The sequence below is a fragment of the Dermacentor andersoni genome, chromosome 10 (assembly GCF_023375885.2).
Source record: "Dermacentor andersoni chromosome 10, qqDerAnde1_hic_scaffold, whole genome shotgun sequence".
NCBI lineage: Eukaryota > Metazoa > Arthropoda > Arachnida > Ixodida > Ixodidae > Dermacentor > Dermacentor andersoni.
This window is the reverse complement of record NC_092823.1, coordinates 68,535,156-68,607,244: the sequence shown is the minus strand read 5'-3', so window position 1 is coordinate 68,607,244 and position 72,089 is coordinate 68,535,156. Positions and strand designations below refer to the sequence as shown.

General features: G+C 47.0%; 1 protein-coding gene and 2 long non-coding RNA genes across 4 annotated transcripts; all 3 read left to right on the top strand.

The window, feature by feature from the left end:
• Window positions 1–3,944: 3,944 nt before the first annotated feature.
• Window positions 3,945–12,338, top strand: LOC129388322 (uncharacterized). The gene is made up of 3 exons (XR_008615298.1): window positions 3,945–4,013; window positions 7,047–7,098; window positions 12,219–12,338. It is a non-coding gene; the product is annotated as an uncharacterized lncRNA (long non-coding RNA).
• Window positions 12,339–31,108: 18,770 nt separating this feature from the next.
• Window positions 31,109–38,634, top strand: LOC129388321 (uncharacterized). Its single transcript, XR_008615297.2, has 3 exons — window positions 31,109–31,249; window positions 38,261–38,390; window positions 38,552–38,634. It is a non-coding gene; the product is annotated as an uncharacterized lncRNA (long non-coding RNA).
• A 3,958-nt stretch (window positions 38,635–42,592) lies between these two features.
• LOC126543478 (sodium-coupled monocarboxylate transporter 2-like) lies at window positions 42,593–66,221 on the top strand. 2 transcript variants are annotated; one of them, XM_050190593.3, is made up of 7 exons: window positions 42,595–42,769; window positions 42,996–43,063; window positions 46,150–46,236; window positions 47,836–48,008; window positions 49,411–49,514; window positions 52,811–52,917; window positions 65,486–66,221. In XM_050190593.3, the coding sequence occupies exons 2-7, from the start codon at window positions 43,016–43,018 to the stop codon at window positions 65,570–65,572; spliced, it is 606 nt and encodes a 201-aa protein (XP_050046550.2). In that variant the 5' UTR covers window positions 42,595–42,769; window positions 42,996–43,015; the 3' UTR covers window positions 65,573–66,221. The 2 variants fall into 2 exon arrangements, 1 of the variants encoding a protein (XP_050046550.2); XR_008615296.2 differs by lacking the exon at window positions 47,836–48,008 and having other exon boundaries at window positions 42,593–42,769.
• Window positions 66,222–72,089: the final 5,868 nt, after the last annotated feature.

The following is a 72,089-nucleotide window of genomic DNA, read 5'->3' as shown; positions in this document are numbered from 1 at the left end:
AGTAATTAACAGGATACAGAAACTTCTCCTATAACTAGCGATGAAGTCACAGGCGCTTTGCAAGACATGAAATGAGGAAGAGCGGCAGGAGAACATGGAATAACAGTCGATTTAATCAAAGATGGAGGAGACATAATGCTTGGAAAACTGGCGGCTCTTTATACGAAGTGTCTATCGACTGCAAGGGTCCAAGAAAACTGGAATAATGCTAAGATAATACTAAACCACAATAAGGGAGACGTTAAAGAATTGAAGAATTATAGGGCCATTAGCTTACTCCCAGTATTGTGTCAAATATTTATCGAAATATTCTCCAATAGAATAAGGGCAACACTGGACTTTGGTCAACCAAGGGAACAGGCTGGCTTCATGAAGGCATGCTCTACAATTGATCACATCCATGTCATTAATCAGGTTATCGAGAAATCCACAGAGCGCAATAAGCCTCTCTATATGGCTTTCATAGATTACGAGAAGGCATTTGATTCAGTAGAGATACCAGCAGTCATAGGGGTATTACGTAATCAAGGAGTACAGACCGCTTACGGAAATACATTGAAAATATCCACAGATGTTCTACAGCTGCCTTAATTCTACACAAGGAAAGCAGGAAGATACCTATAAAGAAAGGGGTCAGACAGGGAGACACAATCTCTCCCATGCTATTCACTGCATGCTTAGAAAAAGTATCCAAGCTATTAAACTGGGAAGGCTTAGGAGTGAAAATCGATGGCGAATATCTCGGCAAGCTTCGGTTTGCCGATGACATTGTTCTATTCAGCAACAATGCAGATGAATTACAACAAATCATTGAGGACCTCAACTGAGAGAGTGTGAGAGTGGGGGTTGAAGATTAGTATGGAGAAGACAAAGATAATGATGAACAGCCGGGCAAGGAAACAAGAGTTCAAGATCGCCAGTCAGCCTCTAGAGTCTGTGAAGGACTACTTTTACCTAGGTCAATTAACAACAGGAAACCCTGATCATGAGAAGGAAATTGATAGAAGAATAAAAATGGGTTGGATCGCATAAGGCAGACATTGTCAGCTCCTGACAGGAAGCTTACCATTATCATTGAAAAGGAAGGTGTACAATCAGTGCATTTTACCAGTGCTGACATATGGGGCACAGATTTGGAGACTGACAAGGAAGTTTGAGAACCAGTTAAGGACCACGCGAAGAGCGATGGAACGAAGATTGCTTGGCATAACGTTAAGAGAGAGAAAGAGAGCGGTTTCGATTAGAAAGCAAATGGGTATAGCCGATATTCTAATTGACATTATGAGAAAATATGGAGCTGGGCCGGTCAAGTAATGCGCCGGTTAGACAACAGTTGGACCTTTAGGGTTACAGAATGAGTAACAAGAAAAGGGAAACGCAGTCGATGACTGCAGAAGACAAGGTGGAGCGATGAAGTTAGGAAATTCGCGAGTTGGAATCGGCTGGCGCAGGACAGGGGCAATTGGAGATCGCAGAAAGAGGCCTTCGTCTTGGGCAAAGGACATAAAACAGGATGCTGCTGCTGCTGACGATGATGAGGATGATGAAGCTTCAACATTTTGAAGCCATGTTCTTCGTGACTCGTAGTGACGTAACATTGACTGCACATCTAAGTCACGTGATATTATGAAAAGTTACGGGCAGCGATTGTGGCATACAACATATTAGTACATGAGCGAAGTCGAGCAGGCTTTCGCGCCACCATCCTAAAGAATTAACTCTCCTTCACGGGTTAAAATCTTGAAGTGATTTCATGAGCTCCTAAATGATCATACCTTATACACACCGTTCAATAGATACGTGAAGATGACCCAAAGCAGAGAAAAGTGACGTAAGTCAAATTAAGATCCCTCTTCATTACAGTAATATTAGTCTTGATTTATCACGTTCGTTGTGGTCACGAGTATGTAGTCAAGTGTGTATTGTTTTGTAACGGAAACTAGCACGGAATAAGCCCAATAACGAGAAGGTGTTAAAATTTAGTGCCATAGAGCTTACACGCTGCAGGGCATGCTCTTTGTACCCGTCCTTGTGATTATGTTTTGTTTCTGCCACTTTACGTTACAAAAGTATGGCGACACGCCAGTCCGTAAAATATCTGTACTGTGTTTCGCTCTACGATAGTGACCGCTTTTTAATCAGATCAGCACTGTTAATATTTTGGCGGTCGGTGCTACACGAGCATACGGTATTCAAAATTTCTTAAATGTTGTCGCCAAATTTAAACGGAAAGTCCTGACTAATCAGAATGGGTGCGCGACCGTTGTAGCTTTTCGAATGTAGGCGAATAACAGCGATAATTCTGCTATGCACGTCGACATTTATATAAACAGTAGACCGATTTGACAGGCGAATGGCAAATGCACTGAACGTTTGAAATCTATTTCTGTGTAGATGCTGCACCTCAAATTTCAGCCCTTTTAGTACTCTGCACTATTGCCCTTTAAATAAAGTTCTTATTACCTACATAATTCGTGTCGTCAATTATTGACATATGAAAACGAGCATATTTGCCCGCACGCGGGAAGCAGAGACATCAATCAACTAATCAATAGATAACTAATCAATCGAGAGCTTCAGTCCGGTTAAAATTTGATTTTCTCATACTTGACCTTTCATTGAACAATCATTGCATTAAAGTCTACAGACGAAGAAATAATGGGCTCAGGGCCGCTTTAACGTAAAACTATTCCAAACTTTTATATTCCAATTCTGCAATCAGCCCTCCGCGATTGCTCAAAATCTTTTTTGGGCCAAACCCCCCCACTTCACCTGTCTGTCACGGGACGTCACGAGAACTGCGATAGCTCCCCATCTTATATGACGTGTACACAGTGAATATGCATGATTTGACCGAACAAGAGAGAAACGGTTATTTCTGATTTACGCCTCTTCTCCATAGCCCTCGGCTATTGGCCAAAAGCTTTTTGCCTGCAACTACTTCACCGGCCTGTCACGTGACGTCACAAAACTGCAAGAACTGACCGCGTCAAAGTGACGTGTATGCGTTAAAGATGCATTAATATGCCGAACAAAACTGAATTCCGTTCTGAATAGCCGCAGGCTGCCCCGTTCCGATAGGAATAAAAGATGAATGTCGCCTCGCTCAGGCACTAGCGACTCGCACCTGCCGGAGAGCATGGGTTTATTTGCCTATATGAAAACTCTTTGCGCGGCCATGTAAGGTTTTCCAGCACTTTCGGCACGTTTACAACCTCGTTCTGCGAACTCTTGTTTGCTGGGGATCCGTTTTAACGTCATTCTTAAGCGTCCGTTGCATGCCGCCGCGATTTTCGGCCAGCCACAGCAAGCTAAATAAGGGAAAGTGACCAATCGCAGACGCCGTTACCACCCTCTTAATCCGGTTAATGATTTTCAGTCCAATCAAATCCCTCTCCGCTTGATCGTATGCCTTGGCTCTTGTCAGAGAATTATAAGACAAGCCGCTCAGTGTAGGCAATCTCATTCGTTTTTCAAGGAAACAAAAGTGACCTCCTATGAACGAGGAGAGCATTTAATTGGTCTGTTCAGGCAACCCTGTGGGTCACCACCCGATGCTTGCGTCGGCGCTTACGCAAATTTGGCGTCAGGAGATTGGAACAAAAAAAAAAAAAAAACTATTGGAATAGTTTTACGTTATAAGGCCTCAGCACTGCGGCCTAACATTCGTGTCTTCTACAAACTGCTTTGTTAGATCAATAAAAACTGTTGTAGTTTCACCCGAAGGACAATGCTTTGGTAGCGATAGCAAAGTAATAATTAACAAATAAAGCTGGCATTTCTTTCGGCCATAACAACAAACATTCGCTTACTGATGAAATAAACAAGCATTATGTAACGCACACTTAGTCAACCAAGGTGCAACAAACAAATTTTTACACCATCTTCTATCCGCATCTAATGTGGGTAGTTTGTTTATTAAACTATTTGGTCCGTTTTTTTTCCAGTACATCAGGCAGCGCTTCAACTCGGCCATTGCACTGACCGCCTGTATCAGCTACCTTTTCCTCACGGTAAGAGTGCTTTAATTTACTCATATGCTTCTTACATAATCAGTAGAATAGAAAATTGCGAATTATGCAGCCTAATTGAGGTACACTTGAAGAAAAAATTTGGGAGTAACAGTGCACTTGTAGGTAAAGCTTCATAAACAGTTCTCACGAAGCGCGTAGTCAAATAAAAAGTAGCAGTTCCGCCAGAAAGGCGCAGCACCGATTGCGATGGCAAATTAATACGCAACTAATTGAGAATAATGGTTTTATCGGCCGTATAATCTCCGAAACATTCGCTTAGCAACTCAATTAATAAGCGTGGTGACAGCACGCACAAGAAAACACGAACACATCACACTCGATAAGCGCGGTCAGTCGCTGTCAAAACGGTAGTATGAATATGCGCGGCAGCAACAGCGAGCGAAGTCACCTTCGTGCGTTCTATAGCTTCAACGCAAGAGCGCCGAGAACACAGCGTTCACAATGCTATGAGCCGTTTGCAGATCCCTTTCAAGCTACGGCGTGCGTGACCACGCGCGGCAGTGTAAAATACGCAACTGTTGCCGGAGTCGAAGTCACCCCCTTCCCTCCCGCGCTGCCTCCCCGCTTTGCTCCATGTAGGGCGTGCGAGATTGAGCCGCAATCCTTAGTTCTTCTTGAGCCCGGCGGATCTGTACACGTCGCAGATGGCTTTCAAGATACAGCGGTCGGGGCGGCGTTTTTAGAATTGCTAGTAGGTACAGCGGGGCGTGGCACTTTTGACGGAGCTCGACGTTTCTGCGCAGGCGCGAGTAAGGGCTGGTGGGAGAGAGAAAATCTGGGGGCTTTTGCTCCTTGAATATATGACTCAGCCTAGGCACTACGGAGGAGGTTTTTTAGAGCGCGTTGTATTCGTTTGTCCCCTAGACATGCCGGCATTGCGGAGTGCGGTCGAGTTAGTTTGTACGCTCCACCGCTGGCTGCCCGCGCGGTGAGGCAGTGGGCGCGGACACCACTTGGTGATCGCTGTGTCTGAAGGGACAATGTTCTGACTGGTGTTGTATAAGTCGCGGGTCGTTTTTTTCGTCGCGGCGATAGATCGGATTTTTTACAAGCGCTGCTCCAGGAGGGCACATGTTACCGGCAAACGGAGGCCTCAGGAGAGCACCTGAGGTCATATTAAACGAGGCGGCGCAGGATGTCCGGGGCACCCATGCGGTAGCGGGGGGACCAAAGCTCGAAGCAGGGTGGCCCGTGGGTTGGGGCCGCAGAGGCCCACGGACCAATCCGGCTTCTAGCTTTGATGTCCCCGTTGCCGCTTTGGTGTCCTGGGGCGCCGCCAATGACGCGAAATAATGACACGGTGTTTTCATTAGTAAAAACATGATCGAATAAATATAATTGCTTCGAGCCGCCAACTTGCGATGCTAAGTTCAGAATTGACTGTAGCGCACCAAGCGTGTGGTATTAACACCTTCCGGTTTCGGTTTGGGGCGCGCGCGTTTTGAACGCCAGCTGGTACGCGCCACACCGGCTCCGCTAATCGGCGCGGCATGTATTCTTTTTTTTTTCGCTTCTGTTGGTAAACCACGCACGGCCTTGGCGCAGAATCGTTTTATTATTTAGTAAAAATGATTGCGAACGATCTTTACAAGCCTCCACCGAATCTTCGTCACGTGAAATTTCATAAAGAAAATGCAGGACGTCTTTTTAAGTGATGAAATGTTTATTTTGCTCTATATAAATGCTCGTTGCGGGCTTCTTGGGCATTCATCCAAAGTTGTGGCACCAGGTAAGCAGCAGTCGTTGCCGTACGAAGCTCCACCGGATGCCATCAGCTGAGAAAAAGTAAATTACAAGCGTGTATCATTTCGGTATATTGACCTAACAGGAATATTGCCTGTAGAGGCGAAACGAGCGTAAATGGTTTATGAGCGGCATTACCGATAAATTCACTTTTACATACATTCCGTAGCTAATAGACGCCTCATAAAGAATGCCATAAAATCTGGAAAAAGAAAACATTCGCTTTTCAAGCATTGCTCCCTTCCCGTGCAATATTTACCGCACTTTAAACTCACAAATACAAGGGCGACTGCGCGCTTCCGAAACAGCTTGGCCTCAGTCGACGCGATGGTACGCCAAGTACACAGAGGTGGCTACAACACAGGCTGAGTCTCAGCCAGATCAGCTCTGACATCTGACACGGACCTTTTATGTTCAAAAAGTCAAAGAAAAAATTCCGTTCATACACGAGCACAAGATTCCAAACGAGCGGATTTGTTTGCTGGCTTTTCAAGAGCGGCTCGCACATCTACTTGTCAGAGCATTCACGTACTTTAAAAAGCTGCCAGAGATTGCGGATAAGCTTCCACCTAAACAACACAAGAAGAAAACGCGCACGATTCTCCTGCAGCGTCCTTTTGCATTGCAAATACCAATTTTAAGACAAAAGCAACCCAAAATTGTTCATTCTACTTGTAATTTTTTTACTGGAAAGTTCTGCCGATTGTTAGCGTTTTTCACTGTTTATTTTCGTTCGCTGTTTTGCCGATTATCAGGTTTTTCGGTGGAACGATTCCACCACAATTACCGAGCTTATTTATCCGCCGCTGGGCTACACATAAGCCCAGTCCGCGTCATATTTCTAATTAACATAGAAAAGTCGTGCTACCTATGTGTTTATGTTGTGAAAGGTGATAAAATTTACGTGGTGAAACTATTGCGAGGTAGACCTGTATCCCAGTGCACTTTGATGGTGGACTTGAAAAGGTCCTTTGTCAAGTATAAGCAATGATTATTTGCAGGAATGTCTTCGTGCAACACGCTGTCAAATGCCCTCGCTGGATGTGAAACTTTGATAGCAGTTGCGAATGGTCTGGCGCCTGGCAAGACACATTTACCTGCGCAGATATAGAGCTTACAGTTTGATATATGTATAATCACTAAGGTGCTACACAAACAACTTACCCTTTTTGTTTATAAAGGATAACCACGTCACCCAAACATCTGGTACGAACGCTAACCAGAACTGAAAACGAAAATGCCGCCTATGACATGATTTTTTTGTTTCAGCAAAGCATTGGCGCACTAGCCATCTTCGCGGCCGGTATTACCATCGACACAGGTGAGAAGACATCTGCTGTTCTACTGGTTTATTTCAAGAAAGTGTCGACTTAAGGCATGACAAACCTACTAATGAGGTGGCAGAAGCTGAACACGGCTATTTTTCTTTTCACAATACTGGAAATGTCTTAGCAAGGACTGCATAAATTGACGTGTGGCAAATCTGCATATGGGGAGCACCTATCACTGTAAAAGCTACAATAATGTTATCGTATTTGAGAAAGAGCTGCCGCAGCACTGACAATGGTCATTCGCAGACACCAGATATTTAGGTACTTAAAACGATCTTTTAGGCGTCTATAACAGCCACCAGAGATGTCATTTAAGGTAAACATATGCAGAAAATACGGCCCCTTAGGCATGTATAGGCTGAATTTGTTAGAACTTCCGCTATGCATGTAGAAATAAATTATGATTTCCCAAGAACGCAGCACACTTAAACCAGGTTTTGTGAAATTAATTTGATTTTCTCGATTAAACCTAATGAAGCAAGTGGCGTAGGTTACGAGATTTATGTGAAGTTTAATGTGACTAGACTTGACGAGAAAAGTCGTGAAACCAGTGACACATAAGCTCCATCTCAAGATTTCGGGTTTCGTATTTCGCCTTTATCACTGAGCATTGGTTTGTATGCAGAAACGAAACGCTCAGCAATCACCGACGTTTGGGGCGCATATTCGTACTTCGAAACATTCGATGATTCAACGCTTCAAGAATCTTCGCCGATCAAAACATTTAGTACCGATAACCGGGAATTTTTGTCTGAAACAGATTGAAATCTCGACCTAATTCCATCAGCAACAGATCCATTGGGGATGGTGGTGAACCTTTCCCGAACTTAGAAATTAGCGCCATATTTCGGGTCAGAGTTGCTCCCGTGCATCCACGCTTCCCCATGATTTTGGTCAAAGTGCGAAAGGAATGCAGAAGCACGCTGTCACCTTCAAGTGTACCGTCGCATTAGCCCCCTTTGAGCCTTTCTCATAGGGATGCTGTATGCTCTCGTCTGCTATGCCGTATGCTGTTAATACAATCCGTGAAACTGGCAAAGTGTTCGTGGTAATAATCGGCTGCCTTCATCAAAACTTCTGAGTGAGTTATAAGATAAACAAAATATGGCTGGAACAAAAAAAAACACATTTTTATGCTGGTGAAAATATAGGATAAGCATAAATATAGTCACAATAAATGTGCGACTGGAATGCTTCTAGACTCATAGCTCGTGCCTATCGTGTAAGCAGCCACGATATGGACGTAAGAAAGAAAATGGTAATTTTCCTTGAAGTTTCGGTCTCCAGTCAATTGCATTGCCAATTGTGTCAAACTAAAAAAAGACTACAGGTAACATTCTTATCATGGCTATAGTGTATTACTGTTGTCGTATTAGGGAAAGAGCTACAACCCTATGAGCAATGTCATTTGCGTTGCCAACTATGTCCTACTCGAAAAAGCTAAAAGATTGGTCCAACCATCCCTCCATCCATTCGTACTTCCATCCATTCGATCCATCCATTCATCCAATGCAATCCATTCAATCCATTCAATCCATCTAATACATACAAATCATCCATCCACCCACCTTGAGGCTTGGTCGTGATACCGTCGCGGTCGTTCGTTGTAGTTATTACAGATTCGTGATCTGACATTTCTCATGCCGTCGGCGTCACGCCTTCAACGCAAACCTAGTAGCACAATTTGTTTAATAGCTTGCCCCAGTGGATATGGGCACGTGGTCGTGATGCCGCCTTGGTCATCGCATCCTTTGCATTCCAGCTTTGTCAGTCTACTCTCTTCATTTCGTCACCGTCAAGCAATCGTCCACATACGCTCGTCAAGCAGTTGCTGTCAGACCGGCAATGAGATGCCGTCGTCGTCGTTTCATTGTCCTCACTCCACCATCGTCATTCGACACTTGTCAAGCTGTCGCCGCCGTGCCATTGTCGTCATACGCTCGTCGTCATCCCATTGTCCTCACACCGTTGACATACCATCGTCGTCATGCAGTCGCCGTTATGCAGTCGTTGTCATACCGCCGTCGTGATGCCGTTGTTGTGATTCCATCGTCATCATTTTACCTTCGGCATCCGGCTATCGTTGTCGTCACGTAATCGTTGTCGTACCAATGTCGTCACACTGTCGTCGTCACGCGGTCGTATTACCATTGGGCTCAGTTCAGTAACGCCATACCACTGCCCTCACGCTGTAGTTTTCCTACCGTATGAGTCGTTTCATCGACGTCAATTCTTCGTCATTCTATCGCTAGCATGATGTCGTCATTCAGTCGTGATTAAGCCGCCATTGTCCCACAATTGTCATCCCATTCTCGTCATTGCGTCGTCAAAAGACAGTCGCTATCCTGCATCTGTTCTCACGCCGTCGTCGTCATGCCGTCCTAGTCGTGTGATCGTCGTCACTTCAGCTTTGTCAGCCGGCTTTCGTCATGTCGTCGTCAAATAGGTTTCGTGATACCTGCGTCTCCATGCCATTGTTCTCATAGTACTGCCATGTCTATTTGGTCCCTGCGCCGTCATGCATTCGTTGTGATACCGTTGTCGTGATGCCGTCAGGGTCGTTCTATATTCATCATTCTAAACTAACCATGCCACTCTCCTGATTCCATCGTCGTCACACATTCCCCATGGACCACTGCCCTCATGCCGTCACCGTCATACAGACATCGTCGATCGATCCATGTAATTATATCTTATCCATGCTTTCATCATTCAATCGTGATTATACCACCATTGGCATGCCATTATCGTCATGCAGTCGTGGTCGTACCATCGTCGTCATTCCAGCGTCGCCATCCCATTGACATACCGTCTACATCACGCCATCGTCATCGCATTGTCTTCATGTCATCCTCATGCTGTCGTTATAACATCATCATTATTTAAGAATAGGCATTTCATTGTGGTCCTGCCATCATCGATAAAGTGGCTTTGTCGTTCCATTGGTGCCATTCTGTGTCCGTCACTCCATTGTCGTCCCAGTGGGGTGATCTTACAGTCATCCTCATGCCCTCATGCTCACGGGTGATCTTCGCATGCGAGTGGCATAGCAAAGTGGATCGATACCGTAGACAGTGTATGTCGCTTGCAGCCCACTGAACAGAACCTGAAAATTTACCCTCTGAGAAAGAACTCAGATGGTAAATAAATATAGCTTAAGAAATACGTTGTCACCACATTGTTCGTATGTTAATCGCATTACCATCGAGGGTCATCGTGAGATCAGTTCTGCCGTAATTTTTTGCATTTTGGGTGTTCCAAGCTAAACTGCTCAGTATGTTGGCGCTGCGTTACGCCAGACTGCTAGCCTCGGACAATAGCCTCGTGAGCTCTTGAACACTGTCAAATTTTTCGCACCGCATAGCCTACATATGTCCCAAAAAGAAGTTGCGCATTGCAGTAATGTGTAATATTGAAACCGTATACATCAACCAGTTTTTCCGAAAATACAGTTACGCGAATAACAGTAAGGTTATTGGTAACTGTGCCGGTTGGGTCAACGGAAGGCTCTGCATTCTGCGGCAGGTTAAATATATAGGTTGTCGGAGTTAAGAATAGCCAAGCTGCTCAACGGAAAAAAAGAATAAAAGGACATCGCCAGATACGATTTCAAGACATACGCTGTTCGGTTGTGAGCTGACGACCGAACACAGAAGGTCTTAAAATCGTAATTTGCACCGTGTTTTTTTTTTTCAATGTGTTTTAAACAGCGTGACAACTGCTAGCTGGGACACGCTATATACAGGGGATGAAAGGAAGAGAAAAGAAGCCCACGCACACGTGCGCGCTCGGACACAAGCACTGAAACGTAACCGACAGTGAGCATCATGACATGAACAATCCAGAAATTAGACACACATGGCATTCTCCAACGACAAAATATCGTGATCCTCGTGGCGGCCGGATTGCGTATCGCGTCTTGTTTTAAAACTGATAGCTCAGAGACGTAGCTTAAAGGGTTCACAGAAAAACCGCGATACCATGTATCATTATACTCTCACGTTACTGTTTTATGCACTACAATTCTGTCACTCCCACATGAATACGCTGTTGTATAGTTATGAAGATTTACTTTCTCTGGCAACCTCTTGATAACCATACTGCGGCACGCTCATGATTCCAATCGCTCAAACTGACTCAGACCGACCAGTGAGTCTGAGTACGAGTGAGCCGGACTAAGACATTTTGAGTTTGAGAGAAACTGGCCGAAGAAACTTTTGGCGTGTGTGAACCCGTCGGAGCCAGGCGGAGTAGAATTCCCATAGAACTCCCATGGGTCTTAGCCTGAGTGAGCCCTTAGCGGAAGCTTTAAGCAGCATCAGGTACCGGTGAATTTAGGCCTGCGAGCTGCATCACAGCATTGTATAGTGCTGGTTTTTCATGCACTTTGAAATAAAAGCCTGGGCACGCTAGTGGAGAATCACAGAGCAAATCAACAACACCGGTCAAAATGACTGTTCCGAGGAAACACGTACTGATTGTCTGATGAACTTTCGCTTGACGTTCAGAGCGCTCTCTGTATCGTGGCGAGGGTTTTCGAGAACAGACACCGTTACGAAAGTCATCTGTTTTGTTACTGTCATGTGACGCTAGGCATCAGTTAGGAAAACCGGCATACCTTCCCTACATCAGGTTCAGCGTTGTCTGCACGAAACACTTCTTTTGGCATACTCACCACACAGGTGCATCAATGTGCTGTCTCAGTTTAGCTTTCTTGAGAACTTGAAACGCGTTATCTGGGGCTGCTCTCTTTACTGGACAAAGAACAAATCCATGAAGGCCGCTCTGCGCTTGCAGGTGGATGCTAAAATAGATCCCCGGGACTTACTCAGAGAATCCCCACCTGCACGTTGCAAACACTCTGCTTTTTCTGGCATGCGTAGGGCTCCTAAAGTCTATGTGTGTATTTGCTTATTTAGTGTGTGTATGCTTGTCCATCTGTGCAAGCATCGTTCGTGTGTGTGATCATATGTCACAGATAAAGTAAACTAGCTTGTCAGGCCGCCAGTCAGGTTCACCTCTGTAGCTTCTGAATACGAGCTCAAACTTTCCAGTTTTGTTCACATTTATAGTATAACTGCTCCGCTGTTTCATTTTCGTAATTTCCCAGTTTTTGGAGTGCCCTTGGTGCTGTGCAACATTGTTATTGGACTCTTCGGAACTCTCTACACTGCACTGGTGAGCCACATTCTTGCTATCAATTCGAATGCATCTTTCTGCATGAAATTTTGTGCTAGAACGTGCCAAAACTACGATGTGATTATGAGGCATGCCCTAGTGAGAGGCTCCGCAATAATATTGATCACCTGGCGTTTGCTAACCAGTACCCACTGCATGGTGCACATGCTTTTTGTCTAACCACATAATTAGTATTGATTAATTATTAAATTTCTCAAATATTATATTGACATGAAAAGTGTTAATGAGAAAGTTGTAGAGCAACATGCAAAACTCATGAAACAGCTTTCAACAGCTCAATAACGTGCTATCTAGACATTTTTTTTCCAGCCTGAAAGAAGCCAACGAATAGACGCGAAATTGGCGCGCGACTGGCTGCCCGAGGCACTTTGCATGCATTCGCGCGCTTCTTTCACGCTCAGAAAAACACTTTGATGTATCCCGTATTCCGCAACAAAAAGCTGTATCGGGAGATTCTCGTGTTGCTCTGCAATTTTCTCATTGTGGCCTTTCACGTAATTATAATACTTCAGAAGTTGAATTAATCAAGACTGAGTATGTAATTATACGGAATACAGAAAACGATCCGAGTACCTCCAAGCGACGGCAAACAACATTACCTTGATTCTGCCCAGCTACGTGGTATTTTCATATCTATAAATCTTGATGCATGACAGTTGGGACAACATGTATATGCTAGATGACTTCCCAAATGACGGAGCAACATACACAGAGGCTTAACCAAGGCACTTAGCATTTGCGTCTTGCTAATATAAATGTGAAAGGTTGCTCCTGAAGTGTCAGCTGATATGGAAGAACAAGCACGCGAGTAATACACTCGTGAAGAGAAGCCAATGAAGGGAGTGTCATTGGAATCGATAGCTTGCTAACACATGTGCATTCAGTCGCAGATTTGCAAGAGGATCGTTCAAATTTTCTGATTTTGTTACTAAATATGTACTTGTATTTACGGCATCTAAGGAATCTTGTAAAGTTCGTTGTGGACGGCGCGAATTAGAAAAAAGTTACAATATTGTTGAACCGGTAGCCACGGTAGTTTATTTTTTTTTCGATTACTTCTCTTCCGTATTTGAAGGGAGGTCTACGAGGCGTCGTTTGGACAGACTGCGCTCAGCTAATATTCATGGTTTTTGCTCCGGTTACTGTCATCGCCAAAGTGATCGTCGACATGAACGCTTCCCACGGCATATTTCAATCCGTCACTGATTTTGACATTCGTGCGTACGTGGGCAAGTAAGTAACATCTTTCGCCGGCCTTTTCTTGTGTACTTTTTCTAACACATTCTTAAATAGCACGGAGCTTGTAAGCAGTACGGCCCGTTCAGTTGAATTATCGAAAGAGACGGACGTTGCTTGTGCTACAAATCGCATTTTCAGGGTATGCAATAAATGATACTGATACGTTTTAAGTTGTTCTCTTTGAAGCCCAAGTTACAATTTAGGTAAAGCTGTAGTGCAACCACGTCCGCTTAACGAAAGTTATATCACTAACGTCACTTTTTGGATGTCCGTCCCCAAAGTCTGCTAAATATTGCATTGGTGTCAGTTCCGATCATCCCGCGCTGCGTGACGCAAAATTTCTTAGACTGTTAACTAGAACACCAGTGCATGCCGCAGCACACTTTGAGGCTAAATGTATATAAAGTAGTGATAAATACGGAGAGGTTTACAAAAGTGGCAAGGAGTGAATTGTGGTAGAAAATTTGCATGATAACATAATGGGCAGAGCATTGCTATTATAAGACCACCGTAGCTGCCTAAAGGCAAAAATATACCGGAACAAACATTTGCTGAATGATGAAGCGGCTGTCCGTTCTGCTACAACAAACATCGGGAGACAATTCAGCGTGTTGTAAAAGAAGGCGAGGATATTCACCCAGCCAGCACCGTAGAAAAGATCCATCTTCCAGAAAAGCTAGCCTTAAAGGTGATGCAAGTGTTAATTGGTCGGCGGTCCAAATAAGCAGAAGACGTTTACAGAAGTGGTGAAAAAAAAGCAGGGAATATCGGATAATTAGCAGACTTCTAGGCTTGGGCAGGGGTGTGTCAGCATGGCCTCCATCACACTTTCAGACAAAGAGCTGGCACATTTATGCATGGGCAGATGACAACCCCTGGCTTGGACAGCATGTGTGTATTTGTGAATCATTCAAAATAAAAGCTGCTGGAAGTTCCGCGCTCATCCTGGTCGTCTCCACTCCGTCCCTGTTCTATATGTATGCGCTGCCGCCCTTTCAAATATGTGCCCAGACGCCCAGCTAGCCACATTAGCCATTATAGGCATAAAAAACTATAGAATACACTGTAAAATCCTGCTATTTCTTGGTCTCAATTGTTCGCAATGCAGTGACTTATGAAATGTTCGCCGCTAATCAACATCGCGATTTCAGGCTTCCGTCAGGCGAAATAGTTCTCCAGCCCCTAGATGTACATTTTAACCGAAGGTTGAAGCTCTGAGTAAAGGCCAAATTCATGCATTGGCCCGGTGGCACAATCATAATGCAGTTGAGCAAGGACAAAGATGACCAGGTGCCTCTAATGGCCTCACTGATGCAGACTGTGTCCGCTGCCTGGCTCTGTACAGTGTGGAACTCGCTCTCTGCGAGGCTTGAGTTTTTTTTACGGTATTTAAGAGGACTGGCACAACTCAAACATGTACAGCCACGCTTTAGCGTCTAGTGGCAGCACAACTAGATAGAGAATGGTATTCTTAGTTTTTAACGCCGTGTAGATATGTCTTGAAACGAATGCTGGCGGTTAAATTACGCGATATGTTACAGTCGACAGAGAGGACTACAATAAGTGCACGAGAAAATGAGCGGTTTTACCGCTTATGTGGAGGTTTTCAAGAAGTGAATGAAAGTGAAATAGGGCTAAGTAAAATGGTCTGAATCCGGTGCCCAAGAAAGGTATATTTCTGAATTACTACTCGCAAGAAAACACAAGAACACTCCACTAACATCACTGCCTGTGCAAAAGAGATCCGTCCTAAGGAAGAGCAAGACTCCTAGCCAAAGTGGCTGAGGCCGGGTGCTCGCCTAGCTGCCTTCGAGTGATGTAGTTGGCATGTTCGGGCCTTGTATCCCTCAGCTTCTCACCAATGTTGAGCTATATACAGAGGTCGTAAATCGGACGTCTGCACTCCACTGTGGTGATCTGGATAATCGAGCACTCGATGGCATTTCAGAGTAAAACACGGACACAGTCTTGAAGTCGGAGGAGATTCCAAGAAATTTACACAATATTTCCAATACATAACTAAAAATAATGAAAATATTTTACATACAGCTGGCAAATATATTTGAGGCCACTAGAGGAATTAGCTCGGCTGGTGGCGTCGCACTCTGTTCTGATAATGGGCTCGTACGGCCTTATGTGCGGTTGAGGGCACAGGCTCATGGTCCAGTATATTGCATAACAAGGACGGGCGGATGGCAACGCCATCCGCTTCGCATTCTTTTCCTTCAGCAATGCAGTCCTTGAAGAAGCCTAAAAGCGTAATTGGCTTTTGCTTGAGTAGCCTCGCGTGGTTTTGCATAGGCACAATGCATTAGCGCAGGTATGACAGCGCTGATAGCGCTCATTAGCGCTGGCCACCATGATAACGCACCAGAGGTGCTTGTTGCACAACGGTACATGCTACAGCTTGAAGGAGAAGTTTTATTGCGATAACAATCATATTGACACTCAAAGCACATATTTGTCGTCGCCGTCGCCGTGATGTTTCTTATGAAGTCCAAACACGATAACATCGTCGCTGCGCGCCCCGGAGGAAGGCGGGGTGGGGCAGAAGCGCACGGTCTTCTGTCATGCGCGATGCGCGGGGGTGAGGTGACGGGGCGGGGGTGGAGGGGGGCGTTCTACTCCGGCGGCTGTTACACACGATGTGGCCGCGGGGGCGCCGGCTCTTGAAAGCGATCTGCGGCGTGGACGCAATACGCGCCAGCGTGCGTCTCGCCTTCAAAGCCGTCTGGGACGTTGGCAAAGTGCGCGTGCTGCCGATAGCTACGTGCGCATTGTGCTTTCGACGTTTCGCTCGCATTGGAGCAAGAGACAGCGTGAAGGTCAATTCGCTCGCTGCTGCTGCTGCCGCGATCACTTATTCCAGCGTTTTGACAGCGAGTTCGCGCGGTGATCGAGCGAGATGTGTTCATGTTTGCTTGTACGCACATGACACCGTGCTTGTCAATTTAGTTAGTGCGTAAGTGTTTGCAAATTTATACCGCCGATATATCTGCTATTCTTGTCTACTAATTCGCTTTAGCAACCGATGCTTTGCCTTTCAGGCGAAGCTGCTACTTTTTTTAGAAAATGGCTTGGATCATTGAAGTTGTTGATTGTTATCCAGGACCTAGTCTCAGGAAGCGAATTACCATGAGGTAGCGTAAAGTCAAATGATTCGTATTCAAGTTGTCTTTGTTCCATATTGTCTTCTTTTGTAGACTGGAATAAAGAAGCACATCATCGGAGTTTACCTTATCTGTCCACCGCTTTTTCATTGTCACCTTAACCTAAGGCAGCAAGTACAGTTTATCATAAATGTACAAGGCAAACGCTAAATCGCTCCTTTCGTAATCTTAACTCTTGCACTCGTTTAAACTCTCTAGGAACGAATTTTTCTGTACTGAGGTTGCCACATCCCCAGAGGCTTCTTTTCTTTTGAGTCTGCCAGTCGGGGAATGTGTCTTGAATAAGTTCGGTAAATGTCTACAACTATTTCATTCTGTAAGGCGCATTTCACCTTGAAAACATTTGAGAAGTCCTTGCCGGCCGAGTGTATTTTTCGACATTATCCGCAACTATAACTCAACCGTCTACCAAAGAAAAGTGGTCTTTAAGTACCTTAGCAGGGGGAGAGATAGTCAGTTTTAGCTAAAAATTAATCTTGCAGTGTCAGTATGCGCATAAAGACCGCTTTTAGGCACCAATGGGCACTCATGTCATGCTTGCGTATTCATGTTTCCCTGCGGTTTTCTCATACCGAAAAAGGCAGAGGAAAAGCGAAAGATTACGCATGCTTGAAGAATTAGCTTCTGTATATCATTCGTGACCCCAAATTCTTAACAGTGAATAGAAAAAGGAGGTGCAACACCTTGAGATATAATTTAGGGCTTGTGGTGTGAAACGTTGGGCTATCAGACGTTTGTGAATAACCGTACAATGTAACCCGAATTTTTGTAGACGCTCCATCACGCTTTGTGTCTGCGCTTGATCTCTTGTTTCGGTGGAGGGAAAAGGTGTAGCGCCTCAGAAACAGGACCGAAGAAGAACACAGACGACACACACGTTTGACGCCAAACTTATGTGTCCTCTGTCTTTTTTTTTTGGCCTGTTTAGCGCCAAACTTGCGTGTTGCCTGTATTCTTTTGTACTGTTTCTTATGAGCTACGCCTTTTGCCTCTCTCATGGTATACCAAAAAGCCTGCCACGATCTGCCCAGGTTCGTGAACGAGGGAGGGCTCCAGGCGTCCTCCGTTAGACAGACCCTCCACAGCGCAGTGGTGATGAACGATGAGTGACCGCCGAGCAGCTGTGATCGTCGGTGTTCATTCGGTGCCAATGTTTTTCACCGAGCCTGGAAGGCCAGCGAGCCTGGCGGGCCAACGAGGCTTATGCCCGAGGAGGCTTCACATGCTCGTTAGAATCCTGACCGTAGATGCGTCGCCGTATGGCGTGGGAGCCGTCGTGGCTCACCGGGACAACAACGGCCAGGAATGCCCTGTGTCATTTGCTTCTCGTCGGCTTAATGCTTCAAAGCAACACTACAGCCAGCTGGACAAGGAACGTCTGGCCCTCATTTTCGGGGTCGAACGCTTCCACCAGTACCTGTGGGGTCGCAAATTCCAGGCGGTCACAGACCACAAGCTGCTGTTGGGGCTCTTGGCGCCTGACAAGGCAGTTCCTGTGCAAACACCACCTCGAGCGGTACGCTGGACCTTGAGGCTGGCAGCCTACAGTTACCAACTTGTTTACCATCCGGGAAAGAACTTGAGACCTGCTGATGCCTTTAGCCGCCTGCCCCTGCCAGAAGTGCCGGCTGCTGTTCCAGAACCTGCTTAAGTGTTCATGCTGGAGCACGCGTACCCGGAGGTACTCTCCAGATCTGCGGTATCGTAGGGCACCAGCCGGGACCCAGTCTTATCTCAGGTGATCGAGGCAGCGTCCCGTGAGGATGAATCGGTTCAGCGGGTCTATAGCCACAAGGCTGCCGAACTGAGCGTACAGCAGGGCTGCCCACTGTGGGGTTCCAGGGTGGTGATCCCACAAAGTCTCTAGTGCAGGTTCCTGCAGTTGCTACACGCGGGTCATCCTCACCAAGATTGCGGCCCAGTCCTACGTTTGGCGGCCTGGCCTGGACTAGGACATCGCTCACGTGGCGCAGAGCTGCCAAGTCTGGCTGGAGCATCAGCGGGCCTGACGTCATGTGGAAATCACCCCCTGGCCGTTACCACAGACCCTGGTCCCACCTGCATGTGGATTTTGCGGAGCTCTTGAAGGGCCCTTACTTCCTGTTGGTGGTGGATGCCTTTTCAAAGTGAATGGAGGTTCTACATGTCACCACTCCAACAGTAGGCGTGACCATTGCGGCGCTGCGAAAGCTCTTCGCCGCCCAGGGGTTGGCGGACGTCATCGCATCTGACAATCGTCCTGCTTTCACCGGCATGGAGTACCTGGCCTGGCTGACGAAGAACGGAATCGGCCAAATGATGGTTCCGCCGTACCACCCTGCTTCAAACGGTCCAGCCGAGTGGGTGGTGCATACCACCAAGGACAGGCTCAAGAAGAGCCAGTCTGGGGATTTCGGGGCGCAAGTTGTCCGGGTGCTGTTTCAGTACCCGACCACGCCCCACGATGACACTGGCCGAGCCCCCTCTAAGCTCCTGCTGGATCGGATGGTCAAGACACCCTTGGGCGTCTTGCATCCGAACATTCGATCAACGACGCTCCTGAAGCAGCTTAAGCAGAGCTGGCTGCTGACCGAGGGTGCCGTCCTGGGCCTTTGCCGGAGTCGGGAGCTCCAATTTCCGCCAGGAACTCCTGTCCTTGCCCACCCTGGTCCGCCGGAGAGGTTGTATCTCCTGCCAGCGCTTCATCGCTGCTCGTTCGCATGCCGTACGGGGCCACGTGGCACCGACACACCAACAATGTTAGGCCCCGCCTTGGGACCTGGCTATCAACCTCAGCTGCAGCTCCAGAAGTCCGGCCCGCAGGACGACCAGCGGCAACACCAGCCGCTTCCAGCGAAGCACCGCCGACCATGGATGCGGCAAGCGTTGCCAATCGTGTGGCACCCGTTGAGCCGGGGTCAAGTCCGACACTACTTTCAAGACCGGCCATTGCGGATTCTCCGGACGGAGCCCGGCTGGTTCAGGCAGCACCCGGCGTTGCCACGACCGGCCCAAAGCACAGTACTCCACCAAAAAGGCCGCTCGACCGTTACTCGCCTGTATAGCAGGCACCGTGGACCCGGCTTGGACGGCGGCAGAGCCGTATACATGGAGCCTTGATGTATTTTTTTCGTATCGACCATACAAACTAAGGGTAAGGGGTGTTACGAGCATGAGACGCCCCTCGGGCATAATCCTCGTTGACACGACAGGCTCGGTGGCCTGCCATGCTCAGTGGGAAACATTGGTCACCTCATCAATGACCGTCGAGCAGCTGTGCTCAGCGGCAAGTCATTGCTCATCACCAACACGCTGTGGAGCGTCTGTCTAGAGGAGGGTGCCTCTAGGCCTCCCTCGTTCACGAACCTGGGCAGATCGCGACAAGGAGGACAGGCTTGGCCGGATCGAAGTGTACTAGTACTGAAGCCTTGGTGATTAGCTCCTTGCTGCACTGGAAGGCCACGTCCTCCTCCTTCTTCCAGACCCACTGCTGATCACCTCGAAGCAGAAAATGGAGCGGATATAGATGCGCCGACAGGTTGGGCAGGAAAGTCATGTAGAAGTTGATGAGGACGAGGTAGCTCTGAAGCTCCTTCTTGTTCTGGGGCTCAGGCGCCTTGAACACAGCATCAACTTTGCGTGGAGACGGGGCTAGGCGAGCCTGGGAAATGACATGTCCCAGGTACTCAACACCGGGGACCACGACAATGCACTTTTGCAGCTTGAGCTTGAGACCGGCATCCTGCAGGTTCTGCAGGTGGTTCCTGTCGTCACTGCCAGTAACCAAGATGTCGTCCAAGTACACCGCCACGTTCCTCATGCCCCTGAAGAGGTTGTCCATCTCTTTCTAAAAGGTGGCTGGGGCTGAGGCAACACCAAACGGTAAGCGCGTGTACTGGAAGAGCCCCAAAGTTGTCGATGTTCTGACATACTTGCGGGATACATCCTGGAGCACAAACTGCTGGCAAGCATCTCAGAGGTCGGTGAACTTCTGCCCCGCGGACAACGCTGAATCTTCAGTCCGGGGTAGCGGGTATTTCTCGTTGGTAGCGAAGGAGTTGATGGTAATTTTGAAATCCCCGCAGATCCTGAAACTGCCGTCTCGCTTCAACTGGTACGATTGAATCGGCCCGTTCAGACCTCTTGACGGGAACCACGATGCCCTCTCGCTGTAACGGTTGTAGCTCCTGGGTGACCGCGTAATTCAGGGCGAACGGCAGTGGGCGAGGCATTAAAAAGCAAGGCGGCGCTCCTTCGGGTGCATAGATGCCTACCGTCGTGCCGGCGAATGTGCCCACCCCTTGGCTGGAACAGGGACTTGAACTCGGTCAGGAGGCTGGGGACGACTTTCACCACATGCAGTCTGGATTCCTGGTACTCGGGCAGACAGACGCCCAGTGCGCAATGGCGACAACCCCTTGGTTAAATAAAGGGGAAGGGTTGCCTCCCTGTCACCAAAGCGAAAGCTTACCAAGGCCGGACCCTGGTCCTGGGAGAGCTGCCCGGAGTAGTTGCGCAGCTTCACGTCCGAAGCCTCGAGGGACACGCCGGGGAAGGTACGCTTAAAGTTTCCCGGCCATGACTGACCCCGTCCCCTGCGTCCAGCTACATGGAAATGGGGTGCCCGAAGATTTCGATGGTCAGCATGTATGGCGGCACAGGCGACAGTACAAGGCCTGTGTGCAACATGCCAAAAATCGGTGGGTCCTCAGCCACGACTTGGAGCCTTGCCACGGAAGAAGTGGAGCCTGCTGCCACACGCCCCCGCCGCATACCCTTGCGACGGCTACCCTGGCTGCGGGCTTGTTTGGTACCTGGGCTTGAACCAGGCTGCTGCTGCTGTTTGCTGTTCGTCCTCCCCCTTTGGCACGTGCCAGGTGCCCAGTTTTCCCGCACGTGAAGCATTGTTCTTGAGAAAACTGGCACTGTGAGGGGGAGTGGGCGCTACCACAGTGACCGCAGGTACTGCCCTTTGTCGTCAACTTATTGACCGCCGCTTCCGCCGACGGTGAGCCAGTCGCACGGGCAATCTCGCCTGCGTTCATGGCAGCAGCTTCCATTGCCAGCGCTGCTTTCACGGCGTCGTCCAGCGAGGGGTCGGGAAGCTCCAGCAGTCGCGTCTGCATGTCGGGGTTGTTGATGCCGCAGACGAAACGGTCCTGGAGTAGCGAATCCAGCTAGTCCCCTAAAACGCAGGCACTCGCTACGCCTCGTAACGCAGCAACAAATTGCTCGAGGGCCTCTTCTTCCCTGCGGATCCGGTTGTTGCAGCGGAAACGCTCCATTAGTATGGGCGGTGCTGGGTTAAAATGCGAGTGCCGTATGGCGAGCAGCTCACCCAGCGTCTTAACATGCGGCGTGGCTTCAGAAGGTGGAGCAGGAGACTGAAGACGCGGGTCCCGCAGCTCGTCAGGAAAATGCCCCGCTCTTTCGCCTTGGGTGTGTCGTTTGCGCGGAAGAACACGTGGACTTGCTCCTCATAGACTGGCCAGGTGAACCCGTCTTCTTCGAACGGCTCGAGCCTTCCGCACAGCGGTAAGGCGGGAGAAACAGGGGCGGTGTTTTGCCACTCGTGGCGGCATTGGTGGATTTGTGGGTACTCATCGCCAGTGTCACGATCCGCCCGGGTGCGTGCGCGTGGGAGGTCTCGAGGCACCCTCCGTTAGACACGTGCTCCGCAGCTTGGTGGTGATGAATGATAACTGACCGCCGAGCAGCTGTGCTTGTCGGTGTTTATTTGGTGCGGCCACAAACGTAGCCCAGCGAGCCTGGCAGGCCACCGAACCAGGCGGGCCAACCAGGATTATGCCCGAGGGGGCGTCACATACTCGTTACAAAGCCCAGTGTGGTGCAACCTTAGTCTATGTTCGAGCCCTGGATAATGTTACTTAGGTGAATTTGTTTGCCTCGTAGGCTTCATTTGTAACAATAAAGGAAATTTCTGGAACTCGTAGTTTTGATTTTTTGTTGAGTAAGGTAATCAACGGGCTAGGTGATCCCCATATAAAGGCAACATTTCATGAATGAATGAATGAATTTCATTGAAGATAAAGCTCTTGGGGTAGCTCTCGCTCTCTCGTCCAGTGTGATGTGTCTGTTCATGTCATTTACAGCGATTAGTCTGCTTAGCCCACTTTACAATGATTGTTTGCAGTTGCAGAAATCACAACCGTCGGAACGCAAGGCTCCAAAATGTATTTGTGCTTATGATGGTCAGGGCACCTGGACAGTTCAACCTTGCACCACTCCTTGCATTCCACAAAAGTTGTTTTATTTACTATATTTATTTACTTATACTGTTGGCCTATTCGCCGTTACAGAGTGGGTCAAACGCAGCACTTCTACAATCAGTACAGTACGTCGATATTCCAAAATAGCATAAAGCATAAATAAGCACGTCAATAGCAGCATTTCTGCATTTGTACACTGCACGTATCAGGCAGTACATGAATAAGTGAACGTAAGCGAAGAAAAAACATAAGCGTACTGAGCAAAATATTTTGTATATACACCGGTCACTTATACAAGGCTATAATTGCAAATTTAACAAACGAGGTCGTACACACCCCAAAGAAAAGATAAACAAAGAAGAAAATGCGGTGACGACGTATACATGCATGCATATTTCAATGTAGCATTAATTACTCTCAAATTGTTCCGCAGTGGTACTTTCTCGCGTTAAAGCTTGTAATTCACTTCATTTTTAATGGTTCTAGGAAATAAAAAAATGCGTAAGCGTTAATATGCATCTGAGGTATATGACAAATACCATATTTGCTTCTGCATAGCGGTCCACCCTGTCGTGCTATCAAATATTGTTTACTATCGATGCTGAATATGTTTTTAGTTAGAAGAAAAAAGAACTTTAACCTAGTTATGAGCCTACGTTCGGCGAGCGTAGGCAGGTTCAGCAAAGTGAGCATTTAGCAGAAACAATATGTGCGAGTATATCGAGCTGGAATAAACCTTGCTCCTCGACGTTGAACTCTTTCCAGTCTCTCAATTAACCCTGACTGAAAAGGGGCCCAGATTATGCTGGCATATTCAAGTAAGAGCCGAACGTAGCGGAAATAAGCTGTTAGCTTTACTGACTGTGAGGCCAACTGTAATTTCTGTCGCAAGAACCAAAACTTCTTTTCCGCAGTTTCCCATATTTCTGTTACGTGTTTCCACTAGCTTGAATTCCCATAGATATGTATGCCTAAGTATTTAAGCCCGTCAACCGTATTAAGCACCGAAGAATTCACTGTGTAAATAAATTGGAAGATTTAGTTATTTTATTTGTTATGCGCAGTACAGCAGTTCTATTCTTATTTATTGTCATTTTCCATTTGTCGCACCATTTTTCTAGTCTTTAGAGCGTCACTGAGTAATTGCTGGTCATCCGTGCCACAAATTTTTTTGTAAAATAGACAATCATGGGCAACTAGTCGCACCGTTATTATTTCGTCAATTGAAGAAGGTATGTTGTCAACATCGTCTAAAGATAATGCAGGACCTAACGCAGACACCTGTAGGATACCTGGCGTCACGTTCAACGGCTTTGATTTAATGCGTTCCACTACTACGTATTGGGCTCTGCCCTGGAGGTACGCGCTTATCCATTTTATTTCCCCCCCGCTTATTCCCATGTCGGTGAGTTTCACAATAAATTCTGCATGTAGCACTCTGTGGAATGCTTTCGACAGATCAAGAGAGATGACATCTATCTGTTTCTTATTGGCTAATGTGCTGGCAAAGTCATGAATTGTTACAAGAAGCTGTGGTGTTATGGAAAGGCGCTGTCGGAATCCGTGTTGGTTGGAAAAAGATGAGTTCGCATTTTTGATGTACGTGTCAGTTGACTTGGCCATTAGGTGTTCTAAGAGCTTACAGCAAACGCAGGCCAACGATATTGGACGATTGTTTTCAACACTCTGTCTAGCTCGAGACTTGTGCACAGGTATAACGTTTGCCATAAACCAGTTATCAGGGACTTGGCCTAGCGCGAGTGACGTGTCCAATATAATGAAGTAATGCGCAACACATTCCACACACCTGCGCAGAAATGCGTGTGCTATCTCATTGGGGCCTACTGATTTTTTGACGCCAATATTCCCTATTAGAGCTACAACCTCCTCAAACGACACTTCACCGCCTGGCATTTCTTCCGAGCTAAACAATGGAGAGAGTATGGATTCAATACTGGATTGTGACGGAACAGAAAACAACTACTGAAAGACTCGTAAGAAGCAATCACTGCAGGATCAGTAACCACAGTGTTGTCAACTACATTGCTACGTGACTCTGTCCTTTCTTGAGAAGTGATGCCACAATTTATCGGAAGGCGACCTCATGAAATCAGTCAATGTTTATTTGTAATATTGATTTTTGGTTTTAGTAATCATGAAACGCAGTTGTGCGGATAACTAAATTATATTTGCGCGGTCTTTTGCTACTTTCTGTCTCTGGCGGGTTATTCTACGTTTTAGTGGGAGGATTTCCGCGCTGATCCACGGGTTCCGTTTAGTTTTCCTTCTTTTACGAAGCCGCACGAATTTGCTAATACAGTGGGAAGTAATATGCTTGAGCGATTCTCATATAATATTGATTTCACCTCGAGAATCAAAATTATCCAGCGCAAATGACAAGTAATCAATGATACTTGTGTCATCGGCTTCGAAAAATTTGGGAACATTTGTAATCGCCTCTTTACGTTTTGACGTTGCTTCATATGTGCTATCTGAACGGAGGCAACTGCATCGTCTGAGATACCTTTCTTAACGGACACTTCAAACTGGTCAAAGCGCCCGCCAGAGAATACCAGATCCAGGATAGACGGACTTTCCCCTGACTTTCTCGTACTTTGGTAAAGAAATTGGCACAGTCATGGGTGAATGCAATGTCGAGGAGACAATCACAGCGTGCCTGTTCCTGTGGCTGTGGTATGAATGTGTCCCACATAATTGCAGGTAAATTGAAGTCAGCAGTTAGGAGTATCCAGCAGTTGCTCTTCTTGTTTGCTTCGAAATATGGATCGACTGTAAGAATGAGAGAGGAGAGTTTGGTGGTCGGTAAACTATACCGAGAAGGACTGGTGACGTTCTAGTCTTCATTTTGCACTGAAGAGATTCGTGTCCTCGGATACCGCCTGATGTTTTGAATTCAATGATCTCTTTCATAATTATTGCGACCCCGCCTTCTCCAGACTGTCGGTCCTGACGAGGTATCTTTTATCCGGGAGGTATTATCTCATTATCTTGAATCTCTCAACTCAACCATGTCTTTGTGATGGTAACAACGCGCGGATGATAATTGACTAAAACGTACTCTAAGCCTGCAGCCTTATGCACGATACTTCTAGCATTAAAGTTCACTAGCCGAAAATCATGATGCCCTCTCCATTTCGTTCACTCCTGGCTTACTGCTGACAGAGTACTCTTATTACGCCTGACCTTGACTCGACGGTTTTTTTCGTCGTCCCAACTGTACATACCACTATCGATGAACAGTTTATTATAGTCAAGATGTTCGCACTGTCCTTGTTTTGATTTCGTTCATCTTGCGCAGAACTACAAAGAAGTTTGCATTTGGCAAACGTTTCCTTATTGTAATTATCAGCAATAGATTTTCTGACTTTTCATTGACTTTTCTGTGGAACCGTAAAGTTTAGAATAACAAGCCGTGGTTATTTGCTCTGCCGTTTCTCGATCCTGTGTATTCATTCAATTGTGTGCTGAGCTACGTTCAGCTGTTTATCCGAAATATCGGTAAGCACTTTTATATATAGTCTTTCCATTGTTTATTTTTCGCCCTCCGGAATTCCGAAAAGCATAAGGGTAATTCGTCTGCTTCTGTCTTCCAGTGACACAAGTATATTGTGCTGCATTTTAATGGTCACGTTAAGGACTCTGTCTTATTTAACTGCGCTATCACTTTTCCTTGGTGCCTGACAACCTACACCGTCTCCTCAACTTGTTTTCTTATTTCGTTCAAGGCGGCTAAATTAGTTTTGAGGGCTCGGTGCCCATGAAGCAGTTCTTTCAATAGTGCTGGTGTGTTAGAACCTGGATTCAGGGCATGGCGGCCGCATTTCGATGTGGGCGAAATGCGAAAACACCCATCTACTTAGATTTTCATGCAGGTTAAAAACCCCAGGTGGTCGAAATTTGCGGAGTCCCCCACTACGGCGTGCCTCCTAATCACAAAGTGGTTTTGGCGTATAAAACCCGACATTTTTTTTTTAAAATCACCTGGATTCATTTCAACGTCGCCAGACAACAACCGACATAGAGAAGCGAATGACAAGTAAAGCACTCTTGGACACGGCAGCACTATAATGGAACTATAATCATTCATGTAACCGTATACGAACAGAAACCAACCTGTTCAAAGAACAGAAGACGAGTTACGGGTGACATGGCTTCTTCGGTGCCACCGTGTCTGCTGATGCGCCAGGTGCCAAGTGAGGGAGTGTCGAGTATGCCTGGAGGCCCCCCTCTTTGCTCCGGCTTGATTGGGCGTAAATAGCAAAGAACGCTGCGGTAACCAGCAGCCCGAGCTCATGTACCCGATGTAACAGATGTGTAAGGCCGCAGAATTGTCTGCTGCAGCTTTATCAACATCCTACGTAATAATTGCACGAATGTGCGGGATAAAAAATTGACTTCGCTAAGTGGTCTCTAAACTACTCGCCTTAGCGGAAGGTTTTATTTGCGATGTGTTCGTGTGGTGCGCTCATGTCCCACCATGGTTTGTATGTCGTCAACATGCATATAGCGTTCCGTTTATCAGTTTTTTATTGTTTGCGTTAGTTTGTATCAGTTTCGCAGGTGTTTAATTAAAGCACTGTCACCTAATCATAGCGAACCGTCTCTTTGTCATTTTGTTGTTGTTGTCACGGTGGCGTCCCACAGGGCGGGGTATTGAGCCCTATTCTCTTTATCGTAACTGTGGTTGGCCCTGACTGAATATTACCCAAGACAATTCACCTAACAATGTACACTCATCATATTTGTTCTTGCTTCTCTGCCTGACTCGCCTTCAAGTGTGCGCAAGAATTCAACGAGCATCCGCTCGAACTTGTTCGCTTCTCCTCAAACAAGGCCTTCGTGTATCCATGGAAAAATGCGCGTTAATCGTGTTTACCTGCAAACCAATGGCACCGTACCCTGTTTCTCTCAAAGGCCAAAATATCAATTACCAGACGTCTCACCGCTTTTTAAGTATTATTATTGACAGGGACTTTTCATCGAGCCCCCACTGCATCTACATGAAGCGGAGACTAATTTCTATTGTACGTATAATAAGGTTCATGTGCGATGAAACCTGTTGCACCTCGGTACGGTCCATGTTGCAGCTGTACAGAGCACTGTTTCTGAGCTTTTCACGGTACACCTTACCGGTTTTGGCAAACACGCGTAAAACAAACATTCGTACCCCCGAAAGTCTGCAAGGCCAGGCTCTACGGATATGTATTGGACTACCATGATGCGCCTACTCACCAAACAATTACGATTGCTAAAGACTTCTCGATTCCAACATTTGTAACGATTCACAACCTTAGAGCTCACATTCGACATCTGTGTCGTGTATGCAGTATCTATATCGCTGTTTTGCCAGCGCAAAGACCTCAAGCCACATTTTCCAAACTTGTTGCGACACATCAAGGGTACCTTCCATAGGGTGTTACACCAGTAGCAAGATCACTATTACCCCTCTGGTACCTACAACAGCCGCAAGTAAGCCTCACAATACTGGGAATTTCGAAGACCCGTCATTCAACAGTGGCTCTACATCAGTTCACACTCATTACTTAACGAGGCATATCAGCAAAGAGCGCACGTTTACACCAGTGGATCTGTCTCAGCCACCAGCTCCACAGGCACTGCTATTATCCCGGCCTTACATGCCACAATTACGTTCAAAGTGTCCCATATAACGACCTCTATGAAAAAAGATTACATCGCACAAGCCAGACATCGAAGTGGGTCGTTTTTTGTGCCTCCAGGGCAGTCCTTCAGAGTCTGCAGCCAGCCTTAAGACGCAAGACACATGAACAACTGGTGTTGGAGACAAGAGAGGCTCTCAATCAAGCCCTCATAACGGGACATGGCATCGTCTTCCAATGGCTTCCGGGGCACTGCGGCATCGTCGGATATGTCCTTGCTGGTGATGCCACCCACTCAGTCCATAAAAAACCCGGACACTTACTATGCCCTTATCAAGGACAGACGCTGCGAGAGGTGTTCATTTACTTGCTCAAACCGAGACTGAAACTTTCTGGAACACCCTGAATTTCTCCAGCTGCCATCTCCACTGGCTGGATCCTACATTGAAGCTGCGGATTCCATCGAACTTCTTCCTCCGTGATGCAACTTCACTGTGCCGCCTCTGGTTAGGAGTGGCTTTTACGAAAATCGACTCATCCCTTATTGAAATGACCGACACACCGATCTGTGACTCGTGCAACTGCGAAAAGACGATCGAGCGCGTGTTGAGTTTTTGTAATCTCTATGACAACGAACGCGACGTTCTTCGACGTGCGCTTACTGATTAGGTAAAAACCATATTCAGAGACTAAGATTCTCGGATCATGGCGGGCATTGCTGTGTTCATAAAAGTGACTAGCTTTAGTGAGCAATTGTAGGTCTGAAGTTATGAACAACCGCACGTATTCATACTGATAGTACCTTATTTCCTCCCTATCTTTTCTTTTCTTCCCTTAAAACCTTCCCGTGCGTAAGGTAGCCAACCGGACGTGCGTCTGGTTGACCTTCCTACCGTTCTTTCCTTCTTTTCCTCCTCCTATTCCTGTTGTTGTGGTGTTACTTTATGTCACAAATACAGTGCCCTGTATCAGCTGCTCGAAATTTTACAAGGAGGTTCATTTTGTGGGGATATTTCCCGATATTCTATCAGGTTACGCGTCTTTGTAACCACTAGGTATTCGGTATCGTGCAGAATATGGCAGATATTTAATAAGAATATCTTAAAGAACTGCTTAATTGGCAATTAAAGAGGAAACATTGCAATTTGGGAATTAAGGACCCAAAGTCATATCATTACCTCAACAAAAACTTCTCTAAACAAAATCGTCTTGGGTGCAAGAACCTGCGGTACTTTGGCACTGAGGGTGGCCCAGTATGGCAGTACCGAACTAAATATGAAATAGTGAACCAGTGACGTCAACATTTCCATCCTCTCTATTGCGAGTGCAAACGAACGGAAGCGCAAGCTTTCGCTGGCACAAGCTTCATGGTGGCCTCGTTTTTTGCATGGTGACGCCAGGAATCCATGCGGAGGTTTTCTATTCCGTTTGCAATCTTGTGGCGGTACCGCAGCTCGGATGATTCCGCTTGCCAAAAGCAGCAAATAAAGAAAGGCTTTATGGAGCAGAATGAAGAGAACTCGTAATTGTCATAGCATTGGCGCCCACGCACAAAGGAAGCAGGTGGCATCTGCTGATAGGGTGGGGAGATCAGCGTCACTGACACACTATTTAATTTTCGTTTGGGTTCAGTACCTACGATGATTTTTGTGAGATTGTTGGGCAACATATCACTGTCAATCTTCAGTTTTGCAAACACGATATCGCCTATAAAATCGCTAATGAAAACTATATTTATTGGCTAACAAGTCTTACATGCGACAGCAGATGTGCAAATGCCCTTATCACGATTTATCAGGGCAGCACCTCGTGCTATTTGGTTCAGAAAATAAAACAGCCTGTTCACCTGCTACATTATCGGTCTCTGGGAACGGAAGCGAAGGGGGGAGGGGTCCAAGGTGCCTGTGCTGGTGCTGAAACATCACCCTCCCTCTTCCCGGAAAGTTTTGATATCTTCGCCTTCCTGACTACAACCGGGGGGGGGGGGGGGGGGGGGTGACAAAAGACCTATGGGCCCATGGTGTCTGACGACCTTGCAATGCCACTAGTCTTGGGTGCCCCTTGTCCAAGCACAGGTAACCTTGTCGTTGAACAGCGCTGCCTTTGGGTGCCCACCCACTGGTATAATACAAGTTGGGAAGCACTGCGACAGGGCTAGTTGGTACGGATTCATTTCTTCGCACAGCGCACGAGGGACAAATGTGCAATAAATACAGTACAAGCGCTACTTTAAACAGAAGTGTATTGCAAGGCGTACATCGATTACACACGGGTTAGCCCCTGAAAAAAAGGAAGAACGTAGAAGAAAAGTTAGATACAATATCACGAGAAACAATACCCACCCGTGTGAATGCTAACCGCAAATGTCACGTAGTGTCAGCATACGCAGACTCCAGGAACCGTAGCTTTCACTTATCAATGAAATGGTTGACAGTTGACATTTGTCGTTTCGTATTTTTCCGTATGTATTTTGGTTTTCCTGGCTCTAAACTTATTGTAAAATTGTGGCCGGGCCAATCCTTGACACCACTTTTTCTTTTCAAGCTTCGCACTGGATTTTTCGCACGATGAGACCGTCTGGGCATCATTCTTCGGATGCGCAGCTACAGCTATCTACAGAGTAGGTCTCGACCAGGCCGTTGTGCAAAGGTGCATGGCGTCCCGCACCCTGGCAGAAGCTCAGAGGTAAGATTAAAGGAAAGTGAATTTCTTCGTATTTAAACAATATGATAAATGCTAGCGCTCCATTTTCCAGGTGTAAGACAACAATTACCTTAACTTGTGCCAATGTTCGTAAACCAGGACAATCTGGAATTCATGAGAAGTTGTTACTATTTGGCACCAATACCTTGGTTCGAGGAACTTTCATCCCTAGTTACGCTACCGACGAATTGTTCTTATTGTTGCGTTATCGTTCTCCTCATTCTGATTGTACTAATTATACTGTTACTCTTCACCTGTTTGGTGCTAGTATTTTATAGGGAGCAAAAAGAAAAACCTGTTCTATTTCATAAGTGGGAGATGATAGAAATAAATTATTCAAACTATGTTTAATTCCTTTGGACAATGCGCAAACGTTGATTCAAACGAAATCGGTTTTCACAGCCATATTACGTCATTGAAATCCATATTATCGTGCACGGTTTGTGTGCATGATGTTCTTTCATGGTGTCCCTCGAGAATTTATGTGTCAGGTTTTTTTTTGTGTGTCCTAATGTTACCGCTTCTTGAAAAGCTGCTGAATTTCATTGTGAACGACGACTGTGGTCTGTCGCGCGTAGCATGCCCGCTGCTGCAATAAAATACTGAAGGATGATGCATCATATGGTTTACACTGCGCTGTTGCGGTAGTCTTAGGGCGCATGCGCGTTCACCTCATCAGTCTTGCACCTCTGCCTCCTCTTCAGCAGACACTGGCAGTGCAGGATTGATCAGAGTTTAGCACCAGCAATACGTTCATTGTAAACTTAAACATAAACAGCGTTCAGAATTGTTTGAAAAATCTGCAAGTTTCCTATGTCCGACCTTGAAAGCTAAACATTTTGTCGATATGCCTGTTTCACAGTGTAATGTTTCCAAACATGCAGCTTTGTATGTGGAGCCATGTGAGAGTATTATTTGGTAGGGCAGGCTTTCACATAATAATAAGCCGACTGTGCAACTAAAGGTGGTGAACTCGCATTCGCTGCACGAATTGTCAAAATATGGTCACCTAGCATGCTCAGAAATTTGAGCACAATTGTATGTATTGGCCTACCATAGGAAAAAGACCACCGTTGCCAGGGATTAACTCCGGATGAGCACAATTGTATGTATTGGCCTACCATAGGAAAAAGACCACCGTTGCCAGGGATTAACTCCGGATTCAGAAATGCATCTTAAATTGAAACTCATGCTTGACTTGATATTGTGAGCGGAGGAAGCGGGCGGAAACGGTGGAAAACGTTTAATTGGGCAGATTTACAAAGCATGGTCACATTGTACAAGGCTGAAAACTCCGGCTCTCCGCTCTCTTGTTCGGAAAAACGTCCAACGGCTCTCAGGGTTGCTTGACCTGGTTTCCGAATACAGCTGTGTTTAGAGCTGAAACTCGCATCCCACCCCACCTAGAAGTGCAAGTCCACTTGGAAAAGAAAAACTACTCTTGCATTGACAGGTCATAGTCTTGTAGATGTCGGGGTCGTGTGCGATGACGTAGGGGGCGTCGACTTGGAGGGTAGGCCGAGGCTTCATCTACATGTGAAGGTGAGGTATGTGCGTCTAATAGTTCAGCGGTGGCGTGACCAGGGACGTGGTCCTCGGGTGGCAACTCAGCGGAGTCTGGAGTAGGGCGTTCATCTCCCTCAGTTGGCTGAGCCAGGATTGGGTCGAAGTATGGTGGGCGATACCTCTTCATCTCGCTTACATGAACAACTCGAGTATCTTGTCTAGACATTGTGGAGTTGGTTACCTGTCGAACGTCGTAAGTGACTGGAGTTCTCTTGCGTATAACTAGGCTCTTGTCGGCGTACCCATACAAAGTCGCCAATGTCAAATGATGCATCGCAGTGGGTCCTGTCATATATTGTTTTGCGAGTTTCTTGCGCTTGTTCTGAGTTACTGACTGCTTCGCTTCGCCGGTCTGGCAGTTTCAGGAGCCTTTCGCTGAGATTAGAGGCTTGATGTGGGCGGACTTTTTGATGTGGCAGCTTTGGTATGAACCCAAACAAAAGTTCGAGGGGCAAAAATTCAGTGCTTCAATGGTGGGTTGTATTGACAGCGAAAGCGGCTTCTAGTTTCGTGACCCAAAGTGACTGATCACCATCGCACAGTTTCCGAAGTACTGTCACAAGTGTTCCATTGGTACGCTCAACAAGTCCGTTGCCGGCAGCACGGTATGCTACTGAAAAATGCATGTTGACACCATGCATGCGCACGAAATTCTTGAAGTCGTGAGACTCAAATGCCTTGGCATGGTCAGAGAGACAGTCGTCAGGAGCTCCAAATCTGTAGAACAATGAATACAAGTGCTTCAGCACATCTTTGGTTGAGGTTGTGGGCACCGCTGCTGGGACAATGTATCTGGTTGTGAAGTCAGTGACGTTGAGGATGTACTTCTGTTCCTGGCATTGTGATGTGGTCAAGAGCTATGGCACTGAAGGGAATCTCAGTAGTAGGCATGTAACACATTGTGCCAACTGAACGTGTGCTAGGCGGGTTGTGTACCTGGCAAACTTGACAGGCTTCAACATACTCTTTCGTAGTAGCAGCCATCTTCGGCCACCAATAGCGGTCTTTGATCTTTGTGAGGGTGCGTGACACATGCATGTGTCCATTGGCATTATGAGTAAGTTCAAGGACTGGCTGTTGCATCTTGGCTGGGACGACAATTGTCTACAGATCTGGACCCACAATCCTGTAGAGGATTTCATTGGCCACAACAAAGTTCTGGTTCTCCTATCCTGACAGAAGCTTTGCACGGATGGCCTTGCATGTTTCATCTTCAGCTTGCATTGTGATGAGGGTGTGGGCTTGAGACACTGTGGCGCATGAGTAACGTGAAAGCATGTCAGCCACGTGGCTCTGACGTCCTGTTCGATGTTCAACAGAGAAGTCAAACTCTGTGAGATCGAGTAGCATTCCTGTGAAGCGTCGAGAAGGCTTAAAGTTTGTCTTCAAGCAGGCAACTGACCAGTTGTCTGTTAGAAGATGGAACCATCGTCCAAGTAGGTAATGTCGAAACTTCACTGTAATGGCCCAATGCACGGTCAAAGCTTCCCAAACGTTGCTGTGCAGTTTACGCTCAGGTTCTGTGAGCAATCGGCTGGTATACTCGATCACAGTCTCTTTGCTGTTTTTCTTTTGGGTGAGCACTGCCCCAAGGGCTGTAGCAGATGCGTCTGTGGCGACTGTCGTAGGTGCACCAGCGTCAAAATGGTCCAGTATTGGCGCTGATGTCAGTGCAGAGCCAATAGTGTCAAAGGCCTTCTGACACTCAGGTGTCCACTCGAACGCAACGGTGCGAATGACGGCTTGGAGAGGCGCAGCAATCTTTGAAAAGTTACGTATGATGCGTCTGTAGAAACTGGCTGTTTGCAGCCAGGAGGGCACCTGTTTTGACGTTTTTGGCACTGGTATTCGCAGGAGTGCTTCGATCTTTGAGGGGTCTGGTTGCTTGCCTTGTTCTTAGATCAGAAATCCGAGAAACTTCACCGAAGAAACAGCAAACCTGCACTTCTTCAGGGAAACCTTGAAGCCGGCCCGCTGCAGGAGAGTCAAAGTCTCGTCCAGAAGATCTAGGAACTCCGACAAGGTGTTGGCGAAGATGATGATGTCGTCCAGGTATGTGCGTACACCTGATGTGGACTGTCGAGGCTTTAGCTCAGAAAATATTTTGTGCATCGCCTTTTGAAAGGTGGAAGGTGCGTTCTTCAACCCAAAAGGCATTCGAGTCCATTTGAAAGTACCCTGGTGCGTGATGCATGTAGTTTTCTCTTGGTCTTCCTTTTTCACTCTGATTTTCCAGTATGCACAACACAAATCCAAGACCGCAAACAGGGAGTTTCCAGCAAGGTCATCAAAATGTCATCAGCCCGGGGAAGTGGCTGCAAGACATTCACTGTCATTTGGTTCAGAGGTATATAATTCACACAGAGCCTCTTTGTATCGTTTTGCGTCACTACCACTGCTGGGAAGCCTCATGGGCCATAGGATGGTCGGATGATGTCACTATCAAGCCGAGTCGCTGTCTGACGCTCGAGAAATTGTCTATCACTGGCTGTGTAACGGTACAGCTGTCGGCCGTAGGGTTTGGCGTCAAGCAGCAGCTTGATCTCGTGGTCGATGCCTTCAGGGCTGGTATTGAAAATACGAGCATGTCGTTGTACAATGTGCTTCACGGCAGCTTCTTCTTCGGAATTGAGCTGAGCTCCGAGGCAGATGTCAGTCAGGGGATCGTCAGGGACGTTATCAAGTGAGTCTGAAGGCAATGGACTGGAGGAGTTTGTCTGGAGTGGGCTTGTGGGGCATGTGGTTTCCAGTTGAACTAGGGCTGTCTTGTGGAGCTGGCTCCACAAGGGTTCATTCTCGTCCGGCTCATGCTCGAATTGAAGCAGCTCTGCCGTGGGCTGCGAGGGATCAAAACGTGACAATGCAGATGTTGTCAAAATTACTGCATTTGACATTCTTGGCAATAGTTCCTCTTTGCACTGCTCGACAACGTTGGTAGATGGTTGGCAGATCACAGGCAGCTTTGGAGGTTTGAATCGGAGTTCAACTTTAGCTGCGTAAAACCAATCCTCTCCTAGAATGATGGGAAGGGTGTTCCGTTCAAGGACGGCTGCTTCGACAACTGCAGATAGAGGTCCAATGGTGATCCTCAAAAAGACAGATCCTTTCGGCATGACGGAGCTTCCACCAACGACAAGCAAAGGTGGCTTGGTTCACGGTTCGATGTTGAGGTTTGATGCTAAGCTTGCTGCAAGACTGGTGACATTTGAACCGCTGTCTGGGAAAGCACTGATCTCTCCCATTCCTTTGACTTGAGCGGTAGCGACGGCACATCTGAATTTGGATCCGTACAGGGTGTCATCGACACGGCCAACACAGGCTTTTGGTGCTTTGGGGACTGTCGGCTTGTTATCACCAGAAGGTTGCTTTGGTGAAGTACATTTACTTACAAGGTGACCCTTCTCTTGACAGTTGCAGCACACCGCATCTCTCAAGTCTTGTCCTCTTCTGTATGCTGGGGAACCATACTTAGCTGAAATGGCTTCATACCTCGACTCTTGATCCGCAGGTGGTAGGCTGATAATACGAGGAGGCTGCGCCATGCGTGTAGTGTACTGTAATGTAGATGGTCGAGAAGTCTGCGAGGAGTTCACAGTACTGTCTATCCTGGAAGTAGCACTCTGGAGCTGGGGGCGTCCCGGCTGTCTTGCGAATTGCTCTGCTGACTGCCGAGATCGGATCAGGCGGGCGTGGTCCAATGCTCTGTCCACTTCGGACACAATGCTGAGGAAGTCGTCCGCGGTACGAGGCCGCTGAACAGCGATAGATGTGGCTACCTGGTCGTCACGAATGCCTTGAACGAGGTATTCGATGCGTTCCTTCTCAGTAATGGGAACTGGAAAGCGTGACATGATCTTGAGCTTTGCAAAGGTGTACTGCTGCAGGCTCTCTCCGGCTTTTTGTGAGGGCTGTGGCCTTATGTTGCTACTGTATGATCGAAAGTTGCTCGCCGAATTGTTCTTTGAGTCCAGCCTTCTAGATGGACCATGTGGTAAGCTGTCGCCCTGTTGAGGCATGCCAGTCTGCTGCGACTCTACGTAGCTTTCCTCGCGCGATGGTGAGGAGAGTTGGGTCTTCCCATCGTGCAAGTCATTGGATGCGCTCGAGCTCTTCTATCCAGTGCTTTAAAGTAGGGGTACCACTTCCATTGAAGGTAGGCAGCCAAGCTGAGAGGTCTGGTAGCGCTGTCACGTGCACTGGGTTCGCGTGAGTTGCTGTTGTGGTCATCATAATGGCCATGTTTTGGTGAAGAAAAGCTGCCATGCGCTGCATGTTCTCTGCTGGGTCTGTCATGGCTGGGAATGGCGTCGTAGGCGCTGGCATGGTCGGGAACGACGCTGAATTTGCGGGCACGCATGGCGCGGGTTCGTGGTTTGGCGGTGGGTCTTGCGCGGTATCAACCAGAAGTAGGTCGATTAGTTCCTCCTTGTTGCCGGCTGTGGAGAGGTTTCGGCGTTGCAGCTCAGTTTTAATCAACTGTACATTCAAGGTGGCGAGGTCTTCTGCGGTGGCAACACGCCAATTGATGAACGACATCGTTGTTGACACGCCGGGCTGGGTAGGCTTAGGGTAGGCTAGGTAGGCTTAGGTTTGGCGTTCAACAGCGCTCAGTCGAGGGCACGACGACTTACCTGGCAGCGAAGTGGCTGTGGCAGGTTGCGGATGCCGACTGCGCCATGTGTGAGCGGAGGAAGCGGGCGGAAAGGGTGGAAAACGTTTAATTGGGCAGATTTACAAAGCACGGTCACATTGTCCAAGGCTGAAAACCCTGGCTCTCCGCTCTCTTGTTCGGAAAAACGTCCAACGGCTCTCAGGGTTGCTTGACCTGGTTTCCGAATACAGCTATGTTTAGAGCTGAAGCTCACAATACAAATGACGCCTGGTGTGAACGCGCTCAAGACGCTCATTGCGTTTCCTTTAGTGCGTTCACGGCAGGTGTCGTTTAAATCAAGTCAAGCGTGGGCTCCAAGTTAAGCTGCATTTCTGAATACTGCTGAACCTTCACCTCTGCGCTTGTTCACAAAGCGCAACTCTCACATATGGACCTGGTCACATATCGCACCATATTTGCACACGTTAGCTTTACAGTGGGAAATCTGGTTCTGCTGCGGAATGCACGACCCCGCCAGTGAAAATGCTCCGCGCACCGCGCCTTGCATGCGCATGCTGTTTCCAAGCGAAATGTGTTGGGCTTGTTGATATCCATGATTAGTAGTAATGCAAGCGTTTTTCTTAAAATAAGTTTTTTCCGCGATAATTCCACATACGCCTCAAGTTTGCATCTCCTGTCATAGCCTAATACAACATAAGCACCTACATTTAAACTTTGTTCGGCGTTTTTCGAAGCATCTAAAATTAAGGCACAACTATGGCGACCACTTGACCTCAGAAAGAAATGATTAATTACTTATTTCTGGCTCATTGCAGGACGGTTCAAGTAGGAACATTTCTGCTTGTCACAGCGTACGCAGTACAGCTTTTCATGTCTCTAGCATTGATTTTTTGGTTCAGAGGATGTGATCCACAGCTCCGTGGTGCTATTGCGAGTCATGATCAGGTAAGCAGAATACATTTGTGCTGCAAGAGCAAATTCTCTTCTGAAATAAAGAAAACGAGGCTTTCAGTGTTTTTTTTTTTTTTTGCTTTGAACAACAGCAAATAATACAATTTGTAATTATTTCTTGGAATCAATGTTGTGCCATCATTTCTTCACAACAGATCCTGCCATTCTATGTGAAAACATACCTGGTCCAATTCAGGGGCTTCAGCGGAATCTTTCTTGCTTCAATTGTTAGCGCCGCATCAAGGCAAGTTTCCATGACTGCAAAGGACTAGTTTTTAGCTAACATAAAACAAAATCATGTCCAACTGTGCAATTTCTCGATGTTAGTGTTTTTACATCGCGTTGCACTTTCGTGCTTTCTATTCGCATGTGTGCCGAGTGCTGGAGCGCCTTTAAGTTGGAGCGGAATGTGAGAAGCTCTCCTGAAAACTTTAAACCAGCGGCTTACGCACAGACTAAAGATTTTACACTAAAAATATTCCACAAAAGATAACTCAGAAGAATGAAATTCAAGGGGGCGGACATAAATAAGCGGTTGAACGCGTGGCCATGCTAAATATTGTACAAACGTTATCTATAGTAAGAACAGTAATGCAATAAACATTTCGCAATTTTATAGCCTAGATAAATCTGTCTTCTGATACCGCATTCAGTTCAGTAAAGCGAATGCTTTCCTGTAAAGAAATGTTCTAATCCGCTGTGGATTTTGAAAAGGAGTAACAGCCAACTAGTCCTTCCAAAAGAATGGACGAAGAATAAGTCATTGAGAGTATGGAGCAGATAAAGGCGCAGTCGAAATCTTAAAGTGAACGTAGAGCATTGACGGTGTTCAAATATTCAAAATTATAGAGGAAAGAAAAACAAATAGCCTTTCCACGGGATTCATGGTCTATTCCAGTGTGGCCTATGTGAAACTGTACAATTTTCGTCTCTTTTCGAATACGAGAGACATTAACACTCAATGAAAGTACGGCGAAACAAGTGATGATGGCTTCGAATTATGCTCCTACAATATAACTGCCTTTGTTGCGCATAGGCGGTGTCTGAGCATAACGACGCAGTGGATTCTGCTCCGTAATTTTCACTCATTCAGTATAGGAATGCCTCGACTTCAGGCAGCCGTGAAGCTTTGAAGGCGAAAGCCTTACGTGGTTCGTACTTCCGATGATGATGATGAAAAACTTTATTTATCCCTCTTTAAAGGGAAGGGGGCAATGAAATGAAGGGTTGGGGGAAAAACTACTTGAAGTAGGCCTCCTTTATCCTCTCAACCCACTCCAGGATGGCCTCCTGAAGATCGGGCCTCGAGCTGCGCAAGGCAGCCTCCCACTGCTCCTCACTAGATATTAATTGCTTGAGGAAAGGGGGAAGGGGGTGCTTAGGGCACCCCCACATGATGTGGTTTAAGTCTGCTTTGGGAGAGACACAGAATTTACAAGAAGGAGAAAGGTAAATGGCGGGATGAATGCGGTGGAGGAGGTAAGGGGACGGAAAGGTGTGAGTCTGCAGCTGTCGCCACAGAACTTCACACCTACGCGGGGATTTGCCCATGAGTAGCGAAAAGGTTAAACGGTCTAATCGGTAGTGTGTGCAGATGTCGTGGTAGGTAATAAGTCTATCCCGCGCTGTAAACGGCGCCTCCTTCGCGGCGAGGTCCGACACATCTGATGCCTGAGCTCGGACTGTAAATCCTCGGGCACTGGCATGAGCCGCCTCGTTTCCGGCAAGGCCCGCATGCGCGGGAGTCCAGATTAATGCCACAGTGTGGTGGAAAGGATGGGCCAAGAGGAGAGAAAGGGGCTGGTTAAGAGACCCTACCCGCTCCGAAGTTATGTATGGCTGCTTTGGAATCGCTAACGATAACTGATGAATTTGGGATTGTGAGGGCCAGGGCTGTGGCCGCTTCCTCCGCATCCTCCGAGGAAGAGCCAGGAATGGAGGCGGCCGCAGCGACCTGGCCGTGAGAGTTAATGACTGATATTGCGTAATGATTTCTGTTCCCATATTCGGCGGCATCAACATAGAGCACGTCTTTTGAGATGCAGAATTGTTTTTGGAGAGCTTTTGCTCGCTGTCTCCTGCGCTGTTTGTGGTGCACAGGGTGCATGATTTTAGGAAGTGGGGCGATGCAGAGGTTCTCGTGTATGTGATGTGGAATGGTGTATCTAGTCTTGATTATGGGTGCCGGAGTCATAGAAAGAGTTTGTAGAATGTGGCGACCTGTTGCGGTGTTAGAAAGTGTGCTATATTGCGATGTGAGGTGGGCTTCTGTGAGTTCAGTAAGTGTGTTGAAAGTTCCAGTAAGCGTTAGCCTTTCAGTGGAGGTACGTATGGGGACCCCCAGAGCGAACTTATATATTTTGCCCGATGGCCTTGACAAGAACGCGGTGTCCTGTCCAATTGTACAAAAACAATCTTCAGCGATGGCTCATATTCCTAGCAAGCAAAAATCGCTATTGCTCACCCTCTCGTAATGCAAAGACTACAAGGGCTCGGAAAATTGAAGCTACAGTGCATACATTCATTGGGATCGCGCAAACAGCGTATAGATACGCGGGGTCTAGTCGAGTTGTACAAAATAAACCACGTGACGTTCTTAATGGCTCATACCGACGTAAGCAAGCAAAAGATGTAATGGTTCATACCCCCGTAAGACTAAGGCTACAAGTGCTAAGTAAAGTGAAGTGAATAGTGCATACATTCATTTAAATCACCCAAACAACACACAGAACAGCATACGTTTCAATCCCCTGTTCAAGCGATGCGAGGTAAAGTCGAAGAAAAACGTCGTTGGCGCGAGCCTGACCCCGCTATACGAGCGCGCGAAGCCGCAGCTAAGCGTCAAAAGCGAGCCGAAGAAGCCAAACTGCGAAAGAAGCAACACGACGATTCGAGACGGTGCATTGCCAAGTGTGCAGCAGCCTTTCGCCTTGACGTGTCGCGCGAGTGTAATATGCTGCGGAACTTTCCTGTTTATCTGAAGTGAGCAAAACAAACAATTTACTTCGATAATGTTGCATAACTTGCTCGCATACTTAAAAAAAATTGTGTGTAGCAGTTGTATTACACTTAAACTCATTCGACGAAGACATCTCACGCGCACTTACTGACGTTCTGTTTTTTTTTTATTACCTGACAGTCCTCTCATAGTACACGAGATAACTGAAATACGTTTATTATTCACGTTCTGCCCATTTCATAGGGAGTCCAGTTGTGAAGAGCATAACATGCATGTATCAGATAACATAGATAAGTTTTCTTCTTTTTTTTTGTACGAATGAGACTCAGGCCCCCCTTTTGATTTTCTCATGCTTAGCTGTGAGAAAATATTGGTCTGTAGATTTAATGTGCTGAAGCTCACATTCCCTATTCATCGTATTCAATACGATTTTAAATTTACTCTATGAAATACCCCTATTGAATATGCGCCGCATAAGGAAAAAAAAGTTTTTTTTTTCCTAGCCATATAGTTGAACAGGGATGTTAAAATTCCGGGAGCAGAAATGTTAGCAGCCATACGCCCTGAAAATGGTGCGTGAAACTCGTACGGGGTAGTTACGAGTACAGTAGTTAAAGGAGCACAGGTAGTTCAAGCACATAGTCCTTTATAACCAGTGGTAATGGAAATACCTTTGCAACAATCATTTGCTAGTACAGCTTGTGACCAAGCGGTTAATCAAAAACGCAGAAAGCCAAGAAACATGGCAGGTCAATGAGTTGAGGTTCACGTATTGGCTTACCACTAACAGTACTGATAGAATTCGTCGAAGGCAGAAGATGCAACATACGTTATTCAAGACTTCTTGCGTAGGACATCTCACCTTTGAGATTCTGGCACAGCGACTGTGTAATAAAAGGCAGCAAATGCTACTATGCACTACAGAAATTATAGGACAGACACCCAGATGATCGTTTGTGCAACTGTCGTTTGGCCGGCCAGATATCGCAAGAAACTGAAATATTACGATAACACCAATGCATTAGACACATTAAACAGTAAAATAGCTTTCTAAGATCGAGAATATTGTTTCGTTTGCCGTGCCAATGGGAGAAACCCTGGAATGTTGTCTGGCATAGTGACGTCACGAAATAGGCTCTCATAAGAAAGACGACTGAAACTGGGCCCCAAGGGAGCTCTTACTCGGGCAACGTAATTTTTGAGCAAAGAGACATATTCTTTGAACTAGAACTTGTTGGCGGGTTGCTTCGGTGAACTGCTACCATTCTGATACTGATTTGAAATTGCGCTATTGTGTTTTCTAGCACAACATCGTCCATCGTCAACTCGCAGGCTGCTGTCCTCTACGTGGACGTTCTCTCTCGGCACTTTAAAAACCTAGAATCCAATGTCCGTTGGACGACTCGCTGCATAGGTCTGTGTGCGAAATATAACTTTTTTTCATATTTGTGGTCGCTAACTACTTCTTCTGCTAACATGAAAGCAGTATTTACACTTCAGTACAGCAGATTAATGATTCCATCAGAAGTAGTCTCAGTTTCCTAATTATTAAGTAATGCACAAAATAACAACCTTCATAATGGCGAGTGTACTGCGTAATTCAATTCCCGAAAACTCCTTACAGTTATTTTTCTCTGCAGCATTTCTTCTCGGAGCTCTTATGACGTCCTATAGCTGCGTCGTTGTCTACATGGGATCTGTAACGAGGGTAAGCACTTCGATTCGCCATTTTATTTCAGCATGAACCTCGCCATTTCCCTGAGTGCTCGAATGCGAAATATATTCCTTCGATAGGGTCAAACGTTTCGACGTAATCTTTTCGGTGCACGCCCCACCAGAAATCGGTTGCTATTTTGTATGCAGAGCTAACACAGAATTACGTATTTATCTTGGCCTCATTGAGTGCAGCAATCTAATGACCAAAACCGCCGACGTCACAGTGCCGATGGCTCTCTGCCTCTTGTCATGGTTCAATTTTACTCCCATGGCTACCACATTTTGATGTGAACAAAATGCAAAAAAAAAGATAGTTATGGAGATTCAACACATCATGGAATCTATGTAAAGCGAAGATCTTGTGAATCGGTCGATCAGTTGCCATAAATCTACCCGTTTCATTCCTGCGTCTTTGGGGTAATGAAAACTGCCGCGCACGCATTTGTTCTCACGCAGCCATTCTACGGATGGTGGCAACTCCTGTGTTAGCTTGAATCTATTCATTTTTTGTTATTTATTTCAAGTGTATCAGCTGCTTTTAGGCCGATTCCATGTTGTGGGTATGCGACACAGTATGAACACAAGAATTATCATTAAGACCCGGCGATTATCTCAAACAGTTAGATGGTGTTGGCACGATACGTACCGCCCGCTTCTTGGCCAACTGCTCATTGTCAGTATGCAACACAGTATGAAAATTATCACAATCAGCACGCGGCGATGAACTAGAGGAGTTAGGAGCCCATGGCGCGGCCAAAACAAATATGTGGTTGTAATTTATTGGTCGCGGTATAGGAGTTTCAGTGCCAGTGGAACGCTGTTTGAATCCCGCCGCCAGAAGCGCCTTTTTCTTTATTTCCTTTTTTTTTTGGCGGTAAGCAATTCACTCGGCGAGAATCCGCCAAGCGACTCACCGCTCAGGTGACACCACGAGATTACAGGCTAAAAAAAGAGAGCTTCGCTTAAACATATCCGAGGACACCGAAACTTCTTATGAATTATGAATGCAAAAGCATAAATGTCCTATTGAACGACGCTCTCAGCAGTCCTTCGAGTTTTTCGCTGTGATTAATGTAGCATAGTGGTACGTGCTGCCGGAGCAAGCAAGCAGCAGCAGCTTGCGGTGCCAACGCCACATGCCACGGAAGCGGAGATGCCCACAGGGCGACGCGTCGTGGTCATACCCTCTCCCCTCACGCAACACCTGGCGCGTTAAGGTGGCAGGTTTTCCCTTCCGCCCACTCTGCCAACAAATCATAGATAGCACGAGGCCTGTGCACTTCGATACATGTCACGTTACCATTGCCGACTTCCCATAGAGTCTACATGGGGATGCTCCCGAGTAACGCACGGGGATTTCGACGTCACCGTTTCGCCAAGCCAGGCTTAACAGTGCAAATTCTGCTTCAAGTTGCATGACATCATCAGTAAGAGTGCAGAGGCCTCTTAGCTAGGAGGCGTTGGCACTGCTCCGTGGACGAGCACTTGTGGCGAGAGCAACGGTGACGTGGCGTCGCGTCGATGCCCTCTCCCGTCACGCAACACCTGGCGCGCCTACGCTTCAAAAGCGGCACCCTTTCACCCGCTCCACTGCATCGATATGCAGCTCGTCACGTGGTCTCGCAGTCAATAGGAATTCTGTCGAGGCGCTCTCGTGACGCGACGTCACGAGAGCGTCACGTCTTATAAAAGTCAGTGAAGAAAAGAGCATTTCTATGAGTCCACCTGCCGTAGTTGCTTAATGGCTATGGTGTCGGGCTGCTAAGCGCCAGCTCACGGGAACGAATCGCGGCCACGGCGGCCGCATTTCGATGGGGCCGAAAACACCTTTTTACTTAGATTTAGGTCCACGTTAAAGAACCCCAGGCAGTCTAAATTTCCGGAGTCCCCTACTACGGCGTGTCTCATAATCAGAAAGTAGTTTTGGCGCGTGAAACCCCTTAGTTTAATTTTTATGGCATTTTTTCTGCAACTTTGGTGGTACATATCACGAAAGCGTTGCCATCGTCAGAATTCCTTCCATGTCGATATGCCTTGCAAAGTGACTCAATACGATCCGTAGATTTCAATGTCTGCCGTGTATTAATTAGTAAAAACCTAATCAGTTAGATCACGCTAATTGTTCAGATAAGCATTTTCATTTCTGTTAGAAGTGACGGCCGCCGCATCGAATAATTCAGTTCAAGGGTTAGAATTGTGCTATTTGCCACATGTAATTTTAAAAATTTTGGCGCAGATACAGAAAACGCCATATATGGCAGCCACTCCAACAACAACCCTAAATTGTTGAAACGAGGCCTTTACGATCCATTGGACAAATTTCTTGGGCATTTTTCACAATATATCGCGAGCTCTTCCTTTGCATCACGATCTCCATGCAGGCGGGCTTTTAAACTGTTTATGTAAGTAAATAATGCATCAAATGCGCCCAACACTAGACGCAGTCGGGGTGACATGTTAATCACGATGCGCGTCGGCAGAGTCAAACGTCTCGTGGTGCGGAGAGACCCAGTTATCTATTAATAATCATATGAGATGCTGTAAGTACCGCGATACATGGAAGCCGCCACCCCTACCTATACGCCAAACAAAAACTCCTAGAGACCTCATCGCTGGCCCAGCCATATAAATCGCACAGAGAAAGTCTTTTCTATCGGCAAATGCTATCGATTGAGATTAGCGCCCCGTCGTAACGTTTCACTTCGCCTGTAATTCCAGCGTTGCTTCTCTGAATAAATTATTTGTATTTTATAGGCACGAATAGAAGTCCCTTTGCCGAAACGTTCGCTCAAGCAGCATCTCCTTGTTCTACATTTTTTAGTCACTTCAAGCACTCGAGTTGGCGGGGACTGCTCTATTGTCTTGAATGTTAGCCTCCCCTATATTCATTTTAATGTGATGAAGTTGTAAGAAGCGTGCATTGCTCCATGGACGTCGCACAGCAAAGCTAATCAGTTGCCGCAATACAGCGTACTTCTACTTTCAAGAGAATAGAAATTTCCGCTGTGCTCCGTTGAAAACGCTGTCAAGTGAATAACTCGTCCGTTCTGTTTGTTTTCTTTTCACATTATACTGCAGCTCCTCATAATGGTTTACGGAGCCGCCACTGGTCCCTTCGTGGGACTTTTTATTCTGGCCATAGCCTTCCCTTTCGTGCATTCAAAAGTGAGTATTGTAAACAAAATGTATCTCCTTTATCAGCGTCACGGTCGCAAAAGGCAAAAGATTGTCGTGGGATATGCTCAAGCACGCAGGCATTGATGATGATTTGGTGGAGTTGTTGAGGGAGATAACCGGGTACAAATTGCACGGGAAAGACGAAAATATAATGAAGGGATGAATATTCACCAAGAATAATGCAAGAACATTCTCTGTCTCCATCGTTGTTTACGCTTTATGTTAAGAGCTTCGAAAGATAGCTGAAAAGCAGTGAATTATGATTACGTTTACCCTACATTCGTAATGGGCAAACATTCGCAACAAGATGAGGCATGTGTGTGCTGCAGCAGAAATCCGGAGACTAATCAGCACATCCTAATCGAATGCGAATTTACCCAGTGAGATCCATAGATAACGTAAACCTTCCAGAAGTGTTTGGATGTAATGTGGACGGAAGCATCAACCGGTCCGCAGTCGAGACAGGCAAGGCACGCTTAGAGTATTGGTAGAAAAAAAGCAAAGAGATAGATACGACTGAATCCGTTATAAGCATAGGAAGCGGTACAATTTAGATAGAAAAGTTTTAAGGAAGAGAAGAAAGATTAAGATATATACAAAAGCGTTAGAATGAAAAGGAAGTATAACATACCTGAATAATTCAATCAGGCTAGGTGACTATTTGTCACCACCCTATCTCAAAAGGGATGTCAATAAATAATCAAAAATGACCACTCTGCAGTACAGGCATAACACAAACTCGCTTCAACTGTGGCCATACGTTGTGTTGCTATATTAATTCTATTATAAACACATTACCGTCGATAGTCATCGTGAGAAGGGCCCTTCCCGATTCTTTTCCTACCACGCTGCCCCCTTATGATTGTAAAAGCTCTTAATAACATGCGGGACTGTTATAGCTGTGTCACGCTATGTGGTGTCCTTGCTACACATATGCCGGCCATCGAGAATTACAACATTGCGTGTGCGAGGGAATCTACCATGCAAGACGTCGTTCTGCAGCATGTTAAAAAAAAGTACATGATCATTGTTTCAGTGACTGAGATACTGTACTTCTCAACTGATGCATGGGGCAAACAATTAGAAATATAGAAAGAGGCAGAGCACCGGTTAGCAACGAAGTTCTTTTTTCTTGGAAAACTAGCCTTGTGAAGCCTAAAAGGATTCGCTTGGTGCTCAGCTCACATTCTGTTTTCTCGTTGCAGGATCCCGCTCATAAAATTCAGTTGATTGTGAGCGTTCAGTTTCTACTGTATTCCCTTTCTCCCGTCTATTTGCTACGCCTCTTCATTTGAAAACTCCGCAGTTGAACCATCTATCACATAGAAATGGTGGCATGGTAAATTAGTCCGCCCCTGCAAAACAATATCTGAAAACACCCCTACAAATAAGCTTCTCATTTATGCACTTGCAACTTTCCGTGACCGCTAAAACTGGGAATTCGCGAACTGCAGCCAATCTGAGCCTTATGCTTCCAAATTTCGGCTGCATTGTTCGCATAAACTGAACAAGACAATAAATGTAGCTATTCAATTTTGAAACCATGCCCCTATTGCTTCACAGCTATGATTTATTGTCTCATCGCAGGGAGCAGGAATATCTACACTGTTCATGCTAGCTGTTGAAATTTTCGCATTGTGGTGGTCGATTCACAATGGCATCAAACCGCCACACATGCCCGTATCGATTGACTACTGTCCAGACAACAACACCGTTGCGTCTTTTGGCACAAACCTCACAGTCTCCTTTTCTTCGAACAGGTAGGTGTGCAAATAATTACATTCATACGTCTATGCGTAAGGTATCACTCCTGTTGCGCATTTCTTTCCGTTAAGAATTTACGTCTCACAGAAAGCGGTGACAATGTCGTGTTGAGCAAGAATAGTTTGGCGAAAGCGGGCATACTTAAGCTTTCGTAACTTTTCAAATAAATAGTCCAGGAAAGTTAAATCATATGACGTTTTTTTAGGTTGCCAGGTTTTCTTGCGACCACATTGCATCCTTACACTGATCCTTTTTTCACCGCATCCAGAACCGGGCAGTTAACTTCCGTATTCAGAAAAACGAGACCGCAGTAACAGAAAACCGTCAGTACATCTAGAATGAACTTTATATAATTATTGAGAGCCTATTTGCGCAAAATATTCTTAGCTATTGAAACAAGCCAGAAGTACAACGGAACGCTGCCTTGACGAAAACAAGTGTTTCGGTCGAAGCGTTGCCTTAAAGCGACGTTCTTTGTTCAACTACTGCTCAGCGATGTATTCCCTTGCGACTTAGGAAATGCTTGCAACAAATATGTTGCCAGGTCCTACTAAGCGCCAATTTCTTTAAAGAAAGAAAGTATGACATGAAGTGAAAGTAATTCGGGCAGGATGTATTTTGCCACCACGCCTGATGTCATTTTTATTTAAAGGAATGGTATAACACACCGATCTATAGTAGAAACATAAATGTATAGTCGTCCATCAACATTAGCAAAAGAACGAATAGGTACAGTCACCCACAATACTCCAGGGACCAAAAAATCTGAGAAAAAACTTTAATATGTCAGCAGCCTCACAACGGAGCCTGGTGTTTGCATTTTCAGCCGCTGCTAGGATATGGGAGCAACAATGTGACTTCTGGTTTTACTGGCTACGTTTACAGGCTGCTCGGAACTTCGCCGCTTTACGAGATCCCGTGGCCGTAATCTTTTGTGGTTGACTCTACAAGCACCGTATATAGTTTATGGTAATGCAACGTCATCAACGGTACCATTGATGTCGAGCTCACTATAAAAGTTTTCCCCAATGTTACCCTTAGCCAACGAAAAAATTCTGAGAGACTGAAGTAAAATAAATGTTCACTGATTTTCAACACTTCGACACAGTACCACTGTCGCGTACGAACGCCACGCACCAGCATTATGCTACCAATATCCGCAATTTATTATCCCGCAGAATGATGTTGTTTGAGGAAGCTTAAGAAATATTCTCTGGTTGCAGTCTCGTCGGTTTCCGAACTGGTGGCAATTGCTTGGTGGCTAGAGACGTTACTATAGATTGAGCCTCATAAACCGACAAAGTGTTCATTTCAAATTTATTTACGGTGTTATATTGGCGGCCGTAAAATGTATGATCAGAACTTTTGAATCAGAAATGTCGTTGTATTCTTCTGCAGGTCACAGAGAAATACAGCTCCTGTTTCAATATCACCATTATGGAGCTCTCTCCTTGGGATGTTGGCTACAGTTCTACTCGGGATACTCATAAGTGTTATCACAGGTACATCAATTGCAGATTGTTACAAATAGCCCACAATTGTGCATTTTGCGAAACACATCAGTAGCAAGCTTTTCTTTTTCTGCCAAAAAGTACAACCTAGGCCTTTGACCACAAAGATAACGACTGAGTTATAAAATGCGATGGTTAGTTCAGCCTTCTTGAACCCACTGCAATTCACCAGCATGCGTAAACATGCACGTCATAATGGCACCTGAAGACCTTTCAGAATATGCCTTACCTTCCTGCAGCACGTCCTATGCATCAAAGTACACACCTCCACAAAATACATTAAATAATTTTGTCATAAAGTTAACTATCTACTGCTTGCATGTAAGAAAAAAACTCACGAGCAACGCACGCTTGTTTTGTGTCTTGAAAAAGTTTATGCATAGACGTCTCCTTATAATGTCCATATACTAGGTTCATAACAAACTCACAAGCAATTGTACAACGACGAAATTGCAGTACATAGGTAAAGCGAGTTTTCTCAGAAACAAAGCAGCTATATGGAGCTGATTGAGAGAAAGTGAGCAACTACAATGTTATGTTCCTACCATCTTAAGAATATGTAGGAGGAATGAGGGTAACGACAAACTTGTTGGTGCATTCTATTAAGCTGACGTCATGTGCGTCGTTCAGCTTCTTCTGGAGGCTCAGCTAAGTGTACTGTCATGAAAGCTTGTCCAACTATACCAGTCACTTCGAGGTTCAAAAGTGTCAGACTGATCATGCATATTTACTTTGAAATCCTTCAGTAAACTGATACATATACGAAATAGGATGGACGATTTTTGGAAACAGTTCAGATAATACAAGATACTGCCGTGTTTGTTGCCTAACACCTGCCCATCAAATAACGAGCGTTGTACTGTACGGTAAAACAACATCAAAGTAGCTTTTTTAGCGCTAAGAAGATATCGAGAGCATGCAGAATTGTTCTGTTCCTGGGAAACTAAGCTTTAAAACCTCACCGCCAATAATTATGCGTTCATATTTCTTCTTTTAGGAACTTGAGTTGTCAGCAGGTGTGGTAACTCTCTTGTACGTAGTACTTACCTGAAGTACTTGAAGCTTAAGTGCCCAATTTCTTGAGCCAGTTCCGGGACCCAACTGTTGCGCGGATGCTGACATTTAGCAAGGTTAACACTATACAAGCAAGCTGTAATTTACTTTGGCTGCAAGGCAGCACAAATAAAAAAGCTCTGAATAGAACTGTTCTGATTTTTTCTAGAAATGTCTCGCTTTGATAACGGTTGGTCGTACGACTCATTTCATGTTAAATTGGGGTCTACTTCGGATACCTGTAATCCTTAAACAAAGGTAATTGCACTGGAGCCCTTCCTGCACTAGCATGTCGCTTCATTTAGGACTGACATGAATTACATTGAAAATAAAATTCTGCATACTCCAAATTTAGAGTGATTTTTGCCATGTATTCGAAAGTTGCGCTCTAAATATTTTCTGACTACAATATATTCATACCAAAGTAACTCTAAACAGAAGGAATAAAACACTTTAAACTAATAGTGTATTTTAAAAACGCCAGTTTGGTTATGTTCGTGGTATAAAATCCATCAATTAAAAAAATGAAGGCCAGATTCATTATTTGAAATGCATGCTGAAACGCGAGTGCTGAAGTACACTGTGAAGTCATGTCCATCCATCCATCCATCCACCGTCCGTCCATCCATCCGTCCATCCATCCATCCATCCATCCATCCATCCATCCATCCATCCATCCATCCATGCATCCATCCATCCATCCATCCGACCGACCGACCGACCGACCGTCCGTCCGTCCGTCCGTCTGTCCGTCCATCCATCCATCCATCCATCCATCCATCCATCCATCCATCCATCCATCCATCCATCCATCCATCCATCCATCCATCCATCCATCCATCCATCCATCCATCCATCCATCCATCCATCCACGCAGAAAGAATGACCCAAATTGCCTAACAGCTAGAGCCACTAGGTAGTCATAATGCCGTCGTAGTCGTTGCATCTTCATCACCTTCAACGTCACACCACCCTCTTCCTACACTCCTCATGTATTCATTATCATACCATCGGTCTGAAGCCTGTGTGGTCATTCCTTTGGCGTAACTCCAGCCTCCTCATACGACTCTCGTGATGTCGTTGTTGCCACGCCTTTTACGCCGACTGAATGTCCAAAGTTGTGTAACACCATAAACACTAGGTATGCCATTGAGGTCGTGATGTTATTGAGGTCACTGCATCGCCGTAATACCGTTTTCGTTATTCGATTCTTGAGATCAGCCAATTCTTGGATCGTCACCAAACCGTCATCAGCATACCGACCTCATACTGTTGTCATGCACCCTCATTAGGCCGTCGTCATACAATCATCATTATGCATTCGTTGTCATACCGTTGATGCCATTGTGGTCACTCCATTATTGTCATTCTAATGCCGTCTGCCGACTCTCGTCATGCTGTCAGCTTCACGTCGTCGAAATCACACAGCTTCATCATACTATTGACCTCATGTTGTCGCCGTCAGTCTATATGGTCTCACTTCACGTCATAACTTCACAAACGTCGTCCCATTGTCATTATGCCATAATCGTCATACCGCCTTCATAGTTTCATCGGCGTCAATATTTTTTCATCATTTTATGCTACTCATACGGTTGTCTTTGAATTATGTCGGCGTTGTCATTGTTTCGTTGTCGTCGTGCATTCGTTGTCATACCGTGGTCGCCATGCTGCTATCGTCGTTATTCCAGTTTTGTCTGGTTGTCGTCATACGGTCGTCGTCAGGACTTCGTCGTGATACAGTCGTCACTTTGCCATTGTCGTCATTCGATTGCCATACTGCTGTCACCGTCACAGTGTCGTCATCATACCATTGTAGTTTTAGAATCACGATGTAATTGTAGCCATGCCACCATTGTCATAGCGCCTTCGGTTCCCTCAGTGTCGTTTCTTCGTCATTCTATCATAGTCAATGCGACATCACTACGCAGACATGCTCTTGGCCGACCTTGACGAGCCAGTGTTATAGAAAAGTTAACTGATAGAGGAGAAACTGTTTGGCGCACGTAGCCGAAGTAAGGAAATTTCATAATGACCGCAACAAGTTCTAAACAAACGTGTCTTCAGCGATGTGGGTGTCGCTACATTGATTGAATGCTAGTCGCATTGCTGCCGACTGTCATGGCGAGATGAATTCTGCCGGAATCTTTTTGGTGTTGTAAGTTATTGCTACTGCTAATCTTAATTTTCTTTTGTGTCCTGTGAGAATAGAAGCATTATTATTTTTACCGCAGGTGAGCACAGGCAACGTCATGCAGACGTCACCCACTTGAGCAGGTGCTGCGTTCGGTTCTGGCGTAGGTTGGGTGTTATGGAATCTGATGAAAGCTTCTCAATAAAGGTAAATATTTTCCTTCTACCCAAAATAAGTAGTAAGTTACTAACAGACGGTTATGGCGGCATCATTTAGACTACAAGAATATGTCATTGTTGAGATACCATGATAGGAGCTTTTTGCGCATCATTAAAGAAACTGTTCTTTTGTTGCACAAAGCTGGTAGTCTAAAGACTTTCGGAGGCTGCTGAGCGTAGAATTAATTCTAGACCAAGAAATTGCGCAAATTCAGCCAAACGTCGCACGTATTACATTATTATTTTGCCTATATCAACCTAGATAGTACCTTTTATTCCAGAATTTGCGACATGTTTCTCACATCCTCCTGAGATCCCTTGTAGAATACGGTAGATCTTGCCCCGCCCCGCCTTCAATCCTTTTCCATCTTAACTCGGAAGTAATTACATAAGTTATTTCTCCCATATACGTCTGCCGAACTGTTGGTAAGGGTTTAGAACTATTCCTGCCGTCAGCGTTTGAGAAAATTGGCATTGCTGGATCTAGACCATTTTCGTGGCCAGGGAGGCGGGAAACCTGCATTTAAATCGTTCGAGTAGCGTGAGATGGCAGGAAAAGGCAGGCAGCAGCGCCAAAGCGGCCAACTCACGGCGTGACTTCGTCTCGATTTCAGCATGGAAGCGCATATTTTAACATAGTAAGCATAAGAAGGCAACCACTTTGCCGCCGGACGTGAAGACACTGCCCCTCGCAAATAACTGTTCTAACACAGCTAATGGTACTATTTGTTCATATTCTTAATAAACCTGCCGTTAATGAGAATTAACTTCGAAACCAATCATGCCTCTCAGTATTTTCGCGTCTCAAGAAAGTTTAAAAGAAAGAAAAAAACTACATGTCATTTCTCGTGTTAAGTTTATCACACCGACTAATTTAAAGAAAAAGCTTCCTAGCCATCAATAAAGACGTCGTTCTATAGCGATCAATACACTTAAAATTGCTCATCCCTTCCCCATTCATCATGACTGAACAGAAGCTTCGAATCGCACCATGCGAATACTTTTTTTTTGTAATCCTCGATTGCTTTTGTGGAATATATTTGCTTGTTGTAGGTTTGAAAGACCAACTTCGCAATTGCGCGAAGTGTCATCGAAACTTCATTTCGTTACAGAATGCCAGTGAGAACAGAAGCAGCAGCACGCTCGCATAGAACACGTAGAATGAACTGTTTGCAGTAATTGTTCAGTCTTGATGACCATGTTGCTATAAGTGAGTTTGCATGCGTCATGACAGGGTTTTCGGTGATGTCGTAAGGTGGTGCATAACGCATCTGCACGCATGACATTGACTCTGTTCTAAGTAGAAGCCCGGCCCGCACTAGCAACTGCACGTGAATCGGCCACGTCGAATACGGTGGTTATACCCTGACGCAGATGAAGAGTTGCTACAGTTAATCTGCCTTTTTGACGACACGATGCATGCTCCTTACTCTATCGCAATAGTCGTGAAAGGATTTGGGAGGTTCCGCGTGGCTGCATGATCTCGGAGGCCACAAAAGTGTCCGAGCAAATCGGGTGCTCGCAGACGTCGTTGACTGCTGCAAAAGGTCGTGCCATACATCGCGTTGGAACTCTACCAATGGCTCCACGTCGGTACGGGGCGGAAAACAGGCGCACCGTACGACTGCCACTTGTAGGCATCCGAAGGTACCAACGGCGCTACGCCTGAATAAACCGCACAGCGTAGTCAGCGCCCGCCTGTTCATCACGCTAGAGGAAATAAAAGCAACAAGCACATGTACACTAGCAAAGTGTTAATTACAACTGCATCTAACATTCCGGGCAGGCCGGCTAGATATAGTTTATATTGTTATGGGGTTAAAAACAGTCAGACGTATCTTTACAGGATATATAAAATAATCGTAGCGGCTGACAAGATGGTAGACAGCGCGCGAAGTCCAGAGCGTCGTCTTCTTCCGACCAAGCTGACAACATCTTCTTCGTCAGCGTGTCACATGGCCCCCGGCGGCGGAAGCACCGGCTCGGTGCTGGTTAGGAGGCGGGCGAGTGATACAACTTAAGACGCGTGACATGGACCACGTCGGAGCGATGCTGAGCCACGGTTAGCTCAAGAGGGGCGATTTCGTACGTGACGTCAGTTACTTTACGCAAGACACGGCAAGGGCCAGAGTAGCGTGAAAGTAACTTCTCCGAGAGGCAAACGCGTCGCGACAGCGACCAAAGGAGAACCAGGGTGCCCGGTGTGTAATGGAGGTTACGATGGCGGGCGTCATATAAGCGCTGCTGATTGTCCTGCGACTCCACAAGTCGACTTCGGGCAGTATGGCGTGCTTCTTGAGCTTTGAGTATGCTTCACGGGCGTACTCGGACGTGGAATTCAGGCTAGCAGGCAGAATGGTGTCGAAGGGTAGCGTAGAGTCGCGGCCCAACAAGAGGAAGGATGGAGAGAAGCCGGCGGTATCATGGCGAGACGAATTATACGCGAAAGTGACGAACGGCAGCGCAGCGTCCCAGTCGCGATGGTCAGCGGAGGCATACATAGACAGCATGTCAGTAAGGGTGCGGTTAAGGCGCTTGGTTAGACCGTTCGTTTGTGGATGGTAAGCAGTAGCAAGTTTCTGTTTAGTCGCGCATGAGTGCAGAATGTCGTTGACAACTTTAGAAAGAAAGTAGCGGCCGCGGTCGGTGAGGAGCTGTCGAGGGGCACCGTGGTGAAGGATGACGTTCTTTAGGAGGAAGTCTGCGTCATCGGTCGCACAGCTTGTCGGAAGAGCCCGTGTGGCATATCGGGTGGCGTAGTCTCTTGGTACAGCAATCCACTTGTTTCCCGAATCAGACTTTGGAAAAGGGCCTACAAGATCAACACCTACACGGTAGAATGGTTCTGATGGTACGTCAAGTGGTTGAAGGCGACCAGCAGAGAGTGTGGTCGGCTTTTTGCGTCGTTGACAAAGGTCCCACGCAGCGACATAACGGCAGACGTCACGGTATAGACCAGGCCAACAGAAGCGCCGACGAACGCGGTCATAGGTCCGTGACACGCCAAGGTGACCGGCAGTCGGGACATCATGAAGCTGGGCGAAAACACTCTGACGCAGATGCTCAGGCACAGCGAAGAGTCGGGCAGGGCCGTCCGGGCGCATGCTAGAGCGGTACAATATACCATGTTGGAGTTCAGACATGTGAAGGGAAGGATCGGGCGTCGTTGAAGTGAGCCGTTGAATAAGGTCTTGTAAGGCGGCGTCCCGACGTTATTCGGCTCCAATATCGCTAAAAGCAGCCAGAGAGAGAACGGTGACAGGTATGGCGGCCGCAGAAACGCCAGGAGGGTCTGCAGGATGGCGCGACAAGCAGTCCGCATCTTGATGTAACCGGCCGGTCTTGTATACAAATGAATAGTTGTATTTTTGAAGGCGCAGAGCCCAGCGGCCAATGTGCCCTGAAGGATCTTTGAGGGACGAATGCCAACACAGAGCGTGGTGATCAGTGATGGCTGTGAAGTGGCGGCCGTACAAATAGGGGCGGAATTTACCCACTGCCCCAACGAAAGCCCGACACTCGCATTCGGTGATGGAATAATTGCCCTCAGCAGAGGAAAGAAGGCGGCTGGCGTAGGCCATAACACGTTCTCGCCCTTGTTGTTTCTGTGTCAAGATGGCGCCAATAGCGTGGCCACTGCCATCGGTACGGACTTCTGTTGGAGCTGACGCATCAAAGTGGGCGAGAACGGGCGGGGACGTAAGCAGCCAAATCAGCTCGGTGAAAGCACCAGCTTGCTCAGGGCCCCAAATGAATGTGGCGTCTTTCTTGAGGAGCTGCGTGAGAGGGCGCGCAACGTTCACAAAATTTCGGACAAACCGACGGAAGTAGGAGCAAAGGCGCAAGAAGCTGCGAACATCCTTGGCACATGTTGGCATGGAAAAGTATTTCACTTCCTGTATTTTATCGGGATCAGCGCATACACCAGAAGAATCGACGAGATGCCCGAGCACAGAGATTTCCCGACGACCGAAGTGGCACTTGGACGAATTTAATTGTAGCCCCGCCTGACGGAAAACAGATCGGATCGTCGATAGGCGTTCGAGGTTTGTCGCAAAAGTCGGAGAAAAAACGATCACGTCGTCCAAGTAACAGAGGCAGATGGACCACTTGAAACCATGTAGGAGGGCGTACATCATTCGTTCAAATGTGGCCGGGGCATTACATAAACCGAAAGGCACCACTTTGAACTAATACAGGCCATCGGGAGTAATAAAAGCTGTCTTCTCGCGGTTCATATCATCGACGGCAATTTGCCAGTAGTGGGAGCGAAGGTTGATGGAGGAAAAATACTGGGCTCCATGCAGGCAATCCAGGGCATTTTCAATGCGTGGTAGTGGATAGACGTCTTTATTTGTTACCTTGTTGAGGTGTCGATAATCGACGCAAAATCGCCAACTGTTGTCCTTCTTTTTAACTAGTACAACAGGGGATGCCCATGGGCTGCAAGAAGGTTCGATGATGCCTCGAGAAAGCATCTTGTCAACTTCATGTTGGATGATATGTCGCTCAGTAGGCGAGACGCGGTAGGGTCGCCGATGGATCGGGCTCGCATCACCGGTGTTTATTCGATGTTTTACGACAGATGTTTGTCCTAGAGGGCGCTCTCCAAGAATATGTCCCAGTATGAGGCAAAGATGCAACGTAGTTCATTAGCACACTGGGGCGGAAGTTCCGGAGCAATTATTTTTGTTAGGGCATTCAAGTCTGAAGGGACAGGGGGCGAAGCAAGAGTTGAACACGAGGAGCGGTTACAAGTTAAAGCCGAAATGTTGTAGTCTCTGGCCGGCGTTATTTGCGCCAGGGATATTCCACGCGGTAGTACTTGTGTGCAAAGTCCAAAGTACACAAGTGGAAGGCAGGACGCGTTGTCCGAAATGGTAATGACGGTGTGAGGAAAAGCGACGTTATGCGAGAGCAGGACATCCGGATTAGGGGATACGATGTAGTCACCGTCTGGTATGGGTGGAACGGGGGAGACACCTATGTAGTTAACGGCACGGTGTGGGAGGCGAATATGCTCTGTGGAACATAGCCGTATCGGAGCACTATCGGGAGGGTTAATAGCAGCAGGTAGAGCGAGTTGCACAACACCAGCAGAACCGTCTATCAAAGCGGAATGTGTAGACAGAAAGTCAAGGCCCAGAATGAGGCCGTGAGGGCAGTGCTCTAGAACATAAAATAAAATAAAGTATGATGCCCGGCGACACTCACGTGAGCCGCACACATGCCAATAACGGCTGGTGTTCCACCGTCGGCGACTTGGACCATAGGCGATGGGGCAGGAGTAAGGACTTTCTTGAGACGATTCCGAAGCTGAGCATTCATCACAGATATGTGCGCGCCAGTGTCAATCAGAGCCGTAACAGGTACACCATCCACGCTCATTTTAATGAGGTTCCGATGTGTGCGCAAGGTCAGAAGAGGATTTTTGCATCGGGTCGGTTTAGCAGCATCACCTCCAGGTGCTGCACCCGTTAGTTTTCTGGAAGGGTGCGCCGGAAGGATAGGGGATGGTGATCGGAGAGATGGGGGCGATCGGGAGAAGCGGCGACGTGGCAAAGGAGAGCGGCTAGAGCAGGTTGGCAGAGAAGTGTCGCCAGAATGTACTGGCTGCATTTGCGGGGGGAACCGAGGAGCAGCGTGAGGGCCGTGGGATGCGCGATAGGGCCAGGGGGTCGAAATTCACGAAGACTGGCAGTGACGTGAAATATGGCCGATACGGCCACAAGTGAAGTATATAGGCTTGTCGTTTAGAGTGCGCCATTCGGCCGGATTGCGATACCGCGTTGGGGCATTGAGGCTGCGGGTGCGTATGACAGTGCTGGACGGAGTGTAGTCAGGTCGATTAACTGAGCAGACATTGGTCAAGCCAATGCTGGCCAATTCCTGGCGCACGACGGACTGTATTAGTGAGACGGTCACCTGGCAATTCTCGGGGCCATGGTTTGAGATTGTGACAGGAGATGCGGCTTCTATTTCACGTCGGATGATATGTAGAACGTCATCAGAGCGATAGGGCGTGGGCGGACTGCGGAGGTGTTCGCCTGTGAACGTAGCAGCCGTGTTGGGAAGGCGGGGAAATGGCTGGGCAATGCGGCGACTCTTAGCTTCTTTAAACCGCCGGCATTCGGTAATAATGGCTTGCACAGTGGAAGAATTCTTGAAAACAAGGAGGTGGAAGGCATCATCTGCTATGTCCTTAATGACGTGTGGAACTTTGTCAGGTTCGGGCATCTTCGGATCCACTTTGCGGCACAGAGCGAGCACGTCCTGGATGTACGTGAGGTAGGATTCAGTGCACGTCTGGACACGCGAAGCGAGGTCTTTTTGGGCGGCGCACTGACGTCCAACAGGGTTGCCAAACAAATCTTTAAGCTTCTGTTTACAAATGTCCCAGCTGGTAAGTTCCTCCTCGTGGGTCTGAAACCAGACGCGTGCCGTGCCCTCGAGGTAAAATATCAAATTAGCGAGCATGGTGGTCTGATCCCAGTGGTTGTTGCTCACCCACTCATATAGTTGAAGCCAGTCTTCAACATCAATGTCGTCGGTGGCAGAAAAGGTTCCTGGGTCACGGGGTTGGGCTAGAATGACCGTGGGCCAGGGTGCCGACGGGCCCGAAGCATCCTCGCCTTGTGCTGGCATTGTAGATGCAGCCAAAGAGCGGCCGCTGCGTAAATCCATCTTGATAATGATCCGGCAACCTCCACCAAAAATGTTACGGGGTTAAAAACAGTCAGACGTATCTTCACAGGATATTTACAATAATCGTAGCGGCTGACAAGATGGTAAACAGCGCGTGAAGTCCAGAGCGTCGTCTTCTTCCGACCAAGCTGGCAGCATCTTCTTCGTCAGCGTGTCACAATATCACTGACTGATCCTGTGAAGAGAATAATACGCCGGATAAACAGGGGCTTCCGGCTTACCAGTTAAGGCCAAGCTAGACGTACGCTTGCCGGCGCGTGATAGCTCGCGCTCGCACGCCTTGTGTTTGCCGCGCCTCGCGAGTAATGGCGGTTTGAATCTACAGCACCCGCGCTAGCGCGCGTCAAGGTGGCCTATATTTTCGCCTTGGTAGATATTGTATTGCATTTTTGTGAGGCAGCCGGAACATCTATATTTGTACGGAGAATATACACAGTTTCAGAATAGCGATTGTAGCCTTACGTACATCAAACGCAAGCACCTTTGCAAAACGTTTTGGTGTACCTCCCTTCAACACATTTAGTTTAACGAACGGGAATGCAAACGCAAGGAGGCTTTATTGAGCGTGATGTTAAAAATTAATTTTCCTCAAAGAGAAAATGCAGCAGACGTGGAACCTTCCATATCCAGATCCAGTGGCCAAGCATGATGCAACACCAACGCGACGACAAGCTCCGCAAGCGCCGGCACCGACAACTTGACGTCTCAATTTGCACAGGGTTCATTCGCAGCTTGTTGCACTGGTCTTTACGAGAGTTTACGAGGGTAACTGAGCGCCGCTGCCACCAGTATCTTCTTTTAGAGTGTACTGTATACCTAAAAGGACGAGCGGGAGCACCTCCGTTCAGTTGGGTTCTTCGGTTGCTGTGAGCACTGCCTTAAGCTGACGGTGAAAACACTCTGTCATGCCATTGCTCACGGAGTGGTACGCCGTTCTACGTATGCGAGAGGCACCGGTGGGCTGAGTGACGCCAGTGAAGAGGGTGGATTCTAACTTCCGGCCGTAGTTCGTTGTTATCGTGACAGGCACTCTGAAGCGGGCAACCCAATGGTACAGGAAGGCACTGGCAACCGCTTCAGCGGTGATGTCCGCCATAAGGATGGCCTCTGTCCAACGGGTGAATATATCCACACGTGCCAGCAGATAAGTCTGTCCGTGGCAGGGTGGTAGCGGGCCAACAATGCCCAGCTGAACATGATAGAATCGAGAGTCCAGGGTTAGGAGTGCTCCCAGTGCTGTCAAGGTGTGTCACTGTATCTTGAAACGCTCGCAGGCTACATACACATTCACGTGCCCAGCGCCGGACGTCACTATTAATGCATGAGCAGGCAAACTTTGTCGCCACCAGTCTCTGTGTGGCTATAATCACTGGATGAGAGAGTCTGTGCAGATTCAAAAACGTGGCGACGGAGGCTCGAAGGCACAAGCGGGCGAGCTTTTCGATATTTGTGTCATAGCAAATTCTCGCTTGGGATTCGCCAATTGGCAGCCACTGCAATTTCAGGGCTGTGGTTGCGATTAACAGGTTCTTTAGCTCGTCGTCTTCACGTTGAGCTGCTGCCCAAGTGGGGAAATGAACCTGTTATGTGGGCACAATAGCATTTAAAATGCCTCGGGAAAAGCCGTTTGCCACCTCGTTGTCACCTCCTTATCGTGGCGGATGTTTGTTGTGAATTCAGATATTTATGACAACTGGTGCATGCCACCGTGCGTGCCATCTTAGCGAGAGCAGGGCCTAATTAAGCTGTTTGCGGTCAGTACGGACGAAAAATTCTATGCCTTCCAGGAAATATCGAAAATGTAGGATGCCCGCGCACATGGCCAGCAGTTCTCTACCGAAAGTACTGTAGCGGCGCTCCCTGGGAGGGGAGGAGGGATTAGCGTCCACGTGAAAAACGAAATCGGGCACCAGATGCCATCGACGAGCTGCTGTAAGACAGTAGCGATGGCTGTGTCGGAGGCATCAACCATCACACACTGCGAGATGCCTGGCCTGGGGTATGCAAGGAGTGCGGGGTTTGCCAGGGCATCCTTTGTCTTTCGGAAGACTTCGATTGACTCGCTAGACCAGGAAATGGTGCCTGAGCAGCTTCTTCACCCAACCAATTCTTGTTGGGTGACTTTCCACTTCTACGGGGACAAGCGGCGAGGCCGTGCGTGTATGGGCGGGCCGCTGGTGGCGATGTAGTGGCACACCTCGTGCCTCACCGCAGAGCCAGCTGGCGGCTGCCTCGCCAGTTCAGGAAATTCGTGCAGGATGCGAGCAAAATGTTCGGTGCCTGCCGGCCCGTTCAACGTACGACTCAGGGGAGAGTGTTTTTAGGGGTAACTTTGCACAGGTCGCTTGCGATACGTTATCGTGGAGGCGGACGTCTGTTGCCCACATCGACGAGAAGACCAAAGTGCCCAAGGAAGTCTGCACCCAGGTTAGCGAATTTCCCCTCTGCTACAAGGCAAATTCATCTGAATATTTTCTTCAAACATAAATCTAGTGATAGCAAGCGATATCTCTAAGTGGCAATGGTTGTGTTGTTGACCGCCTGAAGGGGATACGGACTGAGGACACGGCGCTCTGTTAACAAAGCCGGCACCACACTTACCTCAGCACCAGTATCCACGAGGAATCGCAGACTACTGTTATGGTTGGCGAAGAACACTGGTGTAGGACGCTCCGTGGTATCCGGAACACTACTCGCCCTCACTGACGGCCGCAGTCGTTGCCCACGTAATCGCAAGGGAGAGTGCGCTTGTGGGCAGCATTGCCGTGCTTCCTGTGGTGCCAACAAATTCTCTGTCACAGTTGTTGGGGCTGCGCCGCGGCATGCTGGTGCTGCGCACGAGCGCTCCCCTTCCGTATGGCTGCTACTGTGTCGGCGAAGTGAGATATCTGCTGCAGCTCGTTGTAGATGTGCGAAGTCCCGCATCTGTTTGCACCGCCGCGATGGATGGCGAAGCCACTGCCATTACCAAGTCGACGAATTCGGTGAGCTGATAAAGCTGTTTGTCGTCAGCCGAAGCGAGGATCATCTGCACATTTCTGAGGAGCCATTGTAGGAAGAGCTCCCGAAGCAGCCTGCTGACGACGTCGGTGGTTGTCATGCCGTGTAGCTGTTGCATGTGACACAACAATTTACTAAGTGTCCGGTCGCCGAGCTCAGCGCCGTGTAGTAGCTGTTTCAGTCGCTGTGGCTCTGATGGCGTGAGTCGGCTTATGAGCAGTTGCTTGAGCGTTCTTTACGCGTTCGCTGACGGGGCAGCCACCAGCAGATCTCGTACTTCACTCTCCTCTGTAGGTGGAAGGCTGCCGACCACGTGGTAATACGTTGGTCGACAGTAGGTCGTCAGGCGGCGAACCGCGATTCCACTTGAAGGCATCAGAGTTCTGATTCGGCAGTCCAAAATGGCGGTTGCATAATGTCAACGGCGCAGATGGTCGGGGCGTCGGCTGTAGTCTCCATGGCGTTGAGATGTAGCTGTCGTTAAGCCTTGTCCGGGTCACTACTGTTAGGACGTGAGTACGCGCGGAGGAGAGAGACGACTTGCGGGCGTGAATCCCTACTTTCAACTTGATTCGGTTCAGCCCGCCTTGGCACTGCTCGCCCTTCGCTCTCCTTTCCATCTGTGGAGAGTGGAGACGAGGGCGAGGGGGACCGGTTTGAAAGTGTGCACGCGTCTCGATCTTGCCTGCACGTTGTGTCCTGCTCGCAGACAATACTGAACCGGCAAAGATGTAACTGACTACTGCGAGCCTTCGTACGGCGAACGCCGACAGCATCGGCGTGTCGAACATCATTCAATCGATACCTGAGCAATCGGTCCCTGAGCGAACCGACAACGCAATAGCCGCAACGTCTTCACTTGTCTGTGTACTCAGTAGCTTTAAAAATGTATGGAAAGGCGCTTTCTAAGTGGAACTACACAAGCTTCAGGCCTCACACACCCTGCACACGAGGTTTAAACCGATGTTGATTTGTTCAACGAAGGTTAGGACGAGCGGCAGTGTGGAGCTCGTGCACGCGCTATTTGGGAACCTAAACTAAAGCGTGAGGGTTCATAGTAAGGTTCGTTACAGCGCAATACAAGACAAGAACACAAGAAGGTATAAAACGACGACACGGCGCCGTTTCGTCGTTTTATACCCTCTTGCGTCCTTGTCTTGTATTACGCTGTAACGGACCTTATTATGAATCCCAACCAACTGACCCAACTTGCCGTTTTGATGGAAATCGAAAGGAGTTTGGGCAGATGAAATCGCTTTTATAGGTCCGTCCCGGCCTTATTGATTCTAAATAAACTCTTTTTCTCTTCTTGCAGTGCGCACACAATAGGTAGCAAGCGGCGGCGCAGTGCTGTACTAACATCGGCGCGGTATCATTTCCGAAGCCGCATTGCTAGGCCGCGTCCCCCGAATTAAATGAAACAACGTAGACAGGCGGGACTCTACAGTTTAATATGTTCAAGCATTTCTTCATTCCGGAGGTTAACTGTTTACCTCTACGTCAACCGGGAAAGGGGGGACGGTGGATTTGCTACACCAGCGTAAACAATGGCATCGTTGTGCTGCCACCACGCCAGCCCTGGCAACTGCGTCCTCGCGAGTGGACTACACGGCCTATAAATGAGAACTTATATGCGCAGAGTTCTGTCCAACAATACTTTGTCACGCGCAGACTGTAAGTGTGGTGAAGGGAAAGAGAAGCGAGAACATGTAATAACAGGCCCAGCTATATCTATATTCTTTGCTCGCCGTTGTCCAAATCATATTTACTAGACCTTGGGTGTAACAATGTGGCTTATATGCGCAAATAGATATGTACAGCAACGTTTTTACATTATGTCAGGTCAACGATGCCCTTTTTTTTCACATTATTTAGAGCAAACGACATGCAGTGGTCGCACACGCACGTGTAGGCAAATGCACCATTTTTCCAACTCGGCAGTCTAACGCAGCAAGCTCCACTCTATGTCCCTTGCATCGAGTATGCGAAATGTCTAGAAAATGGGTAAATGGTATGCATAAGGTAGCTTCAATGGCAGAAATCAGCGATTACAAATTCCACGGCAGCCGCCTCGGCAGCCGGACATCAGCGGTTTGCCTTATAGCGAGATCCCACCCTTATCCGCCCTTCTATGGCACAAGAGCTCACGTAGACCTTCTCACTCACAGTCGGCCAATGGTAGGTTCTAGGAAAAGTATGGTGCCCTGCAAATGCAAACAATAGTTATTCACGATCTCGGAAACGCCCGCCCGACGCATATTCAAGAGGGGGGGGGGGGGGGGGGGCAGACAAAGATATTACCAGGTGACAGCACCGGCCCCCTTCCAAAGCGTGTCCAGCGACGCGCGACAAAGGGCAGCACTGAAAATTAAACAAAAAAGCGGATTGTGGCGCTGCTTCCTAAATTCCCTCGGTGGGAGTATCAGAAGCTTAATCCAAGCTTGGTTTGAGTCGTTCCTCGCTTGCTAGATTTAAAAACAATGCTGGTGGGAAATTTGTGACCACCAGAAAGAAAGAAGCTCGTGGTTTTTCTCTCCGCTGTTGTAATGACGTTAATCATAACTTTTCCGTTTTCTCACACTGGACTTAGTTATGGGGTGCCTTTAATTTGGAATGCTTATGTAAGGCTGCCATTTATTGTTCAGAGGTTGTCACGTTGTCTGTGATTCACGTCCGGAAAGCCTGAGCCCGCTTTCCTTCCCCTTCCTTATTTACTCATAATGAAAATTGTGGTTGGTTCATTTGTGCTAACTAGGGTTTTCACTCTAATCGCGGAGCGAACCATCCCAGTTTCATTCAAAATGTACTTGGAGTATTAGGAACTTACCAAACACATACTCTTTTTTTTCTAGGAAACAGAAGATGGAAAAGGCGAACCACTAACAACGAAGACACTTTTACCACCCCTAAGTGAAGACAAGCAGGAATCAACCGTTTGAAATTTCAGAGCCAAATGATTTCATTTTACACCAGATAACCTCACTGCACATTCATAGATACCATGACATCTCTGTGATAGTCCAGTAGTAACAAAATCATCTATAGATGGTGAATAATTTATGCTATAATCAGCATTCTCATCTTGGATCGCGGCCCCTGACGTCAGCGCTACAGCAAGGAGCGATCCCTGTGGCTTCAAGAGCTTCGCACGATACCACATATCACACGGTGATTTGCTCGTAGCCTTGTATCATGCACTATAGTACTACGGCCGCATTGCCGTCATCGCGCGATTTGAGCCTTATTGGCGCCACGGTAACTTGGGCCATTCTGTGTCAAGACCAATGGCATGTGTGACCTTGGTCGTACCTTTGTCGTGGCACTGTATGGATTCAACTATAGTTACAGATTGAACACTGCTTGACTTGCCTCTAGGGGAACGTACTCTAGGCACCTAAGGTCAGGAAAACCCTTCTGCCTACTTTAGACGTTATACTGAGCTTTCCTAAGGCAGTTGGGCGCGATTCCGCTAATAGAAGAGGCCAAATCATGAAGTCAGTATGATGGTATCGAGCTCCGTGATTATGCTGGACATTTTGAAGAAGTTCTGCGTTGTTTTATGTTGAAATAAAGCCAAATTTTTTTATTTTTGAGAATTACACTTTCACTATAAACGGAATAAGCTTTCTGGCATAAATTTGTATAAATTTCGTAGCTAAGCCGTTAGCAATGGCAGTAGTCATTAAAAGTGTTTACCTACTTCCATTCTTGTGCTGTGGCGGAGCTAGTGTATGAGAGCAGCTATTCACTTTACATGATACCAACCATCTTTGGCAGGGCAATAAAAACCTGTTAAGGGAATTACAGGTAATTCTATGCGTCACATTTGATGAGTCAGTACAATTATCGATAGTCTAAGGAAGCACTAGTGGCACTCGAGGTCCGCGTGTTCGTTCCTTGATTAAGGTGGTATTCGTAAGGGCACAAGCTCTACAGAAAGTGTTTGTGACGCATAGCAGCGCATTAAAAACATAAAATTTAGGTGTACTTGTATTTTCTACTCGTCGCCACATGGACAGCTGTGCATGACGAGATACTTTGTAATCTGACGAATTGCATAGAGCCATAGCAGTCGTCGTCGCTAGTCAAAAAACTAGGATGTCCAAACAGCCAGAGCACACAGTACCAAGAAACGAGATTCTATACGCAGCCGAACTGCTGTCAGAATTTATGCTGACCAGACAACAGGCCTCCGAAGGCGTCAATCTCTTGAGGTGTACCTCAGCAACATTACCATCGCAGATGACGTACTCGAGAATCCATGGTGGATTCGCTGCCTTCGTTTCAGACTCTTGTGGCTTTGCACATCAAGGGTATATACCACCTAATAGAAGTGAAGTTGTTGGCTTGTGCTGATTCTTCAGGGAAGGGCTTTTCCGGAGAAAGACTGACCCAACCGCAGAAGCTAGGTAAGCAGCGCGTGAGGCCGGGCGACGTAGTCTTAGGGACTGGGCCTCGTATATAACTTTCTTCATTGAGGCTGCCTGTGAAACAAAAGAAGATCTTCCCTACGCATACTCTCTAGGCGCTTATATTGAGTCTAGGATGGGCATGTGATGGGTAGTTGGTGAAGTATCCTGTTTGTCGATATTGCACTAATTTGAACATCCAGCCTTAGTGGTTGTCCCAGCACATGCCGGCAATTCTCTAGAGTGCAGGAAGCCCCTGTAGGGATGTTCCTGGTGCATAGCCCACAGTTCGTCGCCATAAAAGCCAGCTGTCCAGTAAAGCGCGCAGGAAGCGCACATGTCGGATTGGATGACCTCCGAAGTTCAGCGGCAAACACGCAAGCTTTGCCTTAGCCCTGAAAGGAGCTCAATGGCAATTCATCTGCTGCTATTGACTGACCAAGTGTAGATAAATGTGTTAGTCAAAAACGAAAGGTAAGGTTATTCAACATACCTTTTATTCTGAAAAACGATGACTTCTCGACAAGGCTAAAGAAATTCCGGGCAACTTATTCTACGCTGCGCGGCGTTTTGCGCATTCGGGATTACCTGTCTGCTGGTGAAGACTGTAAAACGCAAGACCGCCACCACTTGACTCTATTGGCCACGCATAATAGTCCCTACGGGATCGGCCCCCTTTGTTATGCCGCTGTACTTACGGTCGATGCGCTGACTTGAGCGGACCGATCCTGGAGATAGAGCAACATGAAACGTCACTCTACATGGCGAAAGACCTACCAAACAAAAGCGCCGGATCCCAAACCTTAGGCAAATACACCTTGGCAGGAATTGTGCTCTCGATGAGAAATATTACTTGCAATGAGGACATTTGGCATCATTTATTTTCTCACAGAGTAATTCCGTAGAAAGCACGACGAGCAGCCAGGACACCTGTGAGGTAGTAAAGATGGTAGCGCTGTCCTGCGCTCGAACTCTTCCGCCGAACAGCAGCACCCAACCACGGTTATAAGTTCCAGAAGGATTTACAACGAAAGCTTCGCTTTGAAACTAATCTGTGAGCAATACGTTCTCGACGGTTCGGACTGCATGACAAATACGTCACAAGTGTGAAAAATGGAATTTCAAAATTTCATCTTAAACCAGCCACTACTCTGCATGCATACACCACGCTCTATGAGCGACTACCTTGCCTCATGAATGACTACCGCGTGGAGTAGAGCCCACAGGCAGTTGTACTTGCATGTTACTAGCGGGGTAGTATCAATGCGATCAATGTGGTAATGCTGCCGTATTTGATTTATACCTTCCCCCACCGCTTCATGATTCGATGTGGTCAGGCAGATTGCCTTTTTTTAGGTTTTTATCGAGTGTCCCCTTGGCGTCCAAAAAAGAATGAAAAACCGCGCGCGCACCGTTTTGCACTGTTTGTTCTTTCTAGGGAGAACATAATTTTGTGAGAACCATATTTATTCAAAAACATCTTTTTAAACCTGTGAAATGCATGCCGAACGCCTCACCTCTGTCTGTTGAACCTGTGGCTGTCGGTGAATTGCCCTAGAGGCAAAGATTTAATTTCACCTATGGTTGAATAGCAAGTAATTAATAAAGCAGGACTAAGCTTTTGTTTTAAAGCGATAACGCTTTGTAAGACTTATGAAGAGTTTTACGACGGCCGTCAAATTTCTTCGACTATCATATAGGCGAATTCCCAAGTATCATTTGGCTTCTTTCAGGTATTCAAAACGAAGAAACACATTAGCACATTTTCGTTTTCTTACGAGTGATTGTACCAATGCAAAAGATGCCACTAGCTTATTGTGCCACCACATTGTGGTGGGGCGGGTGGGACGGAATGAGGACATTTTGTGAAGGGACAGGTTCCTGAGTCAATGCGGCTAAAAAGTGCACCGATCCTACACGTGCGCCAATTCGCTGTTCATTTCGAGCGGGCTTCGCAAATACTCTTTCAGAATATACCTCTTTTATACTGCAAATGGGGTAAATATAGAAGTTGTCGCCCTACCACCGTCGTCCTACTGTCTTCGTCATTGCATCGACATCATTGCTTGTTTCTCATTCTAGCCTAATCAAGTTGTCTTCATACAATCATGATTATGCTGCTGTTGTCATGCCATCATCACCAATTTGTCGTCTTCAAACAGTCTTCGAAATGCAGCCGTCATGGTAGCACTGTAGTTGACAAGGTTGTCGCCATCTCCTTGTCATGAACTCGTCGTCATCCCACTGTCCTCGTACGTTGTCGTCACGCTGTCGTCGTTATACCATTGTTCTCACTTCAACATTGTTATCTCATTATGCCATTGTGCTCAGACCACATCGATGTCATTCCTTTGTCGTGCCATCGTCGTCGCTGCATCACCGTCATACAGTCGTTGTAATGCCCTCATTGTTATGTGAGGCCTTTGGAATTGAGTACCATAGCAAAGTGAGCCGATACCAGAGACAGTGTATGCTCGCGTGTAGCGGAAACCATGGAAGTCTCCGGATTACCACTACTGATTTTAAATTACCGAGACTTCAGCAATAAACTGCGTCGCTACATTCCTCAACTGCCAATCGCATTACTATCGACAGTAATCGTGAGATGGCTGTTGCGGTTATTTGCTAAACACCATGTTCATTGACTCTTTTCTCGACCTTGATGACAGTGTCAGCAAATTTTTCTGCCCATTTATTTTTCCCCTGATAAATTCAAACAAATACAGAAAAAATTACGCCAGAACTCATCTCACGATGTCTGTCAATGGTCATGCAAATATCAATCGAGCAACGTAGCGACAGACCATATTCGTAAAATCACGATGCTTTACCACGTGTAGTAGTAATTCACAGACTTTAGGTGCCTCAGCTATATGCCACATGCACTCATATCGTACCACTAAGCCATGGCACTCGCTTGCCAAGCTCGCCTATGAGCATGAAGGCATCAAGTCGACTGTATGAGGCTGAATCAGTGACGATGGAATGACGAAGGAATGAGATTGATCTAACGTCAACGGCGTATAACGAATACGACATGAGTACAATATGACGATGGTTCAATGACGACGGTATGGCGGCCATGGGATAAAGAAGCAGGGATGACGACGACGCCATGACAAAGATGGGATGACGACAACGGTATGACAACCGATGCATGATAGCCTCAGTGTGACCAAGACGCAATGAAGACTATGGCATCACAATGGCCGCATAACCGCGACTGAATGGCGCCAGCATAATTACGACAGCATGAAGAACAAGGAACGACGTCGATGGCTCGACGAAGGTTGCATGACGACGACAGCATCAGATCAATGGGATGACAATGCTGAAGTGTTGACGATGGCGAAACGACACCGTGACGATGATGGCAGAACGACAATGGCGTGATGACTATATATGATGAGAGTCTAATGTCCTAGACATTAGACTCTAAGACATTAGTCCTAATGATGACGATGGAACGACCACGACGGCATCCCGACACCACTATAAAACAAATGCGCGATCACGATTGTATGACGACGATACAGTGACGATGATGGCATGACAACGGCATGAGGTGAATGGGATGACGATGAATGTAAGATGACAACGACGTGACGATGACTGTATCACGAAAATTGTATGAGGACGATGATGTCACGACGACGGCATGGCCAATGTCGGATGACGAAGCTGGAGGGGCGATGATGGGAGGACCACGAGGGCATTACGACGAAGGTTTTGTAATTGAGCCATGAAAGCGACTATCTGATGATGACGGCATGGCAAGGGCGGCATAAACCACGATTGAATGACAACTGCATGATTTAAACACAGCAATGAAAGATTCACTTCGAAGAAGCAGCCAACACACTATGACCACTACATCGGGGCGACAGTGGGAGGAAGTCGCTTATTTGATGACAATGATAAAACAATGGCGGGGTCACGACGCATGACGACAACTGTACGACGACGAGGGCGCGATGAAGACGGCATGACGAGAGTCAGATGAGAAAGTTGCGATGACGACCACGAAGCCAGCACGACCCTGAACATGCTCCAAGCTTTTCTGCAACATATACCACTGGGTCGGAGTAGAAGGACTGATAACAGCACGAAGACCATGAGAGCATGAAGGTGCAGTGACAACGATTGAACGACCATGACAGCACCACAATGGCGGTGTGACAACGAATGCATGACGAACGTGCGACGACGAAGGCATGACGCGTGTCAGATCAGAGAGCTTGAACGACGACCATGCAACGACCACGACGTAATCAGGACCCTTAACAAATTCCTAGTGGTCAGTCCAAGCTATTAGACAACTTGGAACACTATGTCGGAGTAGAAGACGTGACGATGACGCCATAAGTAAGATCACGAAGCCGGAAAGACAACAATGACATCACCACGGTGCTATTAGTCTGCCGGTATGACAACGAACGTGTGACGACTGTATGACGATGATGGCATGACAAGTGTCGGGTGACAAAGCTGGTATGATGGCGATGCAACGACCACAGCGGCATCCCGACTATGACAGCATCATGATCGCGAGTCCACACATAGTGGCCCAATCTGCTAAAAAACTAGGGCCACAAGGTGACGATGGCATGATGAGGTAAGGTTACGAAGCTAGAGTGACTACAAGGAAACGACCACGACGTCATTACGACCAAGAGCACATACTTGAACAGGAAACCTCCTGAGGAAGAAAAAGAAGTTTAAGATTTGTACAAGAACGCTAGAAAAAATATATATTGTGTACTTTATTAAATTAAACGGGCTATGAGACTATATCCCCGCCCCGTACGTATCAAAGAGGATAACAATAAATTATCATCATCGTCACCATTAGCATCGTATCGTGCCACTTTTCACGTGATGTGAGATGCACGCCATGTAGCGGCAATATGAGCACATTTTGCATTGCAGTTGCATATTATTACACAAGGTGGCAAGCCATGTAACAGTTCATAGGTAGCAGTACAAAGTAGATGGAGAATGAAAGAGATATATGCAATAATGCTGGGAATGAAAAACATGTGTATCA

Bases quoted from the DNA above. Each gene is read 5' to 3' on its own strand.
- LOC126543478 (XM_050190593.3), top strand. From the start codon at position 43,016: ATGACGTCCTATAGCTGCGTCGTTGTCTACATGGGATCTGTAACGAGG. The intron at 43,064-46,149 runs GTAAGCACTTCG...ATTATACTGCAG, and splicing joins ACATGGGATCTGTAACGAGG to CTCCTCATAATGGTTTACGG. The intron at 52,918-65,485 runs GTAAATATTTTC...TTTTTTTTCTAG, and splicing joins ATGAAAGCTTCTCAATAAAG to GAAACAGAAGATGGAAAAGG.